Here is a 72,089-nt window from a genome sequence, read left to right as displayed (position 1 = left end):
GCAAGGGCAAAAATGAACTATTGGGACCTCATCAATATAAAAAGCTTTTGCACAGCAAAAGAAACAGTCCACAAAACCAAAAGACAACCGACAGAATGGGGGAAGATATTTGCAAATGACATATCCGATAAAGGGCTAGTATCCAAAATCTATAAAGAACTTCTTAAACTCAACACCCAAAGAACAAATGATCCAATCAGGAAATGAGAAGAAGACATGAACAGACATTTTTCCAAAGAAGACATCCAAATGGCCAACAGACACATGAAAAAGAACTCAACATCGCTCAGCATCAGGGAAATCCAAATCAAAACCTCAATGAGATACCACCTCACACCAGTCAGAATGGCTAAAATTAACAAGTCAGGAAACGACAGATGTTGGTGGGGATGAAGAGAAAACAGTATGGAGGTTCTTCAAGAAGTTGAAAATAGGCTACCATACGATCCAGCAATTTCTCTACTGGGTATTTACCTCAAAGATACAAATGTAGGGATCCAAAGGGGTACATGCACCCCGATGTTTATAGCAGCAATGTCCACAATAGCCAAACTGTGGAAAGAGCCAAGATGTCTATCGACAGATGAATGGATAAAGAAGATGTGCTATGTATATATATATATATATATATATATATATATATATATATATATATACATACAAAGGAATATTATGCAGCCATCAAAAAGAATGAAATCTTGCCATTTGCAATGATGTGGATAGAACTGGAGAGTGTTATGCTGAGTGAAATAAGTCAATCAGAGAAATACATGTATCATATGACCTCACTAATATGAGGAATTCTTAATCTCAGGAAACAAACTGAGGATTGCTGGAGTGGTGGGGGTGGGAGGGATGGGGTGGCTGGGTGATAGACACTGGGGAGGGTATGTGCTATGGTGAGCGCTGTGAAGTGTGCAAGACTGATGAATCACAGATCTGTACCTCTGAAACAAATAATACATTATATGTTAAAAAAAGAAGAAGACAGCAGGAGGGGAAGAATAAAGAGGGGGAAATCGGAGGGGGAGACGAACCATGAGAGACGATGGACTCTGAAAAACAAACTGAGGGTTCTAGAGGGGAGGGGGGTGGGGGGATGGGTTAGCCTGGTGATGGGTATTGGGGAGGGCACGTTCTGCATGGAGCACTGGGTGTTATAAGTAAATAATGAATCATGGAACACTATATCAAAAACTAATGATGTAATGTATGGTGATTAACATAATATAATAAAAAAAAGCAATGGAAAAAATTTCAACTTACAAACTCATAGAACTATTAAGAGAAACAGACAAATCCACACTTTTACTGTGATATTTTAATATAACCACTCAGTAATTGATAGAGAAAAACAATTCTTCAAAATATACACGATTTAAACATCATGATTAATGTTTTTGACCTAATAAACCCATATTGAGTATTGTATATAATAAGCACATTCAAAACATTTATAAGAACTGACTAAATAATTTTAAACCAAGCCTAAATGAATGTCATAAGATTGAAATAATACGTATATTTTTCCTAACATAATACAATGAGTTAGAAACTAACCACAATTCAAGAAAATCTTCATATGCTTGGAAATTAAATAGATATCTAAGTAAGTCATGGATCAAAGAAGATATAGTTGGATTAAAAAAATATTTCGTGGGTGCTTGGGTGGCTCAGTCGGTTAGGCATCCAGCTCTCGATTCCGGCTCAGGTCATGATCTCAGGGTCATGGGATCTAGCCCATATCAGGCTCTGTGCCGAGCGTGGAGTCTGCTTGAGATTATTTCTCTCCTTATGCCTCTGCTCCTCCCTCTGCTCACACACACACTCTCTTTCTCTCTCTCAAAATAAATAAAAATAAAAAATCTTTAAAAAAATAGTTTGAACTGAGCAATAATTAAAATAGTACATATAAAAACTTATGAGATTCAGCAGAGGAATACTTAAAGGAAAATTATGGTGTAAGATATTCATATTAGAAAAAGTCTAAAAATTAATAAACTAAGATATAATTTAAGAAATTAAAAAAAGAACAAAATAAACCCAAAGAAAGTAGAAGAAAGGAAATGTTAAAAATAAGAGGTCAATTAAATAGAAAACCAACAGAATCAATAAAACCAAAGACTGATTTTTTCAAAAAACCTAATAAATTAGCATCTGATGAGATCAATACAAAAAGGAGAGTGACAGCACAAATAACCAATATCAGAAAAAAAGGACATTTCCATAAAAGCTAGAAATATTAAATACAGAATAAAAAGTCATTATGAACAATTTTATGCCACTGAATTTGAAAATGTAGATTAAAGGAACAAATTTTATCAAAGTGCAATTTACACAAACTGTCTCAAGAAGAAATAGAAAAACTGAATGGTGTTAAAACCTAAATGATCTTTCAGTGAAGGTGAAGAAACTGAATCAAGGAAAATTTGGGGCCCTAGATGGCTTCACATTAAATTGCCACGGTGAAGGAATAAATAATTCTGAACTATTCTGATATTATAGACAAACTCTTTCAGAGACTAGAAAAAGAGAGAACACTACTTATCTCACTTCATGAGGCTGGCATAAACTTGACAACAAGAAAGAAAAATTACAGTCCAATTTCACTTGTGAACATAGAACAAAAATTGTAGCAAAAGTATGGGCAAATTAATCCAGCAACCTCCAAGATGGTCCCCAGTGATCCCCACCTCTGGGTAGTTCATTCCCAACGTTGGATTAAGGTTGGTGTAAGTGACCAATAGAATACAGCAGACATGATCACTTCTGAGATGTGGTTATCAAAGATGCAGAGTCTCTGCCATAAGGAACAGTACAACAAACAGCTATACTAAGATACAGCATAGAAACAAAAGTTTGAAAAACATCTGGAGTATACAGGAAGATCTCTTTACTAATCTCAGAGCATGTGCTGGAGGGGTAGGATCTTTGGGACACTTCTCAAAGAACAAAAGAGCTGGTGGGTGCCATTTCCCTCCCCCAGCCCCCAGCCTAGATACATGGACACCTGTGGGAAACATACTGTGCAAACACTCTCCACCTAGGTTGCTAACAGCATGCTCACCCCCTGCATGCTTCTGCAGATTGGCCTCCTCCAATCTACTTGGCCTTGGCAGTAGTTCTCCCCTCTTAAACCCTGGCAGCTGTGACTGCACCTCCCCACATCCAGTGGCCTGTGTGGTCCTTCCTGGCACAGCATGCCATACTCCCAAATTCTCCTGTGGACCTGCCCCCTCAATTGGATGGCCAGAGCCCATCCAAAGTGGTCCCATAAGCCTGGCAGTATGCAAGCAAACTCTTGCCTGGGAACAAAAGGAAGATAACCACATACACCAGTCTGACTGTGGCCCCCACAGTTGGATGGAAACAGACATCATGTCTGACTGCAGGGTCCACCCATCAATAAAATCTCAGGGATAACAGAGGGAAAGCACCCTGCAGTTTGAAGCTACTGCATCTCTGGCAAATGCCTTGTCTGACTCAACTTAAGTCCAAGTCAGCCCCCAAGACTGGCCCACTAACAACCTAGGGACCCAACCTTGTTCACAACAGGCAAAGAGAATCATTGCAGACAACTGGACTGAAGGCAAATGCAGCTCAGCCACAACAGTAGGGCATATGTGACACATATAGGAGACACCCCTGAAGTGCCATGTTCTGGTGAACAGGGGACATTGCACTGTAGGGCACTGCAGGACCTTTTCTTCATAAGGCCACCACTTTCAAGAGCAGGAGACTTGGCTGACTTTCCTAACACCTAGAAACAGACACAGAGAGTTAGACAAAATGAGGAGACAGAGGAATATGTCCCAAATGAAAGAAGAGGACAAAGTCACAGCAAGAGAGGTACACAAAACAGAGATAAGTAATATGCCTGATAGAGAATTTACAGTAATGGTCATAAAGATATTCACTGGATTTGAGAAAAGTGTGGAGGACTTCAGTGAGACCCTCAACAAAGAGATAGAAAATATTAAAAAAGAACCAATCAGAGATGAAGAACTCAACTGAAATTAAAAATACACTCGATAGAGGGGTTCCTGGGTGACTCAGTTGGTTGGGGATCCAACTCCTGATTTCAGTTCAGGTCATGATCTCAGGGTCATGGGATCGAGCCCTGTGTCGTCGGGCTTCCCACTCAGCAGGAGTTTGCTTGAGATTCTCTCTCTCTTCTGCCTCTACCCATCCCCCCATTCATGCTCACACACATTCTCTCTCTTTCTAAAATAAATTAATAAATCTTAAAAAAAATACACTAGATGGAATAAATAGTAGACTAGAGGAAACAGAAGAACAGATCAGTGACCCCGAGGACAGAGGAATGGAAAGTAATCAAGGTGAACAAGAGAGAGAAAAAAAGATAATAACAAATGAAAACAGCCTCAGGGAACTTAGTGACACCATCAAGTAAAATAACATTCACATTACAGGGATTTGAAGAGAAGAGAGAGAAAAGGGGGCAGAAATTTATTTGAAGAAATAATAGCTGAAAACTTCCCAAATCTGGAGAAGGAAACAGAAATCCAGATCCAGGGGGCACAGAGAGCCCCCCAACAAAATTAACCCAAGAAGGTCCACACCAGGACACATAGTGACTAAAGTGGCAAAAAGTAGTGATAAAAAGAAAAAATTTTAAAGCAGCAAGAGAAAAGAAAACAGCTACATACAAGGAAACCCTATAAGGCTATAAGCTGAGTTTTCAGCAGAAACTTTAGAGGCCAGGGGCACCTGGGTGGCTCAGTCAGTTAAACATCTGTCTTTGGTCCAGGCCATGATCTCAGGGTCCTGGGATCAAGCCCTGAGCCAGGATCCTTGCTCAGCAGGGAGTCTGCATCTCCCTCTGCCCCTCCCCCTGCTCGTGCAAATTCTCTCTCTCCCTCAAGTAAATAAAATCTTAAAAAAAAAAGAAACTTTAGAGGCCAGAAGGGAGTGGCATGATATATTCAAAGTGCTGAAAGTAAACAACTTGCAGCCCAGAATACTCTATTCAGCAAGGCTATCATTCAGAATACAAGGAGAGATAAAGAGTTTCCCAGACAAACAAAAATTAAAGGAGTTCATCACCACTAAACCAGTCTTTTTTTTTTTTAAAGATTTTATTTATTTATTTGACAGAGAGAGACAAAGCGAGAGAGAGAACACAAGCTGGGGGGCGGTGGGAGAGGGAGAAGCAGGCTTCCTGCAGAGCAGGGAGCCCGATGCGGGGCTCGATCCCAGGACCCTGGGATCATGACCTGAGCCGAGGGCAGATGCTTAACGACTGAGCCACCCAGGCACCCCACCACAAAACCAGTCTTACAAGAAATGTTAAAGGGGAGTCTTCAAGTGGAAAGACCATAAGTAAGAGTAAGAGAAGTAGGAAGCACAAAAGCAGTAAAATTAAGTGTATGTATAGATATCAGTCAAGGAATTCACAGAGTAAAAGGATGTAAAGTATCACACCATATACCTAAAACATAGTGGGGGGGGAGGAGTGAAGAATGGGTTCAAACTTAAGTGACCATGAACTTAATATAGACTACCATATGCATAAGATGTTATATATAAACCTAATAGTAACCACAAATCAAAAATTGGTAAGAGATATGCAAAAATTAAAGAGAAAAGAATCCAAGTATATCACTAAAGAAAGTTAGCAAGCTATGAGAAAAGAGAACAAGGGAATAAAGAGAGAAGAATTACAAAACCCCCCATAAAACAATTAACAAAATGGCAATAAATATATACCTATCAATAATTACTTTGAATGTAAATGAACTAAATGCTCCAAACAAAAGACATAGGGTGATGGGATGGATGAAAAAGCAATACCCGTCTACATGCTGCCCATAAGACACTCATTTTTGACCTAAAAACACATGTAGATTGAAAGTAGGGGAAAGAAAAGCATTTATCATGCAAATGGAAGTGAAAAGAAAGCCAGGGTAGCAATGCATATATTGGACAAAATGGACTTTAAAAACAAAGACAATAAAAAGGGACAAAGGAGGACACTATATAATCATAAAGGGAACAATCCAACAAGAAGATAGGACAATTTTAAGTATTTGTTCACCCAACAAGGGAACACCCAAATACATAAAGCAGCTAGTAAAAAATGTAAAAGGGAGCAATTGGTAGTAATACAATAATAGTAGGGGATTTTAACAGCCCACTTAACATCAATGGATAGATCATCCAAACAAAATAAAAAAGAAGACAGTAGTTTGGAATAACACACTGGGCCAGATGGACTTAATAGATATATTCAGAACATTCCATCCTAAAACAGCAGAAGACACATTCTTTTCAAGTGCACAAGGAACATTCCCCAGAATATATCACATATTAGACCACAAAATAAGTCCCAACAAGTAAAAAAGATTGAAGTCATATCATGCATCTTTTCTGACCACAATACTATGAAACTAGAAATTGACCACAAGAAAAAGTCTGGAAAGAACACAATACATGGAGGTTAAATAACATGCTACTAAACAATGAAAAGTCAACCAAGAAATCAAAGAGGAAATCAGAAAAAAACATGGAGACAAATGAAAGTGAAAACACAGTGGCCCCAAATCTTTGGGATGCAGCAAAAGCTGTTCTAAGGGGAAAGTTTATAGCAATATAAATCTACCTCAAGAAGCAAGAAAAATCTCAAATAAACCACCTAAACTTACAGCTAAAGGAATTAGAAAAAGAAGAACAAAGTCCCAAACCAGTAGAAAGAAGGAAATAATAAAGATTAGAGCAGAAATAAATGATATAGAAACTTAAAAAAAAATCAATGGAAGGGGTGCCTGGGTGGCTCAGTTGTTAAGCGTCTGCCTTCAGCTCAGGTCATGATCCCAGGCTCTGGGGATCGAGCCCCGCATCGGGCTCCCTGCTCTGCAGGAAGCCTGCTTCTCTCCCTCTCCCACTCCCCCTGCTTATGTTCCCTCTCTTGCTGTGTCTCTCTCTGTCAAATAAATAAATAAAATCTTTAAAAAAAAATCAATGGAAGATCAAAAAAAGATCAATGAAACCAGGAGCTGGTTCTTTGAAAAGATCAACCAAATTGCTAAAACTTTAGCCAGACCCATAAAAAGAGAGAGTGAGAGAGAGGCTTCAAATGAACAAAATCAGTAATGAAAGATGAGAAATAACCAACACCAGAGAAATACAAAGGATTGTAAGAGAATATAATGAAAAATTATATGCCAACAACAATGTGGGGCTTGATCCCAGGACCCTGGGATCATGACCGGGGCTGAAGGCAGATGCTTAACTGACTGAGCCACCCAGGCGCTCCTAGATCAAATAATCTTAAAATTATGTGGAAACACAAAAGATCCTGAATAGCCAAAGCAATCTTGAAAAAAGAAGAACAAAACTGGAGATATTATAATCCCAGATACCAAAATATACTACAAAATATACTATAGTAATCAAAACACTATGACAGTGGCGCAAAAATAGACACATAGATCAATGGAACAGAACAGAATCCAGAAATAAACCCACAATTATATGGTCAATTAATCTTCAACAAGGGAGGCAAGAATGTCAGTCTTGCCTGGGAAAAAGACAGTCTCTTCCACAAATGGTGCTGGAAAAACTGGACAGTTACATGTCAAAGAATGGACTACTTTCTTAAACCGTACACAAAAATAAACTCAAATGGGTTAAAGACCTAAATGTGAAACCTGAAACCATTAAAATCCTGGAAGAGAGCATAGGCAGTAATTTCTCTGACATGAGCTGTGCAACATTTTTCTAGATATATCTCCTGAGGCAAGGGAAATAAAAGCAAAAATAAACTATTGGGATTGTATCAAAATAAAAAGCTTCTGCACAGGAAGAAAGGAATTGACAAAACTAAAGACAACTTACTGAATGCGAGAAGATACTTGCAAATGACATATCCAATAAAGGGTTAATATCCAAAGTCTATAAAGAACTGCTATAACTCAACACCAAAAAACCCCACAAATAATTCAAATAAAAAGTGGGCAGAAGACAAGAACAGACATTTTTTCCAAAGAAGACATACAGATGGCCAACAGACACATGAAAAGATGCTTACCATCACTCATCATTAGGAAAATTCAAATCAAAACCACAATGAGATATTACCTCATACCTGTCAGAATGGCTAGAATAAAAAAAAAAAAAAAACACAAGAAACAATAAGTGTTGGCAAGGATGTGGAGAAAAAGGCACCCTTGTACACTGTTGGTGGGAATGCAAACTGGTGCAGCCACTGTGGAAAACAGTATAAAGATTCCTCAAAAAGTTAAAAATAGAATTACCATATGATCCAGTAATTCCACTACTGGGTATTTACCCAAAGAATACAAAAACACTAATTCAAAAAGATATATGCACCCCTATGTTTATTGTAGCATTATTTACAATAGCCAAATTATGGAAGCAGCCCAAGCCTCCTTCAATAGGTGGATGGATAAAGAAGATGGGTGTAGATATATACAATGGAATTATTACTCAGTCACAAACAAGAATGAAATCTTGCCATTTGCAACACCATGGATGGATCTAGAGGGTTTAATGGTAAGTGAAATAACTCAGTGAGAGAAAGACAAATACCACATGATTTCACTCATATGTGGAATTTAAGAACAAAGCAAACAAATAAAAAAAGAGGCAAACCAAAAAAACAGACTCTTAACCATAGAGAACAATCAGATGGTCACCAGAGGGGAGACGGGTGAAATAGGTGAAGCCGATTAAGAGCACACTTATGATTAAATTAAATTTAAAATTAAATTTAAATTTCATTTAATTAAAAATTAAAACTTCTATATAGCAAACAGTTCCATGTTTTAAAAAAGAGTGAAAAAACAAGCCACAGAAATATTCCAAACTCAATGTCAGCATCTGCTTCTGGAGAGCCCAACCTGTGACAAACTATTTATTATATTTCAAAGTAAACAAAACAATACATGATATTATCTGTAGTAAATATTTATAGAATAAAATTCAGAATGGTAGTGGTGTGGGGCGTGGAAATAGACTTCAGAAGAAGTAGTCTTTGAACTTCAAAAGTATCTGTAATACTTTATTTCTTAAGCCAGTGGTGGGTGGGCTTCAGTATATATATATTATATGGTGGTACTTACTATACTTATCATTTTTTGTACCCGTGGTATTTAAAAAATAAATAAAAGATTATGAGAAATTAAACTGTCAGATTTATGACCTCTTAGAAATCAAAGAAAAATGAAAGTCATCATTTTGTATTTCAACACACAAGTATTAGATTTATAAATAAAACATCAATATCTGTAAGTTGAATTTGCAGGCTTGAATAAACTGAATATGAATTAAATCATAGTAATTGTGAATATGTCATTCTGGCCCGCAGCCTCTTTTACACATTAAAAACTCACTGAAAAGGATTTCTCCTATTTACAAATGAAATATACCTCTATTTTCTCTAAAGCATGAGACCCACCAGTCCACTTATTGCAAAGCCATTAAGATGAACTGAGTTAATTAATTTCCAAAACTGAAAGATTCATATTTTATATATTAATCCAGCTTTTAAAGTTAGACTTACATAAACACTTTATCACTCCACAAATATTAAATGCTTTTTTATGCCAGGAACTATTTTCAGATGATATGGATAAGCCATGAACAAGAAACACAAAGTGCTCTTAAATCATTAGCATGGTTTGTTTTTAAAGTATCTTCTTACATTACCAAAGTATCTAACTGCTAATGTCTGACTCAGGCAAAATATTTCTATTTAAGTAGTCAAGCTATTAGAAATTAAATAGTACACTGGGGGTCGATGGGGGGGGGAATTCCCTCAAAGACTGCACAGAAAATTAAGGAGTTAATTCTGTTTCTGTTCAATGTGGTAATGGAATTTTTCTTCCAGACTATTTGCACATGTCTATTTCACATAAAGCACCAAAGATTGTAAATTTGGAATCAAAGTTTTCTGGCCATAAAAGTTAACTACCCAAATCTTTAAACACATTTAACCTGCATGAGGTCCAGGCAAGGAAAAATTCACAAACAGCAATATTTATTGAAGTAGTAACATAAATTATGAGCAATCACCTAGACACCTTAAAATAGAGCACAGTACTCCTAGTTGTCTGAAATTGTTGCTGTTCTTCTTACTATACGTACCATCAGTAACTTTCCATTTTACGGTTTTTGTACTATTTTCTTTACTTTTTTTAAAGATTTTATTTATTTATTTGACACGGAGAGACACACAGAGAGAGGGAACACAAGCAGGGGGAGTGGGAGAGGGAGAAGCAGGCTTCCCGCCGAGCAGGGAGCCCGATACGGGGCTCGATCCCAGGACCCTGGGACCATGGCCTGAGCCAAAGGCAGACACTTAAAGACTGAGCCACCCAGCACCCCTGTAGTATTTTCTTAATTTTTAAAAAAGCTGGAGAACTCAAAGCCAAAATTGAAAATCACTTTAATTTTTCAAAAGCACGAGTGAATAAATTTTTTAATTTTGGAAGGTAGAAAGGATGTCATAGGAATTTAAGGTTGACATGCATATTTTGGTTACTTAATATTGATGAATGGCATGAAAAACTAAACATTTTAGTAAAACAACGCTTTGAGTAATTTAATATCTCCCAATAAACAATAAAAACCTAAGCTGAGTTTTGTTATTTTTTCTTTTAATTGTTAAAACAGACTCATGGAATAATAATAATTTTCCATCTACACATTTCAATCCATATGCTAAATGTACTTATGTTTATTTTTTGGCTATTTTCATAGTTATTCATACAACATATACTTATTGGGTGCCAATTATGTGCCGGGTACTTTTCTAGGCCCAGAAGTGATTCTTGTCTTCATTTCACTTCTAGTCAAGTAGGGAAGAGAGACATTAATTAAATGATCACCAAGCCAATAAAGTAGTAGGACCATCACAAGAGCTAAGAAAGTTAGTTACATATTGCTAGCCATAGTCCTTAGACAGGTGTTTGAGCTGGTCAGGGAAGGGGATCAGGGCAGGCTTCTTAGAGGAAGTGACCCTTGAGCTGAGACCTGAAAGGCACTCGGAGTTAATCAGGTAAAGAGGGGAGGGGAGAGGACAGAGGGTCCTAAATGCGTGTGTAGGGTTCTGCGGCTGGAGCCCCGTAGGAGGTTCTCAAAGACACAGGATCAGCAGTAGCCTGTGCCAGATGAGACCCCAGGAGGAAGGTAAGGACAAGATCATACGGGCCTTGCTGGCCATATGAAGAGGTGGCCTTCCTCCTCACACGTGCGCATCCACGAACACTCCTTCTGTCGGCCACGTGGAGAACAGAGGAGAGAGGGAGCAGAGTGAAGAGAGCAGGAGACCAATTAGGAGCCTAAGCCGACAGTATGAGTGAGCAATGGGGGTGGTGGTGGTGGTGGAAATAAATACTTCGGAGGTGGAGTTGGCAGGACTTTGGGATGACGAGAAGATGATAAGAAATCTGAAATGGATTTGTGGTCAGGAGTGCTAATAATGAAATATAATTAACTATACCATTAGAGCCAACAATGAAATCATATTAAGTCTAATTAGTACACATAAATCTTAGGATTAAAAGGCTCAATACTATCCGAGATGGCATTATTTCTGTAAAAATGACTTTGGCCACATAGCATCATTTGAGTTGGAAAGCTTTTATTAAAGTAAATTTATCTTTACCACATTGACAAGTTTGTGTCCCTCTTCTCTAAATGTTTCATTTAAAACTAAAATCAGGGGCGCCTGGGTGGCTCAGTTGGTGAAGCTTCCGACTCTTGGTTTTTGGCTCAGGGCGTGATCTCAGGGTTGTGGAATCGAGCCCTGCGTTGGGCTGTGTGCTCAGCTCCAAGTCTGCTTAGGACTCCCTCTCCCACTCCCTCCACTCTTCCCCACCTCTCTCTCAAATAAATAAATAAATAAATAAAATCTTTAAGGCTAAAATCAGTATCATTACATTTTTTTTTTGTCAGTGATAGATTTTGAAAACATCGGGAACTTTAGGATTATATTTTTACTATTTGGCTTTGTGTGAAATTCCCCCTTTTTAAACATAAACTCCTGATTTTATAAACTACTATAATTGAAATGTCACTAAATTAAACACAAATCCCATCAAACGAAGGCAAATGTATTCAATTCTCCTTATTCACCAATATACACAAAACTATAGAAACTTTACAACTGGGCTTGTCTTTTAAACCCAGAAATTTTTCAATGCATTTGCAATAGCTCCTGTGTCATTCAGGACTATAAGCTTTAACATAATGTAATCTATTCTTCCTTTCCTGTTTGGGACTGAGTCAACTTGAATGGAAATTACTTGTATACTAGGGAGAGCAAGCAAATGTAATGTGAAAGCCAGCAACAGCAAGGCCAGGGCTTAACAGATTCCAGTCTCCATTGTCATTAAGACACTGTGGCAGGTAGGCTTTTCTTCTCCCATCAACCCCCTTTTTACTCCCCATCTTCCATCGTGGGAGGGGTCTTTAAAGTGGAGAAAAGAGGGGCGCCTGGGTGGTTCAGTCGTTAAGCATCTGCCTTCGGCTCACGTCATGATCCCTGAATCCTGGGATCGAGTCCCACATCGGGCTCTTTGCTCAGCAGGGATCTGCTTCTCCCTCTCCCTCCGCCGCTCCCCCTGCTCGTGCTTTCTCTCTGAAATAAAATAAATAAAGTCTTAAAAAAAAAAAAGCTTTTTTTTTTTTTTTTTTAAAGAAGCAGAATATAACAGCCCTCTGCATTGACGTTATAAAGGTGATCAGTATCAACCAGGGAAGAGAAAAAAATCGGTCTGGTGGATGTTTTCCCTTCTCGGAGGGGCCTGCAATCCTCTTCCAAAGCACAGATGCTGCCCTGTCAGCCTTACTGAGGAGAACACCAAAGCGATCAACTGGGATAGGGTGAGAGCCTGGACAAGGGGGCAAGTACACAGACAGAGAGAACAGACAGAAGGAACAGATTACCCAACGTTTCCCTGATGACCTTTCAGTGTGCGTGTTTATGTATTTATATTGGATTGCATAATAATAAGACCTTTTTCTTTCCCATAAAGTATAGTATCTTCATACCCTTCCAGATGTTATAGGCTTAAGCAATGGTTTACACCTACTATTAACGCTGTAAATTACCTTGACTTTTTCCAAAACCCTAGATTTAGAATCTGACACTCCATTTTACAGTACCTAGGTTGATCTTTCTATCTTGATATCTTGTTTTATAATGCCTTGTATTATTATTATCTTTACTATCAGAGTCACCCTAAAGATCCAGTACCCTAGAAAAAGTACAACACATGGTTTATTCTTTAATCAAACATGATGTTTGTTCTGTTCTACACTTAGTAACTCAAAGCTTAGCATCCTAGGTAGTTCCTGGTATAAAAATACGAAATAATACCAATCATTGGATGAAAGCAAGCTATAGAAGTGAACTAGACAGACCATGAAACTCTAGGTAACTGACACGTACAGACTTCCTGGGACAAAGCAACCCTAACTGCTGCTGATGCATAGGTTGTCAAGCTTCATGCCATTTGATCGTGTTGCCTCGGCCACAATTGATTAGACCCTTGAAATCCACAAACACAGCCAAGAAAGGCCTTTCATACTGGATTGAGACTAATCAGCTCAGTCAGTTTCTCTCTCACTGGGAACTTGTGCTCTAGATGCCTAGAGAGTTAAAGTGGAAGCAGTAGAGAGAAGCAGTAGAGAGAAGCTGTGTCAAGAGTATGGTGGGGCCTTTGAAGCCCCCCAGACTGGATCCCAGTCTTGAGAGCTATCAAACACCAGGAGTTATCCCTAGGATAGCAGGGTCCTTCATGTTTTCCCCCGCACTCTGACCACAGCTTTACAGAGATAGAACACTGTGTAAGTTTAAGGTGTACAACATAATGATTTCATATGTATATATATGGCAAAAGGATTACCATAATCAGGTTAGTTAGCACATCCTTCACCTCTCGTAATTACCATTTTTTATTGTTGTTGTTATGGTGAGAACATTTAAGACCTACTCTCTTAGCAACTTTGAAGTATACAATACAGTTTTGTTAACTACAGTCACCATGCTATATATTAGGTCCACAGAACTGTTCCTCATCACTGGAAGTTTGTACTCTTGGACCAACATCTTCCCATTTATCCTAAACCCACAGCCCCTGGCAACCATCCTACTCTCCATTTCTATGACTTCAGCATTTTTAGATTCCATACATGAGATCATACAGTATTTGTGTTTCTCTGTTTGTTTTATTTCACTTAGCATAATGCCCTCAAGCTTCATCTATGTTTTCATAAATGGCAGGATTTCCCTTCCTTTTTTATGGGTGAATAATATTCATGTGTTTGTATCTCACACATTTTCTTTACCCATTCATCCACTGATGAACTGATATAGTGATTTCATTTCTTTTGGATAAATATCCAGAAATGGGACTGCTGGATCATATAGTTGTTATATTTTAATTTTTTGAGGTACCGCCATACTGTTATTCATAGTGGCTTTAACACTTTACATTCCCACCAACCAGTGCACAAGTGTCCCCTTTCTCTTTGAAGAACTCGTCATGAAGATTTCATGTACAAAGCTACAGTAATCAAAACAGTATGGTACTGGCATTAAAAAACAGGCACATGGATCAATGGAATAGAATTGAGAGCCTAGAAATAAACCCGTGCATATAAAGTCTACCCAGAAACAGCATCAGATTCCATAGGTTTAAGATTTAGTCCCACAAAGCTGCTCCCCACTTCAAATGCCAATCACAAGTCCGGGTTGTCAGGTGTGCTTCTGACCTACTGGCTACACATCAGAAGTTCCCATGACCCCCTCCTTGGGTTCAATCAATTTCCTATAGTGGCTCACAGAACTCAGGAAATCAGTTCACTCATTTGACTATCAATTTATTATTTAAAGGATACAATCAATAGCCAGACGAAGAGGTGCATAGGGTAAGGCCCCAAACAAAGGAACTTCTCTGTCCCTGTGGAGTTTGGGGGCTGGCATGATGACATGAGTCAGTGCTCTGGTTCACTAACTTAGAAGCTCTCAAACCCTCTCCTTTTGGGTTTTTTATGGAGGCTTCATTACATAGGCATGATTGATTAAATCACTGACCACTGGTGATTGATTCAACCTCTAGTCCTTCTCCCCTCCTGGGAAATCAGGGGGTGGGACTGAAAATTCCAACCTTCTATTCATGGTTAGTTCCCCTGGCAACCAGCCCTCGTCTGTAGGTGCTTTCCAAAAGTCACCTCATTCACATAAACTCAAGTGGGGTTGAAAGAGGTTTGCTATGAATAGTAAGACACATTTATTGCTCTTTCACTTAGGAAATTCTATAGGTTTTCAGAACTCTGTGCCAGAAATGGGATGGAGACCAAATCACAATATCACAAGAACCTATACAAGATGAATTTTTACCGTTGTTTCCTGGAAGCAGTTATTTTAAAGACTGGGAACAAATCTCATTTGTAAAAGCTAATTTGCAAAATAAGCTTTTTGCTTTTAACTTCAAAAATTAAAATTTAGCACTCATTTAGGTTTTTCAGAAATATAATAATATCTCAGAATAAATCACAGTGTTAAGAAAAGCAAAGCATACAATTCTAAAGTATTATAAACCTCATTGTGAAAGTGATAAAATTGTGTACCATGTTACTTTAATAGCAAAGCATGTGAAATTTATGCAGAGTCCATACAAAATAGTTATAGTAACATAGTAAATGATCTAATTTAATCACATATCCATGTCATGTCCACAGATATTTATTTTGTTATCTGGAAGTGTGTTCTCTTAAGAAATATTTGATCTTAAAAACTATTAACTCATGCACATTAACCCCTTTCTGATCATGGCTGATTATAATGTTTGTGCCTAGAGGGTTTCACTATTACATCCTGTAAGAAACTATCTGATTGGGACACCTGGGTGGCTCAGTTGGTTAAGTGTCTGCCTTCGGCTCAGGTCATGATCCCAAGCTCTTGGGATCTAGTCCCACATTGGACTCCTTGCTCAGCAGGGAGCCTGCTTCTCCCGCTACCTGCCGCTCCCCCTGCTTGTGCTCATGCTCTCTCTCTGACAAATAAATAAATAAAATCTTAAAAAAAAGAAAGAAAGAAACCATCGGATTATAACATGGAGACCTGAAGTTATTCTTCTACTCATACCTCTGTTCAGAGGACTCAAGAATGGGAGTCCTTTGAAAGCGGGGACTCTGCCTCATTCGTCTGTCCCCAGCATTTAGGTTATCAGTAATAGATGCATATTTGGGAGCTCACAGGGGGAAATGGCAGGGCCCAAAGCAAGGAGAGGATTGGCATATATGGTTAGGATATAATTCTGCAGGCAAATCATGGGAAAAAATATTGCAAAGCTTAGTGTATGAAATACTAAAATACCAGTTTTTTTTGTTTTGTTTTTGTTTTAAGCAGGCTCCACTGCCAGCATGGAGCCCAACATGGGGTTTGAACTCATGACCCTGAGCTCAAGACCTGAACTGAAATCAAGAGTCGGCCGCTTAACTGACTGAGCCACCCAGGCACCCCAAAAATATGAGTTATGTTTTAAAGTGAGTCATAGATAACAATTGAAATTAATGAGCCATTGTTGATCATAGAACAGTATATCTTGAGGGTGGTACTCAGTATTTTTAAATGACTCGAATGACAGAATATTAGATAAAACAAAATAATCTGAATGGCCTCTTGGAATCATGCCAGAAGGTCAACTTAGGTGGTCTGTGAGTACTTGCTTTTGGGTATGAGATGTGGGGTTTCTTTTTTTTTTATTTTAATTTAACTTTATTATGTTATGTTAGTCACCATACAATACATCATTAGTTTTTGATGTAGTGTTCCATGATTCATTGTTTTCGTATAACGCCCAGTCCTCCATGCAATACATGCCCTCTTTAATACCCATCATCAGGCTAAGCCATCCCTCTACCCCCCTTCCCTCTAAAACCCTCAGTTTGTTTCTCGGAGTCCAGAGTCTTTCATGGTTCATCTCCCCCTCTGATTTCCCCCCCTTCATTTTTCCCTTCCTTCTCCTAAGTCCTCTATGCTATTGCTTATGTTCCACAAATAAGTGAAACCATATGATAATTGACTTTCTCTGCTTGACTTATTTCACTTAGCATAATCTCCTCCAGTCCCATCCATGTTGATGTAAAAGTTGGGTATTCACCCTCTCTGATGGCTAATATTCCATTGTATATATGGACCACATCTTCTTTATCCATTCATCTGTTGAAGGGCATCTCAGCTCTTTCCACAGTTTGGCTATTGTGGACATCGCTGCTATGAACATTGGGGTTCATATGGCCCTTCTTTTCACTACATCTGTGTCTTTGGGGTAAATACCCAGGAGTGCAATTGCTGGGTCATAGGGTAGCTCTATTTTTAATTTTCTGAGGCACCTCCACACTGTTTTCCAAAGTGGCTGAACCAACTTGCATTCCCACCAACAGTGTAAGAGGGTTCCCCTTTCTCCACAACCTCTCCAACATTTGTTGTTTCTTACCTTGTCAATTTTTGCCATTCTAACTGGTGTGAGGTGGTATCTCAATGTAGTTTTGATTGAAATTCCCTGAAGCCTAATGATGATGAACATTTTTTCATGTGTCTGTTAGCCATTTTATTTATTTATTTATTTATTTTGTTTTTTAAAAATTTTATTATGTTATGTTAGTCACCATACAATACATCATTATTTTTTGATGTGGTGATCCACGATCCATTGTTTTTGTATAACACCCTGTGCTCCATGCAGCACGTGCCCTCCTTAACACCCATCACCGGGCTAACCCATCCCCCCTCCCCCCTCCCCTCTAGAACCCTGTTTGTTTCTCAGAGTCCATAGTCTCTCATGGTTCGTCTCTCCCTCTGATTCCCCCCTTCATTTTTCCCTTCCTTCTCCTAATGTCCTCCCCGCTATTCCTTATGTTCCACAAATAAGTGAAACCACATGATAATTGACTTTCTCTGCTTATTTCACTTAGCATAATCCCCTCCAGTTCTGTCCATGTCGATGCAAATAGTGGGTATTCATCCTTTTGATGGCTGAGTAATATTCCATTGTACATATGGACCACATCTTCTTTATCCATTCGTCTGTTGAAGGGCATCTCGGCCCTTCTCACAGTTTGGCTATTGTGGACATTGCTGCTATGAACATTGGGATGCCTATAGACCTTCTTTTCACTACATCTGTGTCTTTGGGGTAAATACCCACTAGTGCAATTGCTGGGTCATAGGGTAGCTCTATTTTTAAATTTTTGAGGCACCTCCACACTGTTTTCCAAAGTGGCTGAACCAACTTGCATTCCCACCAACAGTGTAAGAGGGTTCCCCTTTCTCCACAACCTCTCCAACATTTGTTGTTTCTTTTCCTGTCCATTTTTGCCTTTCTGACTGGTGTAAGGTAATATCTCAATGTGGTTTTGATTTGAATTTCCCTGATGGCTAATGATGATGAACATTTTTTCATGTGTCTGTTAGCCATTTGTATGTCTTCTTCAGAGAAGTGTCTTTTCATATTTTCTGCCCACTTCATCACTTGATTATTTGTTTTTTGGGTGTTGAGTTTGAGAAGTTCTTTATAGATCTTGGATACCAGCCCTTTATCTGTAGTGTCATTTGCAAATATCTTTTCCCATTCTGTGTGTTGCCTCTTTATTTTGTTGACTGTTTCCTTTGCTGTGCAGAAGCTTTTCAACTTGATGGAGTCCCAAAAGTTCATTTTTGCTTTTGTTTCACTAGCTTTTGGAGATGTGTCTTGAAAGAAGTTGCTGTGGGCGATGTCAAAGAGGTGACTGCCTATGTTCTCCTCTAGGACTTTGATGGATTCCTGTCTCACATTGAGGTCTTTCATCCACTTTGAGTTTATCTTTGTGATGGTGTTAGAGAATGGTCGAGTTTCATTCTTCTGCATGTGGCTGTCCAATTTTCCCAGCACCATTTATTGAAGAGACTGTCTTTTTTCCATTGCATGTTTTTTCCTGCTTTGTCAAAGATTAGTTGACCATAGAGTTGAGGGTCCATATCTGGGTTCTCTCTTCTGTTCCATTGGTCTATATATCTGTTTTTGTGCCAGTACCATGCTGTCTTGGTGATCACAGCTTTGTAATATAGCTTGAAATCGGGCAACGTGATGCCCCCAGCTTTGTTTTTCTTTTTCAACATTTCCTTGGCGATTCGGGATCTTTTCTGATTGCATACAAATTTTAGGATTGTTTGTTCCAGAACTTTGAAAAATGTCATTGGAATTTTGATAGGGATGTCATTGAAGGTGTATATTGTTCTGGGTAGCATAGACATTTTAACAATGTTTATTCTTCCGATCCATGAGTATGGAATGTTTGTCTGTCTTTTTGTGTCTTCTTCAATTTCTTTCATGAGTGTTCTGTAGTTCCTAGAGTATAGATCCTTCCCCTCTTTGGTTAGGTTTATTCTGAGGTATCTTATGGTTTTTGGTGCTATTGTAAATGGAGTTGTTTCTCTAATTTCTCTTTCTACAGTTGCACTGTTAGTGTATAAGAAAGCAACTGATTTCTGTGCATTGATTTTGTATCCTGCCACATTACTGAATTGCTCTATGAGTTCTAGTAATTTGGGGGTGGAGTCTTTTGGGTTTTCCACATAAAGTATTATGTCGTCTGCGAAAAGAGAGAGTTTGACTTCTTCTTTGCCAATTTGAATACCTCTTATTTCTTTTTGTTGTCTGATTGCTGTTGCTAGGACTTCTAGTACTATGTTGAACAATAGTGGCGAAAGTGGGCATCCTTGACGTGTTCCTGATCTTAAGGGAAAGGCTCTTAGCTTTTCCCCATTGAGGATGATATTTGCTCTGGGTTTTTCATAGATGGATTTTATGAACTTGAGGAATGTTCCCTCTATCCCTATACCCTGAAGAGTTTTAATCAGGAAAGGATGTTGTATTTTGTCAAATGCTTTTTCTGCATCAATTGAGAGGACCATATGGTTCTTCTCCCTCCTCTTATTAATGTGTTCTATCACATTGATTGATTTGCAAATGTTGAACCACCCTTGCATCCCGGGGATAAATCCCACTTAGTCGTGGTGGATGATCCTTTTAATGTATTGTTGGATCCTATTAGCTAGGATTTTTTGAGGATTTTGGAATCCATATTCATCAGGGATATTGGTCTGAAATTCTCCTTTTTGATGGGTCTTTGCCTGGTTTGGGAATTAAGGTAATGCTGGCCTCATATAATGAGTTTGGAAGTTTTCCTTCTGTTTCTATTTTTTGAAACAGCTTCAGTAGAATAGGTATTATTTCTTCTTTGAATGTTTGGTAGAATTCCCCAGGAAATCCATCAGGCCCTGGATTCTTGTTTTTTTGGGAGGTTTTTGATCACTGCTTCAATCTCGTTACTGGTTATTGGCCTATTCAGTTTGTCAATTTCTTCCTGTTTCAGTCTTGGCAGCTTATAGGTTTCCAGGAAGGCCTCCATTTAATCCAGATTGCTCAGTTTATTGGCATATAGTTGTTGATAATAATTTCTAATAATTGTTTCTATTTCCTTGGTGTTAGTCGTGATCTCTCCCCTTTCATTCATAATTTTATTAATTTGGGTCCTTTCTCTTTTCTTTTGGATAAGTCTTGGCAATGGTTTATCGATCTTATTAATTCTTTCAAAGAACCAACTTCTAGTTTCGTTGATCTGATCTACTGTGTTTCTGGTTTCTAATTCATTATTTCTGCTCTAATTTTAATTATTTCTCTTTTAATGTGTGGCTTAGGCATCATTTGTTGATTTTTCTCTAGTTCTTTAAGGTGTAGAGTTAGTTGGTGAATTCGGGATTTTTCTATTTTTTTGAGTGAGGCTTGGATGGCTATGTATTTCCCCCTTAGGACTGCCTTTGCAGTATCCCATAGGTTTTGGACTGATGTGTTTTCGTTCTCATTGATTTCCATGAATTGTTTAAGTTCTTCTTTGATTTCCTGGTTGATCCAAACATTCTTTTTTTTTTTTTAAAGATTTTATTTTATTTATTTGACAGAGAGAGACAGCGAGAGAGGGAACACAAGCAGGGGGAGTGGAAGAGGGAGAAGCAGGCTTCCCGCTGAGCAGGGAGCCCAACGCGGGGCTCGATCCCAGGACCCTGGGATTATGACCTGAGCTGAAGGCAGACACTTAACGACCGAGCCACCCAGGCGCCCCAACCCAAACATTCTTGAGCAGACTGGTCTTTAGCTTCCAGTTTGAATTTCTGCCAAATTTTTTTCTTGTGATTGAGTTCCAGTTTTAAAGCATTGTGGTCTGAGAATATGCAAGGAATAATCTCAGTCTTTTGGTATCAGTTGAGACCTGATTTGTGACCCAGTATGTGGTCTATTCTGGAGAAAGTTCCATGTGCGCTCGAGAAGAATGAGTATTCTGTTGTTTTAGGGTGGAATGTTCTGTAAATATCTATGAGGTCCATCTGGTCCAGTGTATCATTCAAAGCTCTTGTTTCCTTGTTGATTTTCTGCTTAGATGATCTGTCCATTGCTGAGAGTGGAGTATTGAGGTCTCCTACAATTAACGTATTGTTATCAATATGACTCTTTATTTTGGTTAACAGTTGGCTTATGTAGATGGCTGCTCCCATGTTGGGGGCATAGATATTTACAATTATTAGATCTTCTTGTTGGATAGACCTTTTAAGAATGATAGAGTGTCCTTCTGTGTCTCTAATTACAGACTTTAGTTTAAAATCTAATTTGTGTGATATAAGAATTGCTACCCGAGCTTTCTTTTGAGGTCTGCTGGCATGGAAGATGGATCTCCATCCCTTCACTTTCAGTCTGGATGTATCTTTGGGTTCAAAATGAGTCTCTTGTAGGCAGCATATGGATGGGTCCTGTCTTTTTATCCAATCTGCAACCCTGTGCCGTTTTATGGGAGCATTAAGGCTTTCACGTTGAGAGTGATTATTGAAAGATATGAATTAATTGTCATCATGTTGCCTATGAAGACGTTGTTGTTATAGATTGTCCCTGTAAATTTCTGTTGTATATCACTCTTGGGGTCTTTCTCCTTTTATAGAGCCCCCCTTAATATTTCTTGCAGGGCCGGCTTAGTGGTCACATATTCTTTCAGTTTCTGCCAGTCGTGGAAGCTCTGCATTTCTCCATCCATTCTAAATGACAGCCTTGCTGGATAAAGTATTCTTGGCTGCATGTTCTTCTCATTTAATACCCTGAATATGTCTTGCCAGGCCTTTCTGGCTTGCCAAGTCTCTGTGGATAGGTCTGATGTTATTCTGATATTCCTCCCTCTGTACATAAGGAATCTCTTCCCCCTAACTGCCCTTAAGATGGTTTCCTTGGTTCTAAGATTTGCAAGTTTTACTATTACATGCCAGGGTGTTGACCTGTTTTCCTTGATCTTGGGAGGGGTCCTTGATCTTGGGAGGGGTCCTCTCTGCCTCTAGGACATGAATGTTTGTTTCATTCCCCAGATTAGGGAAGTTCTCAGCTACGATTTGCTCAAATACATCTTCTAGTCCTCTCTCTCTCTCCACTCCCTCCAAGATTCCAATTATTCTGACATTGGAACGCTTCATGGTGTCACTTATTTCTCTGATTCTATTTTCATGGATTCAGAGTTGATTTTCCCTGGCCTCCTCTTTTCCCTTTTTATCTATTATATTGTCTTCCAGGTTGCTAATTCATTCTTCTGCCTCACTTACCCTAGCTGTTAGATTGTCTAGATTGGATTGGATCTCATTGATAGCATTTTTAAGTTCTGCCAATTCAGCTTTCATTTCTGCCCTTAGAGACTCTATGTTGCCATTAATTGATTTCTCCATTCTAGCCATTGTCTTCACAATTGCTAGCCTGAATTCCATCTCCGGCATCTTGGTTATATCTGCATCCATTTGTAAATCTGCAGCATAAGTCATAATCTCTGAGTCTTTTCTACTTTGGGGGTTCCTCCTCCTAGTCATTCTGTTGATGGGTGTTTGAGGGAATGTATAGAGTCCAAATTATTGACCAGAATCTAAGCAAGATGCACCTGTTTTCTTGGGACCTTACGGTTGCTGGCCTCTTGTTTTCCCAGCCTGTCTTCTGCAGGAGGGGCCTGCCCCGCTGTTACGCAGGCAACCCTGTTTGGGCGGAGTTGCCCTGCCCCCTGTGGCAGGGGATGGGCTCAGTGGGAATCGGTTTGGGGGGCTTTTGTTCTCTGGCAGCTTTCCCTGGTGGCTTTCCATGTGTCTTCTGAGAGTCAGAGCAGAAGAGACCGTTTCCAACCCTCTGCCTCAGAGCAGACAGATCACAGTCTGTTCTTCACTGAGCTCTCCAGGCCCCACTGTCTCCATTTCTGTCCGCGCTGCTATAAACGGCAGTGGCCTGGGTTGTGCGCCCCTCTGCAGCGCTCCCAGTCCTGCCTCCAGGTCGGGGCACGTCTCTGCCCTTTGTGCTTCTGCCAGCCACCCCTAGTTCGCACGTGCCACCCCGCTGCTCCGGGTTTCCGCCTCGGGGGCTGCCCTACAGTCCTTTCCCCACCGCTACCGGTCTGCGAGTCCATGCCCCGTCCCCAGCGCATGAGGCTGTCACTCAGCAGTTGTGTAGGATCCCCACGGCCAGGCTCCCTCCCGCTGCCATTTATCCTCCAATATCTGCCCGCGGAATCACGGCTCCCCGCTTCGTACCTCAAAACCAACCGACTGTGATAATCTGTTTGTAGAGATCCAGATCTTCTTACATCTCAGGCTGGTTTTGTGGGTGCTCAGAGTGGTCTGGTAGATTCCAGCTCAATTCCGGGGACCAGTTGAAATAGGGTCCCCTACTCCTCCACCATCTTTCCTTCTCACCTTGTTAGCCATTTTATGTCTTCTTTTGAGAAGTGTCTGTTTATGTCTTCTGCCCATTTTTTGACTTGATTACTTGTTCTTTGGGTGTTGAGTTTGAGAAATTCTTTATAGATCTTGGAAATCTGCACTTTGTCTGTGGTGTCATTTGCAAATATCTTCTCCCATTCTGTGGGTTGCCTCTTTGTTTTGTTGACTGTTTCCTTTGCTGTGTAGAAGCTTTTTATCTTGATGAAGCCCCCAAAATTCATTTTTGCTTTTGCTTCACTAGCCTTTGGGGATGTATCTTGAAAGAAGTTGCTGTGGCCGATGTCGAAGAGGTGACTGCCTATGTTCTCCTCTAGGATTTTGATGGATTCCTGTCTCACACTGGGGTCTTTCATCCACTTTCAGTTTATCTTTGTGATGGTGTTAGAGAATGGTCGAGTTTCATTCTTCTGCATGTGGCTGTCCAATTTTCCCAGCACCATTTATTGAAGAGACTCTTTTTTCCATTGTATATTTTTTCTGCTTTATCAAACATTATTTCTCCATAGAGTTGAGGGTCCATATCTGGGCTCTCTATTCTGTTCCATTGGTCTATATATCTGTTTTTGTGCCAGTACCATGCTGTCTTGGTGATCACTTCTTTGTAATATAGCTTGAAATTAGGCAACATGATGCCCCCAGCTTTGTTTTTCTTTTGCAACATTTCCTTGGCGATTCGTGGTCTTTTCTGACCAAGTGGGATTTATCCCCGGTATGCAAAGGTGGTTCAGTATTCTCAAATCAATCAGTGTGATAAAACACATTAATAAGAGGGGAGAGAAGAATCATATGGTCCTCTCAATTGATGCAGAAAAAGCATTTGACAAAATACAGCATCCTTTCCTGATTAAAACTCTTCAGAGTACAGAGGTAGAGGGAACATTCTTCAAGTTCATAAAATCCATCTATGAAAAACCCACAGCAAATATCATCTTCATTGGGGAAAAGCTGAGAGCCTTTCCCTTAAGATCAGGAACATGTCAAGGATGCCCACTCTCGCCACTATTGTTCAACATAGTACTAGAAGTCCTGGCAACAGCAATCAGACAACAAAAAGAAGTAAAACGTATTCAAATTGGCAAAGAAGAAATCAAACTTTCTCTCTTCACAGACGACATGATACCTTATGTGGAAAATCCAAAAGACTCCACCCCCAAATTACTAGAACTCATAGAGCAATTCAGTAATGTGGCAGGATACAAAATCAATGCACAGAAATCAGTTGCTTTCTTATACACTAACAGTGCAACTGTAGAAAGAGAAATTAGAGAAACAACTCCATTTACAATAGCACCAAAAACCATAAGATACCTCAGAATAAACCTAACCAAAGAGGGGAAGGATCTATACTCTAGGAACTACAGAACACTCATGAAAGAAATTGAAGAAGACACAAAAAGACAGACAAACATTCCACGCTCATGGATCAGAAGAATAAACATTGTTAAAATGTCTATGCTACCCAGAGCAATCTATACCTTCAACGCCATCCTGATCAAAATTCCAATGACATTTTTCAAATCCTGGAACAATCCTAAAATTTGTATGAAATCAGAGATGTGGGATTTCTTAAGCATACAATTTAATAGATATGAATGAAGAAACCAAAGTACTGCAAAGTCAGAAGATAATTCTCTGAGCATTGTTCAGCCTTCTTAGTACACTGCTGGGTGGAGGAACAGGACCAGGGCTCCACCTCTGCTCTTTGTGTTAATGGAGGCAATCCATTGTTGTTCTCCTCTCCGAAGCTTCTCTTGATTTGTGCCTTTTAGCTTTCTCCTTGGTGCCCCTATTACCCCTTATAGAATTCTATCATCATACTTGCAATTCTTTTTTCGAAGTGAAAATAGAATATCAATATCTTCTTGTATTTTACAAAGTCCTCATTTAAAAAAAATTTTTAAGATTTTATTTATTTATTTGAGAGAGAGAATGAGAGATAGAGAGAGAGCATGGCGGGGGGAGGGTCAGAAGGAGAAGCAGACTCCCTGCTGAGCAGGGAGCCTGATGCGGGACTCGATCCCGGGACTCCAGGATCATGACCTGAGCCGAAGGCAGTCGCTTAACCAACTGAGCCACTCAGGCGCCCAAAAGTTCTCATTTTAAATATGCACACAATCCACAAATAGCATTAAGAAGAGATCACAAATCCCCTGACATCCACTGGTAGTCATTATTAACTAGACCTCTCTCCCACAACAGATAGGAGTTTTTTGAAAGCAGTGAGCATTTGTCCTTAAATTTGTATCCAAGGCACTTCTAACATTATAGTTGCCCAATTAGTGTTTAGTGATGGAACGAATGAGTGAATGATCAAGTTTGTTAAACTCCGGATATGCAGAGAATAATTAGATCCATTGATTGCCCTCGAGGAACTTGTAGTCAGTGGGAGAAAAAACAATGAAATAAGTAAAATTCTGGGAAATAGGACCAGATGCTATGGGGTCAGCTCAGACACAGTGATCATTTCTGCCTGGCAGGGCAAAACAGACAGCACATTAAAGCTGGTTCTCTCTGATGAACTGTGTTTTGCCAAATTAAAAACAAAGAAAATATCTGAGATGATGTTTAAGAGTGCATATGAAAACAGACAGAGAACTGTTATGAGCACAGCATGCTTCAGTCTGGTGTGTAGAGAATGTAGGGCTCCAGGGAAGGGGAATTGAAAAGTAAGGCAATTAGCATTTGTGAAACACTTATGTGCCTGGTCCTAGGTACTTTGTTTCATTAACTCTCCTGCAAGAATGTTGTGAGGTAGCAATGCAGCACTTGGAAGACAGTTACCAGGTATAGATGAGGAGGTGCTAGAGGGGGTAAGCCCATTTTGAAGAGGGCCTCGAAGGTTATTCAGTCGGGTTAAATAAGATTTCATGTGGAGAAATTATATTATCAGTATCATTTTTTAGTTTATAACCACCTTAACAAGACATACTGTTTTTTCATCACCATTAGTGATCCAAGTTCACAATTTCCCTCCCACAAATTGAGTTCCCAGTACCTCATATCTAGAAACAGAGCTTAATGTTATTTCATTTATTATTTTTTTACAGATCGGAGATATCTTTGACAACACCGTGCCTATTTGCCTGGGTTCCAGACCTGTTTATAGGACACCCGATAAATACTTATTTTAACATTTCACTTTTTAAGCATCTTCTCACTTTTAAGCTCTTCTTTTATGAGCTCCCCTCATTTTATCTGGGACCCGTTACTTGTGTTTCAAACTGAACGAGTCCAAATGCTATTTCTTTTCGATTATATTCATTCATCATCACAGGAATCTTACTCAAAGCCTTCATATTCCATAATTCTCTTTACAGTGCAGCTTTGATTCTACTTTTCTGTTGTTCTTTTGTCTCTGCATCCAAACACCACCCTGTGTCATCTATTAGAGATTATTATGGTTTACCATCATCGAATTAAATTACCATTTAATTCTAACTGCGTCTGTGAACTCATGGACCCTTATCCTTCATAATAAGAAATTTCTCTGCCTTACTGTTTGCTTTGCTTTCTTTCTTTTCTATGTTGTTGCTCCAAGCTGAAGATCTGCTTATCTTTACAAGGCATCTGTCTTTATTGCTCATGTCTTCTGTTTACTTACTCATTTACTATCTAACTCTCAGGAACAAACTGATTCTAATGGACTCACACTGCTCTTCTCTTCCTTGTAGGTGGCCACGAAGAGAATGTGAGATCAAATTTTTTCATGCAATTATCAAATGAATAGACAAAAGGATATAAAACATCTGGACTTTGGCGTAAGCATTTGGTAGCATACACATTAGAGAAATGGAAATGAATTCCTTTAGTTATTGATACCATGAAATGGATCTCAGATAGGACTGTAAACAATGGAGAGCTTAAAATCAAGCAGCATGTGGTTGAAAGATTGTGGTTTAGATTAGCAGACCTGGTAGAGTTTAAGGTCAAACCCAGCTTTGTTTAACATGTCCGTAAATAATCTAGAAGACTTCGATTTTAAAAACCCTTTAATTAGGTGTTTAGGTGAATTCAAGCTGGGAGGTGTTACACATGATATAAGAAAAAGAACTAGAAGAGATAGAATGATAAATGCTCCTTCCGCCATTCATCAGGAAAAGAATAAAATGAGAACTTAGTGTGAGAACAGTTTGAAGTTATTAAAAGGAAAAAAAAAAACACGAAGCCACAGAAAGCAATCTGTAAAATGGCATAGAAGCAACAATGGTCATTATTACATAGACTTCTCTTTAAAATAACTCTGATTTCTATCAATGGTACATATAATTTGCTGACCTGATGTTACAGAATCATGCATTTTTATATTCAATTTCATATTTATATATATTTATTATAAATATATTTATTTTATTTTAAAAATGTTTGCATTTCATATTTAATTTTTTGATTTTATTTTAAAAATTAACATATAGAAAAATTGATTTTGAGGGGAGTGAACAGTGTGGTGTGGGTTTTAACACACGTATAGATTCATGTAACCACCACCACACTCGGGATAGAAGAGCTCCATCATCCCTGAATACTTCCTTTTGCAACTCTCTTCCCACTCCAAACCTCCAGCAACTACTTAATGTCTCTGTTACTATACTTTTGCACCTTTTTGAAGGTGTCATATAAATGGAATTATATATAACTTTGTTGTTGTTCTTTGAGGCAGATATTTTTTATTGTGGTCAAAAACACATCCATAAAATTTACCATCTTAACCATTTTAAAGTGTAGACTAAGTGGTATTAATTATGTGCACATTGTTGCAAAATGTATCTCTAGAACTTTTTCATCTTGCAAAACCAGAACTCTATACCCACTGAACAATTCTCTTTTTCCCCCTCCCCAACGGCCCTGGAAATTATCATTCTACTTTCTGTTTCTAAGAGTTTAACAATTTTAGATTCCTCATATAAGTGGCATCATGTAGTGTTTGTCCTTCTGTGACTGGCTCATTTCACTTACTGTAATGTCCTCAAGGTTCAACCATGTTGTAGCATTTGACAGGATTTCCTTCCTTTTTCAAGGCTGAATAATAAATATTCCATTGTATGTCTATACTACATTTTCTTTATCTATCTTTTGATAGACAGATTGCTTCCACTTCTTGGGTATTGTGAATAATGTTGTAATTAACATGGGCGTGCAAATATTTCTTAAAGATCCTGTTTCAATTCTTTTGTGTATATATCCAGAAGTGAGATTGCTATATTATATGGTAATTCTATTTCTAACTTTTTTTGATAAACCTCTATACTGTTTTCCATAATGGCTGCACCACTTTATATCCTCATGAACAGTGCACAAGGGTTCCAATTTCTCCTCATTCTCACCAACAATTGCTATTTGCTGTTTTGGTTTTTATATAATGGTCATCCTAATGAGCATACTGTGATCTCTCATTGTGGTTTTAATTTACATTTCCCTAATATTAGTAATGTTGAACATCTTTTCATATGCTTTTAGTCATTTGTAGATCTTCTTTGAGAAATGTTTATTCAAGACCTTTGTCCATTTTTAAATTAGGTTATTTGATTTTTTGTTGTTCAGTTGTAAGAGTTGTTTATATACTCTGGATATTAACCCTTTATCAGAAATACGGTTTGCAAATATTTTCTCCCATTCCATAGGTTGTCTTTTCATGCTGCTGATTGTTTCCTTTGCCGTGCACAAGGTTTTAGCTTTGAGGTTTTTTTTTTCTTTTGTTGCCATGTATGCTTTTGGTGTCATAACCAAGAAATCATTGCCAAATCCAATGTTATGAACTTTCCCCCCTATATTTTCTCCCAGCAGTTTTATGGTTTCAGGTCTTACATCTAGGTCTTTAATCCATTTTGAATTAATTTTGTATATGGTGTAAGGTAAGAATCCAACTTTTTTTTTTGCATGTAGCTATCCAGTTTTCCCAACACCATTTGTTGAAAACACTGTCTTTTTCCTATTGTATAGCTTGGCACCTTTGTATATGGTCAACAGTGTTGTTCAAGTCCTCTGTTTCTTTACCAATTTTCTGTCCGGTGACTTATCCCTAACTGAAAGTAGGTATTGAGATTTCCTACTATTGTTTTTGTTTTCACCCTTCAATTCTGTCAATGTTTGTTTCATATATTTGGCTACTCTGCTGTTAACTGCATAAATATTTATAGTTGTTATATCTCCCTGGTGAATTGAGTCTTTAACATGTTGTTCGAATATATACTATATAATGTCCTTCTTTGTTTCTTGTGACAATTTTTGACTTGAGGTCTATTATGTCTGATATAAGTCAGATATGGCAACCTCTTCTACCTTTTGGTTACAATTTGCATAGAATATCTTTTTCCATCCCTTGACTTTCAGCCTGTATCTGTCCTCATATCTAAAGTGTCTCTTGTAGGGGTCCTGGGTGGCTCCGTTGGTTAAGCATCTGCCTTTGGCTCAGGTCATGATCCCGGGGTCCTGGGATCAAACCCCACACTGGGCTCCTTGCTCAGCAGGGAGTCTGCTTCTCCCTCTGCCCCTCACCCTGCTCGTGCTCTCTTTCTCACACTCTCTCTCAAATAAATAAACAAAATCTTTTAAAAAAATAAAGTGTCTCTTGTAGACAGCATGTAATTGGATTTTATTTTTTTATACACTCAGCTACTCTATGTCTTTTGATTGGGGAGTTTACTCCATTTACATTTAGAGTATTGGTAAAGAAGCATTTAATATTACCATTTTGTTTATTGTTTTTTAAATGCCTTGCAGTTATTTTTCCCATTTCCTCTCTTCCTGCCTTCCTTTGTGTTTTGTTGATTTGTTCCTTTTTGGTGACATGTTTTGATTCTTTTCTCATTTTATTTTGTGCATCTTCTTTAGGTATCTTCTTTGTGGTTACCATGAGATTACACAGAATATCTTATAACAAGCTATTTCAAATTGATAACAGCTTCAATCACATATAAAAACTACTCCTTTATATCCACCCCTGGCCACTTTCTGTTATTGATGTCACAAATGACATCTTTTTATATTTGTGTCCAGTAACAAGTTTTTAGTTATACTTATTTTTATGCTTTCCCCTTCTAATTTCTATACCTGGCTTGAAAATGATTTACACACATTCATAACAGTAATATAGAATTCCGTATTTGTCTATATATTTACTGTTACCAGAGAGTTTATATTTTCATATGCTTTCATGTTGCTGTCTAGCATCCTTTAGTTTCAGCTTGAAAAAGTCCCTTTAGCAATTCTTGTAAGGCAGGTCTAGTGGTGATGAACTCCCTCAGGTGTTTTTTTTTTTTTTTTAAGATTGATTGATTGATTGATTTTGGAGGGGGAAGGCAGAGGGAAAAGGAGAGGGGAAGCAGACTCCTGCTCAATCCCAAAATCCTGAGATCATGACCTTGAGCTTAAACCAAGAGTCAGACACCCAGCCGACTGAGCAACCCAGGCGCCCCAGCTATTGTTTCTTTTTTTTTTTTTAACTCAAGCTTAGCTGACTACAAAGCTACTTCTTTTTTAAAAAATTTTTTATTGTTATGTTAATCACCATACATTACATCACTAGTTTTTGACGTAGTGTTCCATGATTCATTGTGCATAACACCCAGTGCTCCATGAAGAACGTGCCCTCTTTAATACCCATAACCAGGCTGACCCATCCTCCCGCCCCCCTCCCCTCTAGAACCCTCAGCTTGTTTCTCAGAGTCCACTGTCTCTCATGGTACATGTCCCCCTCAGATTTCCCCCCTTCATTCTTTCCCTCCTCCTACCTTCTTTTTTTTCTTAACATATGTTGCATTATTTGTTTCAGAGGTACAGGTCTGTGATTCAACAGTCTTGCACACTTCACAGCACTCACCATAGCACATACCCTTCCCAATGTCTATCACCCAGCCACCCCATCCCTCCCACCCCCCACCACTCCAGCAACCCTCAGTTTGTTTCCTGAGATTAAGAATTCCTCATATCAGTGAGGTCAAATGATACATGTCTTTCTCTGATTGACTTATTTCGCTGTGCATAACACCCTCCAGTTCCAACCACATCGTTGCAAATGGCAAGATCTCATTCCTTCTGATGGCTGCATAATATTCCAGTGTGTGTGTGTGTGTGTGTGTGTGTGTGTGTGTGTGTGTGTGTGTGTGTGTGTATACACCACATCTTCTTTATCCATTCATCTATCGATGGACATCTTGGCTCTTTCCACAGTTTGGCTATTGTGGACATTGCTGCTATAAACATCGGGGTGCATGCACCCCTTCGGATCCCTACATTTGTATCTTTGGGGTAAATACCCAGTAGTGCAATTGCTGGATCGTATGGGAGCTCTATTTTCAACTGTTTGAGGAACTTCCATACTGTTTTCCAGAGTGGTTGCACCAGCTTGCATTCCCACCAACAGTGTAGGAGGGTTCCCCTTTCTCCGCATCTCCGCCAACATCTGTCATTTCCTGACTTGTTCATTTTAGCCATTCTGACTGGTGTGAGGTGGTATCTCACTGAGGTTTTGATTTGGATTTCCCTGATGCCGAGCGATGTTGAGCACTTTTTCATGTGTCTGTTGGCCATTTGGATGTCTTCTTTGGAAAAACGTCTGTTCATGTCTTCTGCTCATTTCTTGATTGGATTATTTGTTCTTTGGGTGTCGAGTTTGATAAGTGCGTTATAGATTTTGGATACTAGCCCTTTATCAGATATGTCATTTGCAAATATTTTCTCCCATTCTGTCGGTTGTCTTTTGGTTTTGTGGACTGTTTCTTTTGCTGTGCAAAAGCTTTTATCTTGATAAAGTCCCAATAGTTCATTTTTGCCCTGGCTTCCCTTGCCATTGGCGATGTTTCTAGGAAGAAGTTCCTGTGGCTGAGGTGGAAGAGGTTGCTGCCTGTGTTCTCCTTTAGGATTTTGATGGACTCCTGTCTCACATTTAGGTCATTCAACCATTTTGAGTCTATTTTTGTGTGTGGTGTAAGGAAATGGTCGAGTTTCCTTCTTGTGCATGTGGCTGTCCAATTTTCCAACACCATTTGTTGAAGACACTGTCTTTTTTCCACTGGAAATTCTTTCCTGCTTTGTCAAAGATGAGTTGACCATAGAGTTGAGGGTCCATTTCTGGGCTCTCTATTCTGTTCCATTGATCTATGTGTCTGTTTTTGTGCCAGTACCATACTGTCTTGATGATGACACCTTTGTAATAGAGCTTGAAGTCTGGAATTATGATGCCACCAGCTTTGCTCTTCTTTTTCAACATTCCTCTGGCTATTCAGGGTCTTTTCTGGTTCCATACAAATTTTAGGATTATTTGTTCCATTTCTTTGGAAAAAGTGGATGGTATTTTGATGGGGATGGCATTGAATGTGTAGATTGCTCTAGGTAGCATTGACATCTTCACAATATTTATTCTTCCAATCCATGATCATGAAGCGTTTTTCCATTTCTTTGTTTCTACCTCAATTTATTTCATGAGTATTTTATAGTTTTCTGAATACAGATCCTTTGCCTCTTTGGTTAAATTTATTCCTAGGTATCTTATGGTTTTGGGTGCAATTGTAAATGGGATTGACTCCTTACTTTCTCTTTCTTCTGTCTTGTTGTTGCTGTATAGGAATGCCACTGATTTCTGTGAATTGATTTTATAGCCTGCCACTTTACTGAATTCCTGTATGAGTTCTAGCAGTTTTGGGGTGGAGTCTTTTGGATTTTCCACGTAAAGTATCAAATCATCTGCAAAGAGTGAGAGTCTGACTTCTTCTTTGCCGATTTGGATGCCTTTTATTTCTTTTTGTTGTCTGATTGCTGTGGCTAGGACTTCTAATACTATGTTGAATAGCAGTGGTGAGAGTGGACATCCCTGCCGCGTTCCTGACCTTAGGGGGAGAGCTCTCAGTTTTTCCCCATTGAGAATGATATTCACTGTAGGTTTTTCATAGATGGCTTTTATGATATTGAGGTATGGACCCTCTATCCCTATACTCTGAAGAGTTTTGATCATATCTTTGGCGTTGGTTGTGATCTCTCCTCTTTCATTTATGATTTTGTTGATTTGGGACATTGCTCTTTTCTTTTTGGTAAGTCTGTCCAGGGGTTTATCAATCTTGTTAATTCTTTCAAAGAACCCGCTCCTAGTTTCGTTGATCTGTTCTACTGTTCTTTTGGTTTCTATTTCATTGATTTCTGCTCTGATCTTTATGATTTCTCTTCTCCTGCTGGGTTTAGGCTTTATTTGCTGTTTTTTCTCTAGCTCCTTTAGGTGTAGGGTTAGGTTGTGTATTTGAGACCTTTCTTGTTTCTTGAGAAAGGCTTGTATTGCTATATACTTTCCTCTCAGGACTGCCTTTGCTGCATCCCAAAGATTTGGAACAGTTGTGTTTTCATCTTCATTGGTTTCCATGAATTTTTTTAATTCTTCTTTAATTCCCTGGTTGACCCATTCATTCTTTAGTAGGATGCTCTTTAGCCTCCATGTATTTGAGTTCCTTCCAACGTTCCTCTTGTGATTGAGTTCTAGTTTCAAAGGACTGTGGTCTGAAAATATGCAGGGAATGATCCCAGTCTTTTGGTACTGGTTGAGACCTGATTTGTGACTTAGGATGTGATCTATTCTGGAGAATGTTCCATGGGCACTAGAGAAGAATGTGTATTCCGTTGCTTTGGGATGGAATGTTCTGAATATGTCTGCGAAATCCATTTGGTCCAGGGTTTCATTTAAGGTCTTTATTTCCTTGTTGATCTTTTGCTTAGATGATCTGTCCATTTCAGTCAGGGGGGTGTTAAAGTCCCCCACTATTATTGTATTGTTGTCCATGTGTTTCTTTGCTTTTGTTATTAATTGCCTTATATAATTGGCTGCTCCCACGTTAGGGGTATAGATATTTACAATTGTTAGATCTTCTTGTTGGATAATCCCTTTAAGTAGGATACAGTGTCCTTCCTCATCTTTTATTACAGTCTTTGGTTTAAAATCTAATTTGTCTGATAGAAGGATTGCCACCCCAGCTTTCTTTTAGCTATCTATTAGCATGGTAGATGGTTTTCCAGCCCCTCACCTTCAATCTGGGGGTGTCTTTGGGTCTAAAATGAGTCTCTTGCAGACAGCATATTGATGGGTCTTGTTTTTTAATCCCATCTGATAGCCTGTGTCTTTTGCTGGGGGCACTTAGCCTATTTACATTCAAGATAACTATTGAAAGATATGAATTTAATGTCATTGTATTTCCTGTAAGGTGACTGTCAACTGTATTTTGTCTGTGTTCCTTTCTGGTCTTTGTGCTTTTAGGCTCTCTCTTTGCTTAGAGGACCCCTTTCAATATTTCTTGTAGGGCTGGTTTCATGTTTGTAAATTCCTTTAGTTTTTTTTTTTTGCCCCGGAAGCTTTTTATTTCTCCTTCTATTTTCAATGATAGCCTAGCTGGATATAGTATTCTTGGCTGCATATTTTTGTCATTTATTGCTCTGAATATATGCCAGTCCTTTCTGGCCTGCCAGGTCTCTGTGGATGGGTCTGTTGCCAATCTAATGTTTCTACCATTGTAGGTTACATATCTTTTGGCTGGAGCTGCTTTCAGGATTTTCTCTTTGTCTCTGAGACTCATAAGTTTTACTATTAGATGTTGGGGTGTTGACCTATTTTTATTGATTTTGAGAGGGGTTCTCTGTGCCTCCTGGATTTGGATGCCTGTTTCCTTCCCCAAATTAGGGAAGTTCTCTGCTATAATTTGCTCCAATATACCTTCTGCCCCTCTCTCTCTTTCTTCTTCTTCTGGGATCCCAATTATTCTAACGTTGTTTCGTCTTATGTTATCCCTTATCTCTCGAATTCTGCCCTCATGATCCAGTAGTTGTTTTTCTCTCTTTTTCTCAACTTCTTTATCTTCCATCATTTGGTCTTCTATATCGCTGATTCTCTCTTCTGCCTCATTTATCCTAGCAGTTAGTGCCCCCATTTTTGATTGCACCTCATTAATAGCCTTTTTGATTTTGACTTGGTTAGATTTTAGTTCTTTTATTTCTCCAGAAAGGGTTTCTCTAATAACTTCCATGCTTTTTCCAAGCCCAGCTAGTATCTTTAAAATCATGATTCTGAACTCTATGTCCGACATCATACTAATGTCCATATTTAGTAGGTCCCTGGCAGACAGTACTACCTCTTGTTCTTTTTGTTGAGCTGATATTTTCTGTCTTGTCATTTTGTCCAGAGGAGAATAGATGAATGAGAGAACAAAATGCTAACAGGGTAACAACATCCCCAGAAAATATACTCTAGACAAATCAGAAAAGACCTGAAAGCAGGGGAAAAGAAAGGGAAAGAAAGAAAAAAAAAATAAAAAAAAGAGAAAAAGAGGAAAACAAAAACAGAACAAAACAAAACAAAACAGAATATGATCAAATATGATCAGGCTGGTGCGTAGATCAGTGCCACACACTAGATTTTGGGTGTATTTTGGTCTGTTAGAAGAAAGTGACTCCAAAATTTTAAAGAAAGAAAAACTTATGTATGTACAAAAATAAAGGTTGATATGATGAAGGGATGGAATATGACTGTAAAGATGAAAATTATAAAAAATTTTATAAAAGGAATTGATAAGAAGTTGTTTGAAAAAAGAAAGAAGAGGATTAAAAAAAAGAAAAAAAAGGGAGAGAATGTGATCAGGCAGGATAGTAAAACAAAGCCATACACTAGAGATTTAGGGTATATTTTGATCTTTTAGAAGAAACTGTATCTCAAAATTTTAAAGAGAGTACAACTTATATATGTATGCCAAAAATAAGGGTAACTACCATGAAGGGATAGTATATGACTCTAAAAATGAAAAATAAAAATGTTTTTTAAAAAAGAGATTGATAAGATGTTGGTTGAAAAAGGGAAAAAGAAAAATTCAAAAAAAAAAAGACAGTTAAAAAAATTAACTTTGAAAGACTAAAGAATCATGGTAAAGAAGCCATGAATTCTATGTGCAGTATTCCCCTAGTGCTGGAGTTCTCCCGTTCTCATTGATGGGTAAACTTGGTGTTGGCTTGCTGGCTGTTCGTGCTGACCTTCTGGGGGAGGGGCCTGTTGCCGTGGTTCCCAAATGTCTTTGCCGGAGGCGGAATTGCCCCGCCCTTGTCGGTCCAGGCTAAGCAATCTACTCAGGTTTGCTCTCAGGAGCTTTTGTTCCCTGCAAGCTCTCAGTACAGCTTTGGAGGACCAGAGTGAAAAATGGTGGCCTCCCAATCTCTGACCCGGAGGAGCTGAGAACTCGGGGCCCCGCTCCTCAGTGCGCCCCCAGAGAAAAGCAGTCACTCCTGTCTCCCCGGTCTCCAGCCGCACTCCGTGCTCACCCGGCCTGTGACCGAGCGTTTCTATCTCTGGCACCCGACCCCGTGTGGAGTCTCCAAACCCAGCAGATCCCTGCGGTGCGTTCCCGCGCCGCTCCTCCCGGGGGAGGCAGGGGAGTCTCCCCGGATCTGCCGCTTGTTGGGTCCCTGCTGGAGGAGCAGTGGCCTGACTGTCACCGATCACAGTTTATGGCAACCCCGAGCTGAGAGCCCGCGCCTCGGCTCCGTCTCTGCAGCCGGCTTCCCCGCTCCAATACCTGGGAGCTCTGCTGCACTCAGGCACCGCCGGTCTTTCTGTGACCCCGAGGGTCCTGAGACCACACTGTCCCGGGAGGCTTCCACCCCCCGCTTAGCCACTGGAGCGACGTCCCTCAGCGGAGCCGACTTCTAAAAGGTCCGATTTTGTGCTCCGCGGCTCTAGCCCTTGCCAGAAGCGGCCGACGGAGGCCCCCTCCCCTGCCATCTATCCTCCCGAATATCGCCTCGGGTTCACTTCTCCGCACATCCTACCTTCCAGAAAGTGGTCGCTTTTCTGTTCAGAGAGTTGTTGCTATTCTTCTCTTCAATCTCCTGTTGAGTTCGTAGGTGTTCAGAATGGTTTGATCCCTATCCAGCTGAATTCCTGAGACCAGACGAAATCGAGGTCTCCTACTCCTCCGCCATCTTGCTCCACCCCCCGCTATTGTTTCTTTTAAAAAGACTTTTTTTTAAGAGCAGTTTAAGGTTAACAACAAAGTTGAGAGGATGATACAGAGATTTTCCACATAGCCACTTCCACACCCTACATGCATAGCCTCCCCCATTATCAGCATCACTCACTAGAATGATGTATTTGTTACCAAGAATGAACCTACAGCAACACATCATAATCATGCAAAGTCTATAGTTTACCTTAGGGTTCACACTTGGTGCTGTACGTTATATGGGTTTGGACAAATGCATAATGACATATATTCATAATTAAAATATCATACAGAGTATTTTCACTGCCCTAAAAAATCTCTCTGCTCTGTTCATCCTCCCACTCTGGCAACCACTGATAGTTTCATTGTCTTTATAGTTTTGCTTTTTCCAGAATATCATATAGTTGAAATCATACAATATGTGTCAGATTGGCTTCTTTCACTTAAGAATATACATTTAAGAGTTTTCCATGTCTTTTCATGGCCCAATAGCTCATTTGTTTTTAGCACTAAATACTATTTCATTTACTGAGTGTACTAGAGTCTATTTATTCATTCACCTACTAAAGGACATTTTGGTTGCTTCCAAGTTATAGCAAGTATAAATAAAGCTGTTATAAACATCTATGTGCAGGGATTTTTGTGGGCATGTTTGTGACCTCTTTGGTACATCCCAAGGAACATATCGTAAGACTATGTTTAGTTTTGTAAGAAACTGCCAAACTCCCTTCCAAAGTAGCTATACCATTTTGTATTCCCACCAGTAATGCATGAGATTTCCTGTGGCTCCACATTCCTTGACAGCATTTGGTGTTGTCAATGTTCTGGATTTGGGTCATTCTAATAGGTGTAGTGTTATCTCATTGTCGTTTAAATTTGCATTTCCCAGGGCTCCTGGGCAGCTCAGTCAGTTAAGCGTCCTGTTTGACTCTTGATTTTGGCTCAGGTCATGATCTCAGGGTTGTGACATTGAGCCCTAGGGTGGCTCTGTGCTGGACATGGAACCTGCTCAGATTCTCTCTCTCTCTCTCTCCCTCTCCCCAATACCCCACTCTCACAGAGTGCTGCACACTCTCTCAAAAAGAAATTAAATTTTCCTGATAACATAGGATGTGGAGAATCTTTCATACGCTTATTTGCCACCTGCATATCTTCTTTGGTGAGGTGTCTATTTAGGTCTTTGGCCCATTTTTAAATTGGGTTGTATGTTTTCTTAATGTTAAGAGTTCTTTGGGCGCCTGGGTGGCTCAGTCCCTAAGTGTCTGCCTTTGGCTCAGGTCATGATCCCAGCGTCCTGGGATCAAGGCCCACATTGGGCTCCCTGCTCAGCGGGAAGCCTGCTTTTCCCTCTCCCACTCCCCCTGTTTGTGTTCCTTCTCTCGCTGTGTCTCTCTCTCTCTCTGACAAATAAATGAATAAAATATTTTTTTTAAAAATAGTTCTTTGTATGCTTTATCAGATAGTATTGTTTGCAAATATCTTCTCTCAGTCTGTGGCTTATCTTCTCGTTCTCCTGACATTGTCTTTTGCTGAACAAAAGTTTTTGATTTTAATGAAGTACAGCTTATCAATTGTTTCTTACATGTAAATGTCTTTGCTGTATCTAAAAAGAGATCATCATACCCAAGGTTATCTAGGTTTTCTCCCTATATTATTTTCTAGAAGTTGTACACTTTTGCATTTTAAATTTAGGTTTAGGAGCCATTTTCAGTTAATTTTCTATGAAAAGTGTAGGTTCTGTGTCTAGATTCATATTTTTTCCATATGGATGTCCAGTTGTTCCAGCCTCATTTGTTGAAGGAACTATCTTTGCTCCATTGAATTGCCTTGTTCCTTTACCAAACGTCACTTGACTATATTTATGTGAGTTTACTTCTGAGCTCTATTTTCTGTTCCATTGACCTATTTGTCTATGCTTTCACCCAATACCACACTATCTATACCACTGTATCTTTATAGTAGGTCTTGAAGTCAAATGTCAGTCCTCCAACTTTATTTTTCTCCTTCAATATGGTGTTGGCTATTCTGGGTCCTTTGCCTCTCCATATGTACTTAAAAATTAGTTTATTGATATCTATAAAATAACTTGCTGGGATTTTAATTGCATTGAATCTACAGGTCAAGTTGGGAAACACTCACACCTTGATAATATGTGTCTTCCTATCCATCAACATGGAATATCTCTCCATTTATTTAGTTCTTCTTTGATTTCAGCCATTAGAGTTTTAGAATTTACCTCATAGAGATCTTGTGTATGTTTTATTAAATTTATGTCTAAGTATTTCATTAATTTTGGAAGCTAATATAAATTGTGTGGTTTTTTTAGCTTAAATTTTAGTTAAAACAGTGCAATATTGATTTCTGGAGTAGAATTCAGTGATTCATCACTTACATACAACACCCAGTGCTCATCACAACATGTGCCCTCTTTAATACCCATCCCCCATCTAGCCCATCCCCCACCCACCTCCCTCTATCACCCCTCAGTTTGTTCCCTATCATTAGGAGTCTCTTATGGTTTGTTTCCTGCTCCTTTTTTTCTTTTCCTCCTTCCCATATGCTCATCTGTTTTCTTTCTTAAATTCCACATTTGAACGAGATAATATGGTATTTGTCTTTCTCTGACTGATTTATTTTACTTAACATAATAGCCTTTAGTTTCATCCACATTGCTGGAAATGGCAAGGTTTCATTTTTTGGATGGCTGAGTAATATTCCATTGTATATATATATATATACCACATCTTCTTTATCCATTCCTCAGTCAATGGACATTTGGGCTCTCTCCATACTTTGGCTATTGTTGCTAATGCTGCTATAAATGTACACCTGCAAATCAGCATTTGTGTATCCTTTGGGGAATTGTTGGATCATAGGGTAGTTCTATTTTTAACTTTTTGAGGAATCTCCATACTGTTCTCTAGAGTGACTGCACCAGTTTGCATTCCCCACAACAGTGTAAGAGGGTTCCCCTTTCTTCACCTCCTCGTCAACACTTGTTGTTTCTTGTGTTGTTAATTTTAGCCTTTCTGACAGGTGTGAGGTGATATCTCATTCTGGTTTCGATTTGTAGTTCCCTGATGATGAGTGATGTTGAGCATCTTTTTATTTGTCTGTAAGCGATCTGAATGTCTTCTTTGGAGAAATGTCTATTCATGTCTTCTGCCCATTTCTTAACTGCATTATTTGTTTTTTGGGGTGTTGAGTTTGGTAAGTTCTTTATAGATTTTGGATACTAACCCTTGATCAGATATGTCATTTGCAAATATCATCTCCCATTCCGTAGGCTGCCTTTTAATTTTGCTGATTGTTTCCTTCTCTGTGCATAAGTTTTTAACCTGATGAGGTCCCAATAGTTCATTTTTGCTTTTCTTTCCCTTGCTTCTGGTGGCATATCTAGTAAGAAGTTGCTGTAGCCGAAGTCAAAGAGGTTTCTACCTGTGTTCTCCTCTGGAATTTTGATGGTTTCCTGTCTCACATTTAGGTCTTTCATCCATTTTGAATCTATTTTTGTGTATGGTGTAAGAAAGTGGTCCAATTTCTTTCTTCTGCGTGTTGCTGTCCAGTTTTCATAACACCATTTGTTGAATGTAAATTGTGTTTTTAATTTCTAATTCCACGTGTTCCTTGTTATATATATATAAAAGCAACTGACTTTTTTTGTATACTAACCTTGTATCCTGCAACCTTGCTATAATTGCTTATTAGTTCCAGGTTTTTGGTTGATTTTTTTGGATTTTCTACATAGACAAGCATGTCATCTGAAAACAGTTTTAGATCTTCTTTCCCAATCTGTATACATTTTACTTCCTTTTCTTGTCTTATTTGATCAGTAAGGACTTCTAGCATGATGAAAAGCAGTGGTAAGGAGGGACATCCTTACCCTGTTCCTCATCTTAGCTGGAAAGCTTCAAGTCTCTCACCATTAAATAGGAGGTTAACTGTAGGTTTCTTGTAGATACACTTAATCAAGATGAGGAAGTTCTCCTTTATTCCTAGTTTACCAAAAGCTTTTGTCATGGATGGGTGTTGCACATTAATTTTTTTAAAGTTAAAACTTTTTAGATTGAAGTTATTTTTGCATATTAATATAAATAGCATTCATATGCAAAAAAAATCTGTAGCCTACGCTATCACTGAAATCTAAGACCTGACTGGTAAGAATGAGGCAGCTATGGTCAGTTCTCCTTATAAGAATGCAGTCTTTCCTTTAGTTGCTCATTTCCTCACAATCCCAATTCTATATTGCGAAAAGTCACAGGATGCTGAAATTTTTATCAAGAAACCTAGAATTTACCTCTAATTCTGGCTACTCCTTAAACTCATCTCCAGTCAAATAATATAACTTGATGTGGAACCAAGGAAGGAATCTTGCTCCTTTTATTCATTAGGCTTGTAGCTCAGAGTCCTAACCAGACTTTGAAATACTAGAAACATTCCAGGCAAATATTCTAGGGTGTAGACAGTTTCAACACTGTTGAAAAGACTAGCCTTTTCCCCATAAAATCACCTTTGTACCTTTGTCAAAAATCAGTTGAGTGTATTTATGTGGGTATATTTCTGCTCTATTCTGTTCCACTGACCTATGTGTTCTAGTGTGATTCTTATGACTGTATTCTTTTTTCCAAAACCATTTCAGCTATTCTAGTGTCTTTGCCTTTCCATATAAATTTTAGAATCAGTTTATGTATGTCTACAAAACACTTTGTTAGGCTCTGGTTGGAGTGGTGTTAAATAGAATTGACATTACTACTATATGGAGTCTTCCAATCCATTAATACAGTATATCTCTCCATTTATTTGGATCATCTTTGATTTCTTTGTTGTTTTGTAGTTTTCAGCATACAGATTCTGTACATGTTTTGTTAGATTTATGCCTAAGTAATTTTTTTGAGCTCTTGTAAATGGCCTGTTTTTTAAAATTGTCAAATTCCAATTATTCATTGTTAATATGAAAACACATGATTGATTTTTATCTTTTGACCTTGTGTATCCTGCAAATTTGTTAAACTCACTTATAAGTGCTAGGAGGGTTTTTTGTAAATAAATTTGGATTTTCTACTTAAATAATCATGTCATCTGTGAACAGGGACACCTGTTCTGCACCAATATCCACTCTAGGTTTCAGGCTGCCTTAAGTCTAGGCCAACAGACTCTGCCGGGAGAAAAATGGTAAACCCACTGACGATTCAGTGTTATTTTAAATTCAGGTCTTCTTCTCTAATTTACCTGCTACTATTTACTTTTCAGAGTGCCCAAATAGCAGCTCCATGCATTCTTTCCAGGTTTCATAGTTGCATTCAGTGAAAGACAGGGTGGAGTATGCTTACTACATCTTTTCTGAAGCCAGAAGCCTTATAATTTATATTCACCATTATAAATTATAGTCTTTATTAGAAAAATTTCAAATTAAAGTGCTATTATTGCTACCCTTAAGATAATTTTCATGTCTTGCTTTTCTCTTCCTTCCTGACCTACTTAACATTATTTACCTAAATCACCAACCCAAATATGTATGGCAGAGAAGGAAAACACCCAGAATCAAAGAGTGAAGGGGAAAGTTAAGGGCACCCAGAGTCTTTAAAGGGCTGGTAAAAGCAGGCAATGTAAATTGTGAAGCATATTTTTAGTTAGAACAACTCAAAGGTTTAAAAATTCTATTTTCATAGGAATGAGATTCTCATTAGAGGCTCAAAAAAAAAAAAAAAAGAGGCTCAATAACCACCTGGTATAGGTGATTGCAGGGAATGGAAGCCCTTAAATAGGAGGTTGTATTAGTTAAACTTTCAGGTCTCTCCTAGACTCTTCTAGGATAGAAACTGCTTTAATGATTTTTTAAAAGTCATAGATGAGAGTAAACAATCATATTCACCTATCAACAGAAATTTCTTAATTAGCCAGTATTTATCTAGCAATTGGTTGGGTGCTGGTCCTACACAAGTGAATATCCATTCCATTCTTCAGGGAATTATGAAAGGAGAGAGACAAATAAATAGGCAATTATGAGTCCATCTGTCAAGTACTGTAGCAAGGGTAGGTACAAGATGTTAGAGAGTCTATCAGAGGGCTTCTACACTTAGGAAGCAGGGAAATCTTCATAGAATGGGAACTTCTAAACAGAACGTCCAATGGGAACCAACCAAGCAGAAAGAGGGAGGTCAGAGGGGTTGTTCTAGGAAGTAAGAACAACCTGTGCAAAGTCCTTGAGGCCGAAGAGTGTGCTGCACCCTTGGAACCACAAGCACTATAGGCGTGTCAAGTAGTACCATCCTTTTCCAGTAGGCTGGAAGCCACCATTTCATTTTTCCCAGTTGTTTGGATGTACATTTGCATATTTGAGAACAATGGCAGATTGCTAAAACATGTGCACAGTAGCCTGAAACCTTACACATTTTAATTTTTCTTTCGACCTTTTCTTGTCATATCTATATGCAACCTGTGACTAAGTTTGTACAAATATCAACTGTAAGAGTCTTCCGATTAGGAAGTTCGAGTCACTCATATTTACTGTGATTTTTAAATTCATTTTATCTTATTTCATGCTTACTATTTATCACAGTTTATTTAAATTTCTTTTTTTCCTCACTTTACTCTTATTGAAACTAATTATGCTCCTTTTAATTTTTTTAACCTTCCTTAGAATTTAAAATACCTATATTTTTGTGCTTATGTTAGGTTTTTTTTTACTATTTTTTTTTCTTAGAGGCTTACCGACAAAGTTTTATCTCACTATTTTTAATGGTCATATTTGAAGCATTATTTCTTTATAAGTACGACAAAATCAAATACTTATTCCTTCCTCCAACTAGAAGCCGTTTTTTCCCATTTGCTTTCTGCACTGAGATAAGACTTTAGAACATTTTAATTTCCCCAGTCTCTATCTCTGGCCTAATCACCCTCATCCAACACTCTCCACCAAACAAATGAACAAGTAAAATGCCACCTTGGTTTTGCTAAGATAATTCATAACATTGGTTTCAGATCTTTATCAAATTTACCTTGATTAAAAAAAGAAGGTTGGTAGACAACCTCTTCACTTAAACACTCACTCAACAATATTTATTGAGCGCTGACTATATGTCAGACACTGTTTTAGGCTCTACAGATACAGCCATGTGTACGTATAGTGCAGCCACAGACAAGGACAGTGAGTTAGGTAAGAAAGCAAGTAACTAAAATGTGAAGAAAAACAGGCTCATAGGAAGTCTACATGATAAGAAGTGACAGAGTGAGTGGATAGGTGTGTATAGGGCAAGTTAGCTCTGAGAAGATCTCCTTGTAAAGGTTCATGTTTGGGCAGAGACCAGAATTAGAAGACGCCATAAAGAAACCTGTGGGCGGAGCACTCCTGGCAGAAGGAACTGCATAGTCAGATGGTTCAAGATTGGTCTTGGAAGTGGTTTTCAAAGGGTTTAGGGGCTCAGGTAAGGAGTTAGGACTTTTATTCCAAATGTAATAGGAACTCATTTGGAGTTTATTTTTTAAGTTTTATTGAGGAAAATTTCAAAAGGACACAAAAGTAGAGAGGATAGTGTAAAGAACCTTCATATATCCATCAACCAGCTTTAATAATTATCCCTACAAATGGCCAATCTTGTTTTATCCATACCTGCAATTACACCCCTCTGAGATACTTTGAAATGAAATCAAGATATCATTTCATTCTTAAGTATTTCAGTATGTATTCTTAAAAGGGTCAGGATTCTTTTTACTATCCCACTTCAGAAAATTAATAACATTTCCTTAATATAAACAAATATCCAGTCAGTATCCAAGATTCCCAATTGTCTCATAGTTATTTTTTAGTGTTAGTTCAAATCAGAATGCCCTGAAGATTCATATATCACAATAGCTTGATAGGTCTTTTCAGTCCCTGTAATGTTTACACATTCCTCTCTTTTTTCTCCTTGCAATCTATTTACTGAAGAAACTGGTTGTGTGGCCTATAGCACTTCCTGTAGTATAGATTTTGCTGTTTGCTTCCTCAGTAGTGGTGTTTAACATGCTTCTCCTCATTCCTCAGCATTCCCATAAATAGGTAGTTATAGATAGAGGCTTCACATTTAGGTTTGATTTTTTTTTTTTTCTGACAAGAATATTCTGTAAGGAGATACATAATGTCTGGTCTTCTGTCTTGTGATGTTATCAGCCATTGCTTAAGTGTTTAACCAAATGAGCCACTCAGGCGCCCTATATGTATATTTTTATTTTTTGTTTCCTTTCATTGTATTGTATGTTATTTTATATACATATATATTATTTTTTTTCTCCACTGTCATTGTTCTTATTGTTGTTTTTTCCCTTTCTTTCTTCCTTTCTTTTCTGGACAAAATGATGAGGTGGAGAAATTCACACCAAAAGAAAGAACAGGAGGTAATACTCACTGCCAGGGATTTAATCAACACAGATATAAGTAAGATGTCTGAACTAGAATTTAAAACAATGATTATAAAGATACTAGCTTGGCTTGAAAAAAGCATAGGAGATACTAGAGAATTGCTTACTATAGAAATAAAAGAACTAAAATCTAGCCAGGTTGAAATTAAAAATGCTATTATCGAGATGCAGTCCCAAGTGGAGGCTATAAAAATGAGAATGAATGAAATAGAAGAGTGAATCAGTGATATAGAAGATAAAATAATGGAAAATAAGGAGGCTGAAAAGAAGAGAGAAAGAGAACTATTAGATGACGAAGGGAGACTTAGATAACTCAGCAATTCCATAAAGTGAAATAATATCCATATAATAGGGGTCTCAGAAGATGAGAAGCAGGAGAAAGGGGAAAAAGGTTTATTTGAACAAATTATAGCTGAGAACTTCCTTAATCTGGGGAAGGAAACAGGCATTTAAGTTCAGGAGGCACAGAGAACTCCCTTCAAAATCAATACAAATAGGTCAACACCTTTACAAGATATAATAGTGAAGCTTGTAAATTTCAAAGATAAAGAGAAAATCCTGAAAGCAGCCTGGGACAAGAGTTCCTTAACCCACAAGGGTAGACACATAAGGCTGGCAACAGACCTATCTACAGAGACCTGGCAGGCCCAAAAGGACTGGCATGATATATTCAACATGTTAAATGGGAAAAATATGCAGCCAAGAATACTTTATCCAGCTAGGCTGTCATTCAGAATAGAAGGAGAGATAAAGAATTTCCAGGACAAACAAAAACTAAAGGAATTTGTGAACACTAAACGAGCCCTGCGAGAAATATTAAGGGGGATCCTTTGAACAGAGAGAGCCCAAAGGTTACAAAGACTAGAAAGGAACAGAGACAATCTACAGGAACAGCGACTTAATAGGTAATACAATGGCTCTAAATTCATATCTTTTAATAATTACTCTGAATGTAAATGGGCTAAATGCTCTAATTGTAAGACATGGTATCAGAATGGATAAAAAAACAAGACTCATTGATATGTTGCTTACAAGAGACTCATTTTACACCCAAAGACACCTCCAGATTGAAAGTGAGGATGTGGAGAACAATTTATCATGCTAATGGACATCAAAAGAAAGCTGGAGTAGCCATCAGACTACTAGATTATATCAGACAAACTAGATTTTAAACCAAAGACTGTAATAAGAGATGAAGAAGAACACTATGTCATAATAAGAGGGTTTATTCAACAAGAAGATCTAACAATTGTAAATATTTATTTACCAACTTGGGAGCACCCAAATATACGAACCAATTAATAACAATTTTAAAGAAACTCACTGGTAATAATGTAATAATAGGAGGGGACTTTAACACCCCACTCACAGCAATGGACAGATCATCTAAGCAGAAGATCAATAAGAAAGCAAGGGCTTTGAATGACACACTGGACTGGATGGATATATATTTGGAGCATTTCATCCTAAAGCAGAATACACATTCTTCTTGAGTACACATGGAACATTCTCCAGAATAGATCACATAATGTGTCACAAATCAGGTCTCAACTGATACAAAAAGACTGAGATCATACCATGCATATTTTCAGACCACAATGTCTTAAAACTTGAAGTCAACCACAAGAAAAAATTTGGAAGGACCACAAATACGTGGAGGTTAAAGAGCATCCTACTGAAGAATGAATAGGTCAACCAGGAAATTAAAAGAAGAGTTTTAAAAATACATGGAAGCAAATAAAAATGAAAACATGAACCTTTGGGATGCAGCAAAAGAAGTCCTAAGAGGGAAGTGTATAGCAAAACAGGCCTTCCTCAAGAAATAAGAATGTCTCAAATACACGACCTAACTTTACACCTAAAGGAGCTGGAAAAAGAACAACAAATAAAGCCTAAATCCAGCAGAAGAAGAGAAATAATAAAGATTAGAGCAGAAATCAATGAAATAGAAATTTAAAAAAATACAGTAAAACAGATCAATGAAACTAGTTGTTTCTTTGAAAGAATAAGATCGATAAATTCCTAGCCAGACTTATCAAAAATAAAAAGACAGGACCCAAATAAATAAAATCATGAATGAAAGAGGAGAGATCACAACCAACACTGGAGAAATACAAACAATTATAAGAGAACATTATGAGAGATTGTATGCCAGCAAATTAGGCAATCTGGGATTCTGGGATAAATTCCTAGAAACATATAAAGTACCAAAACTGAAACAGGAAGAAATAGAAAACCTGTGCAGACCACAAGCAGCAGAGAAATTGAAGCAGTAATAAAAAGTCTCCCAAAACACAAGAGTCCAGTGCCGATGGCTTCCCAGTGGAATGCTACCAAACATTTAAAGAAGAATTAATACCTATTCTTCTGAAACTGTTACAAAAAATTGAAATGGAAGGAAAACTTCCAAACTCATTCTATGAGGACAGCATTACCTTGATCCCCAAACCGGAGAAAGACCCCACCAAAAAGGAGAATTATAGACCAATATCCCTGGTGAACATGGATACAAATATTCTCACCAAGATACTAGCTAATAGGATCCAACAGTACATTAAAAAGATTATTCACCATGATCAAGTGGGATTAATTCCTGGGCTGTAGGGGTGGTTCAACATCTGCAAATCGATCAATGTGATACCCCACATTAATAAAAGAAAGGACAAGAACGATATGATCCTCTCAATAGATGCAGAAAAAACATTTGACAAAATACAGCATCCTTTCTTGATAAAAATTCTCCACCCTATAGGGATAGAGGGAACATACTTCAATATCATAAAAGCCATATATGAAAGACCCACAGCAAATATCATACCCAACAGGGAAAAACTGAGGGCTTTTTCCCTAAAGTCAGGAACACAACAGGGATGTCCACTCTCACCACTGTTGTTCAACATAGTACTGGAAGTCCTACTTTCAGCAATCAGATAACAAAAAGAAATAAAAGACATCCAAATCAGCAAAGAAGTCAAATTTTCATTCTTTGCAGATGACATGGTACTCTATGTAGAAAAGACAAAAGAGGGGCGCCTGGGCGGCTCAGTTTGTTAAGCACCTGTGCTCGGCTCAGGTCATGATCCCGGGATCCTGGGATTGAGCCCCGCGTCGGGCTCCCTGCTCAGCAAGCAGGCTGCTTCTCCCTCTCCCTCTGTCTGCTGCTCCCCTGCTTGTGCTCGCTCTCTCTGTCAAATAAATAAATAAAATCTTAAAAAAAAAAACCCAGAAGACTCTACAAAAAATTGCTAGAACTGATACAGGAATTCGGCAAAGTCGCAGGATATAAAATCAGTGCACAGAAGTCAGTTGCATTTCTATACACTGACAATGAAGCAGAAGAAAGAGCAATCAAGGAATCTATCCCATTTACAATTGCAACCAAAACCTAAAAGATACCTAGGAATAAACCCAACCAAAGAGGTAAAGGATGTGTACTCTGAAAACTATAGAACATGTGAGGAAAACACAAAGAAATGGAAAAATATTCCATGGTTATTGATTGGAAGAAAAATATTGTTAAAATGTCTATGCTACCCAAAGCGATCTACACATTCAAAGCAATCCCTATCAAAATGCATCAGCAGTTTTCACAGAGCTGGGACAAATAATCCTAAAATTTGTATGGAACCAAAAAAGACCCTGAAAAGCCAAAGCAAAGTTGAAAAAAAAAAAATCAGAGCTGGACGCATCACAATTCTGGACTTCAAGCTGTATTACAAAGCTGTAGTCATCAAGACAGTATGGTACTGGCACAAAAACAGACACACAGATCAATGGAACAGAATAGAGAACCCAAAAATGGACCCTCAACTCTATGGTCAACTAATCTTCAACAAAGCTGGAAAGACTATCCAATGGAAAAAAAGACAGTCTCTTTAACAAATGGTGTTGAAAAAACTGGACAGCCACATGCAGAAGAATGAAACTGGACCATTTCCTTACACCACACACAAAAATAGACTCAAAATGGATGAAAGACCTAAATGTGAGACAGGAGTCCATCAAAATCTGAGGAGAGCAGAGGCAGCGACCTCTTTGACCTTGGCTGCAGCAACTTCTTTCTAGACACATCGCCAAAGGCAAGGGAAACAAAAGCAAAAATGAACTATTGGGACTTCATCAAGATAAAAAGCTTTTGCACAGCAAAGGAAACAGTCAACAAAACTAAATGGCAACCTATGGAATGGAAGAAGATATTTGCAAATGACTTATCAGATAAGGGGCTGGTATCCAAAATCTATAAAGAACTTACCAACCTCAACCCCCAAAAAACAAAAAATCCAGTCAAGAAATGGGCAGAAGACATAAACAGACATTTCTCCAAAGAAGACATGCAAATGACTAACAGACACATGAAAACATGCTCAATATCACTCAGCATCAAGGAAATACAAATCAAAACCACAATGAGATACCACCTCACACTAGTCAGAATGGCTAAAATTAACAAGTCAGGAAACCACAGAACTACCCTATGATCTAGCAATTGCAGTACTAGGTATTTATGCAAAGGTTACAAACATAGTGATTCAAAAGGATATATGCACCCTGCTGTTTGTAGCAGCAATGTCCACAATAGCCAAAATATGGAAAGAGCCCAGATGTCCATTGACAGATGAATGAATAAAGAAGATGTGAATGAATAAAGAAGATATATATATGTATATATATATATATAATGGAATATTACTCAGCCATCAAAAACAATGAAATCTTGCCCATTGCAATGACATTGATGGAACTAGAGGCTATTATGCTAAGTGAAATAAGTCAGTCAGAGAAAGACAAATACCATATGATTTCACTCACGTGGAATTTAAAAAACAAAACAGATGAACATAGGGGAAGGGAAGGAAAAATAAAATAAGATGAAAACAGGGAGGGAGGCAAACCATAAGAGACTCTTAATTAACTCTAGGAAACAAACTGAGGGTTGCTGGAAGGGAGGCGGGTGGGGGATGGGGTAATTGGGTGATGGGCATTAAGGAGGGCACTTGAAGTAATAAGCAATGGGTGTTATACGCAGCTGATGAATCACTGACTTCTACCCCTGAAACTAATAATACAGTATATGCTACCTAAATTGAATTTAAATAAAAAATTTTTAAAAAGCAGTCAAGTTCACTTCTTTATTTTGCTTTTTGTTTTGGGGGATTGCTTGGTTTAATTTTTGTTTTAAAGTTATATATTCACATATTTACCAAGTTCAAACTACAGAACAATGTAGATCCACAGATATATTCACCACCCTCCTCCCTTTCTTCTCATAGATAATTTTAAAATTTGATTTTGCTTCCACTTGAGGTAAGTGCTGGTGAGGATGTGGAGAAATTGGAACTGTCATACATGGCTGGTGAGAATGTAAATAGTACAGCTGCTGCGGAAAACAGTCTGATGGTTCCTTAAAAAAAATTAAACATAAAATTACCATTTAATCTGGTAATTTCATTCCCAGGTATGTACCCAAAATGAAAAGCAAGTACTCAAAGAGATATTTGTGCACCAATGTTCACAGCAGAATTATTCACGATAGTCAAAGTTGGACACAAGTGTCCATCAACATGTAAATGGATACACAAAATATGGTATGTACGCATAATGAAATATCACTCAGCCACAAGAAAGAATAGAAGTCTGATACAGACCCCAACATGGATGAGCCTTGAAAACATTATACTAAGTAAAATAAGCCAGACACAGGAGAGATAGTATATGATTCTACTTATATGAAATATCTAAAACAGGCAAATTTACAGAGAAAAAAGGAAGATTAAGGATTATCAGCAGCTGTGGGGAGGGGAGAATGAGGAGTTACTGCTTGATGGGTACAGAGTTTCTTTTTTGGAGTCATGGGAAAGTTTCAGAAATAGATAGTGGTAATGATTTCATGACATTGTGAATATTAATAATGTCATGGGTTGTACAGTAAAAATGGTTAAAGTGGGAAAAATTGGTATTTAAAAAAACTATCCTCCCAGTTTTACATAAATAGTAGCATATTCTCCACACTTTCTCCATCTTGCTTTTTTTAAATTCCATCTTGCTTTTTTTCACTGAATAATCATCTATAGTAGTATATAGAGAGATTTCTCATTTCTTTTATAGCTGCAGAGTACTCTTATATAAATACATCATAGTTTATTCAAGTCTTCTAAAGATGGAAAATTGGGTTGTTCATTGGAGATTTTAAAGTAAAAAAGTGATATAATCTGGTTTACATTACAAATAGATCACTCTAGGTGCCCTGGGTGGCTCAGTTGTTAAGCGTCTGCCTTCGGCTCGGGTCGTGATCCCAGGGTCCTGGGATCGAGCCCCGCATTGGGCTCCCTGCTCCGCAGGAAGCCTGCTTCTCCCTCTCCCACTCCCCCCTGCTTGTGTTCCCTCTCTCGCTGTGTCTCTGTCAAATAAATAAATAAAATCTTAAAAAAATAGATCACTCTGGCTGATATGTGGAACATGTTTTATTGGGGGGAGGCGGGTAAAAGTGGAAGCAGAGATAAGGCCTTTATAAACATCCTGAAAAGATGATGGTTATTTGAATGAGGGTGGTAGTGTTAGACATAGAGAAAATCCGTGAATTCTGGGTGTGATTGTGGTAGAGACTACAGAATGTTTTGATGGGCTGGATGTGGGAAGTAAGGGATAAAGAAAAGCAAATGTGAATCCTAATTTGGGGGCTTCATAAGTTAGGTAGATGGTGGTGCTATGGATGGAGAAGACTAGGGTAGGGGTTAGTTGTTTTGTTTGCATATTTTTTGTTTGTTTGTTTTTGGTCTTTTGTGGGGAGACAAATCAGGAATTCTTCTTGGGATATCCAGGTAGAGTATCAAGTAAGGCATTTGGAATATGAATCTGGAGTTCAGCGGAGATGTTAGGTGTTAAACATTTTGGACGTTATTGACATGTAGGTGGATTTTAAAGCCATGGGGTTGGAAGAGCTTACATAGGAAGTAAATGTAGCTGGAACCAGGAAAGAGGTCAGTATGCTAGCTCTGGTCCACGCTAACAAAGGAGGATGAGCAAGCACAGAAACCTGAGGATCAGCCCCTGAGGTGGGAAGGGAGGAACCTGAAAAGTATGGTGTCATTAAATCCAAAAGAAGAAGGTTTTTTATGAATGAGGGAGCTGTCCACATCCATAGCCATGTTCAATGCTACAGATAGACGAAGTAAGATGGCTAAAGGAAGTAACCAGTGGTTTAGGCAATAAAGAGGCTATTGGTGATTTTCACAAGACATTTAAGCAGAGGGATGAGAGAATGGGAGGTGAGGAGTAGGAGACAGGCAGGTCAAAGAAGGGTTTTAGATGGGAGGTTCACTGGCTTGTTTGTAATGCTTTCCTTGTGAAGAAGCATGACAGAAAAAGGAGAGGGCTAATTGGGGTAGAAACACAATCACTTAATAGTCACACTACAGTAATTAGGCACATTATCATCACCTATCTAGCTTTAACTAGCAGTATCACAAGACTCCAAGGCCCCTTCTACTCCTTGTACTTTTTATTTCCTCCTATCTGGAGATATTCTTTGATTCAATTTGTTTGCCGTTCTTCCTTAGGTAATTTCCTCAGAAAGAGAACATGGTTGTATATTTTCCTGAGCTCTTTGTGGGTTGAAAATGCTTCTTCTTTTGCCATCACTTGGCTGTGTCGTGGATTCTTGGATCACCTCCTGTCCTCTAAATGTGGTTTTTCGGGCGCCTGGGTGGCTCAGTTGGTTAAGCGACTGCCTTCGGCTCAGGTCATGATCCTGGAGTCCCAGGACCGAGTCCCACATCGGGCTCCCTGCCCAGCAGGGAGTCTGCTTCTCTCTCTGACCCTCTTCCCTCTTGTGCTATCTCTCATTCTCTCTCTCTCAAATAAATAAAATCTTTGAAAAAAAATAAATGTGGTTTTTCTATTTTCTAACTTCCAATTTTGAAGATGAGAAGATTCATACTGATACTTGTTTGTTTCTCTTTCCCTTAGACAGTAACCAGTTCTCTTTGAATGAAAGCTTGCAAGACTTCTTCCTTGAGATGTAGGAATTTCACCAGGATATGGGTAACTTTTCTCATTATTTTGGTCTTTAACTTGATGATCTTGACCAAACAAAAGACCCAAGTCCTTCCTCATTTTTTTCCTTATGGGACTTCTAAAATTTGTCATTTTTTTTTCTTTGTGGCTCATGACTTTGCTCTCAGTGGTGGAATGTTCTCATTTAAGTCTACTTAAACTCTGATGGAGGGTTTAGCAGTGACCATTTTGTTTTCAATTCGTTGAATTTTTAAATTTTAAGTACACAATTGAGTTCTGCCCGTTCAGGAAACATCTATTGTGCTTTAATTACATGTCTTTCAACAACCCCTACATTATAATTAAAGTCACTTAAGTCTGCCTTCTTAGGCACTAACCACTTTGATTATTTGGTAGCATGCCTCCTTTAAGTTATAGTATCTTCCTAAATGGTTGATGGTCTTTTTGGCTGATTCATATCTTTAGATATGAAATCCCTCAGTAGGTGGAGCACTGTGTTTTACTGGCCAATGTTAGAAGAGAGGTGTCTGCTCAAGACCACTGGTGACCCTCACCTCAGTTGCGATGGGATCTATTATCTCTACTCTTGGCCGACCCTAGAAACAAGCCTTTTTCACAGCTTTTTAAGTCCTAACTTGGGATACAGTGATGTTCTAAACTTGTAATTTCTGCCCCGGAACTCAAGGCCTCAGCTGTATTTGGGTGCTCCTCCTGGCTTCAACAATAGTAGACAGTTGTTTGGGTGGCTTTGGAACCAAAAGGGAACAGAGTCAGGAGTTTGAGTTCAAAATCCCCTTTAATTTGATTTGATTTGATTTTTAAGTCTGTAACTCTTAGACCAGTGCCCCCAGAGTGCAAGAACAAAATTTTGGCACATTTAATATACATACTGTGCTGTAATATAAGGTTATATAATGTATGATTATTGGTATGGCTGTTAAGTATACATAATTAATTGAGGTGGATGATTAGTTGGAGTCATAATGAGAGTTTTGAAATAAATTGAATCCTAAATACATTTTTTTTGTTTGTTTCAAGTACCATGAAATATCACATGTATTTTAAATGTCCCATTAGAGATTAAGGAGTATGAAATATAATTCAGGCTAGAGTTTGCAGTCTAAAGTTACCACATGAGAGAACCTGTGTGCTAGTTTCTGAAGAATTTTTACTTAAATTTAGCGAACACCATCAATAAGCTAAGATGGAGGGTGGAAATTTAACAGATCAGATGGTTAGAGTCCGATAGACGTTTAGGCACACTGGAGAAGTGCAGAGATGCTGAGTTACTCATCCTGAACTCCACTAATTAAAAAAGTTTTAATCACCCTGGTTCAATTAATGTCTCTAAAGAAATTATAAGTTAACAAAATGTTTGTCAGGCCAAACTGATCCAGGCTTGCCTTGGTGTGATGCAAACGCTGGCCTGGGCCCAAGGACGCGTCCTGCTCTCATGCTGAAATACGAGCTGGGCTCCGCAAAGACCAGAGAAGCCTAAACAAACATCTGGGCCCTTCTAACTGCTTACTATTTTCAGTTTTTATAACAGTCTCCTCTGGATTTCTATATAAAAACAAAATACACTGCACGCTTTTCCTTAGCAGAGGCAAAAAAATCTTGAAATTGCGGCGCCAATTTGGTTTCAATCAGTACTGACGCTTCTCTCTTTTTAATAAATTATCTTTTGCCTCTGCAGTTTTTCCATTTTCATGATCTCTCCTCTCTTTTTATTTTTTTTCTTTCTGCACTTTGATGACTCATCAAATTACTATGAGGTATTTGATTAGGAGCAATTAATGACAAATCTATGAATAGGAAAATCCATCCCTCACAATAGCAGTTGGTGTGCTTGGATCACCAACAATTTAAGATACTGAACAGATTCCACATCTAGAACTAGAGCCTGGCCCTCTACCATTGATAGTCAGCCTGTGGCCTACGGATGTGCTTAGTGTTCTTTTAAAAAACAAAATATGAATGGGGGTGCCAGTCTGGCTCACTTGGCATAGCATGCGAGTCTTGATTTCAGGGTCATAAGTTCAAGGCCCATGTTGGGCGTAGAGCTTACTTTAAAAAAAATAAAAAATAAATAAAAGAAGTAAGTAAATAAATAAATAAATAAACCTGACTATGAATGACTTTAAATGAAATGCACTTTTTCCAGCTGACCCCAGGCCAAACAGCCTTAAGCTTCCTCTCGCTTTTACCCTACTTGAATGGCATGTGAGTCACCTAAGTTTGTACGTGGTTAGAATTTTCATGGAGAAAACCCCCAAAGCCTCGTTTCTCAAATGTTCTTCAAGGTGTTCTGAGGTGGGCCCCAGGGCTATGCCTGTTTAAGGAGCATTTTAGGTTGCCCTACCAAGGGGATCCTGGGCCCCGCTGAAGAAACATTACCTGAAAGATTTTCCAAATAGTCTTTGTGTGTGTGACAAAAAAAAAAAAAATCAAGTCAAATCAAAGTAATTTCTGCACTCAGATAGTATTACAGAAAATTGACAGAGTGGATAAATGAGAATGATGCATCTCATTAATTCATGGGTTCTCCTTTTGCCAAATTATGCTTAAGTTTTTATGAAGAAAAAAAGTGAATAATTAAAAATGCAATTTTGTATGGAAAGCAGCAATTATACATATGTATGCATAGGCAGCAGTGGTAATGCTACCAAATTTCAAAACAATTTTCTTTCCTAGCTGTCCTAAAGATAACATAATATATTTTTAGTTTAATTTTCCAAAAATTCATTTAACAGAAAAAAATTCTACTTGTGGAGATGGCTTTTTTAAAAAAGCAAAATTCTTTCAACTTTGTAATAAAGGTTGCTGAATAAAGTTAAATTGTTACTCTTAATCCAATTACCCTAAATAAAATTACTGATTTATTAGGTACTAATGAGGTGAACTAAATTACCATTAAATCTAAACTAGTCAATGTCCTTACACTATTAAAACACACAGTTTACTACTACCATTCTTCTGAAAATTCTGGATGATTTTCTTTAAAATTGGTCTAGACTCTTTTCTTTTAAACTTAGCACGGTAGGCAATCCCCTTCTTTTTTAAGAAAATTTTTTCCTCTGATTTTTAAAAGTTGTGTATAAAGTCATACAAAATAGAAAAGTAGAAAATGCAAAACATTATCCATAACTTCACCGCTTAGAGAGAACGTTTAGTAAAGTACAACATAATATGAAGGGTGATAAAATTATAATATAAATACAACATAATGTAAAATATTTATAAAATAAAAAAGGCCATTTTAAAAAATTAAAGAAATATTTGTGTACCACAAAAACTGTAAAGACTCCACCAAAAAACTATTAGAACTGATAAATGAATTCAGTAAAAGTTGTAGGATACAAAATTGATATACAGAAGTCCGTTACATTTCTATACATGAATAACAAAGTAGCGGAGAGAGAAATTTACAATTTCCCAATTTATAGTTGCAGCAAAAAAATGACACACTAGGAATAAACTTAATCAAGGAGGTGAAAGACCTGTACTCTGAAAACTATAAAAGACTGGTGAAAGAAATTGAAGGTGACACAAACAATGGAAAGATAGCCCATGCTCACAGATTGGAAGAATTCAAATAATTAAAGTGTTCATATTACCCAAAGCAATCTACACATTCAATGCAATCCCTATCAAAATACCAACAGCATTCTTCACAGAACTAAACAAATAATAATAAATTTGAATGGAACCACAAAAGATCCCAAATAGTCAAAACAATCTTGACAAAGAAGAACAAAGCTGGAGGTAATCCAATCCCAGATTACAAAATACACTACAAGGTTGTAGTAATCAAAACAATATGGTACTGGCACAAAAACAGGACATATGTCAATGTAGCAGAATAGAGAGCCCTGAAATAAACCCATGCTTAGATTGTCAATTAATCTATGACAAAGGAGGCAAGAATATACAATGGGAAAAAGACAGAGTCTCTTCAACAAATGGTGTTGGGAAAACTGGACAGCTACACGCAAAAGAATGAAACCAGGCCACTTTCTTATACTGTTCACAAAAATAAACTCAAAATAGATTAATGACCTAAATGTGAGACCTAAAATCATAAAATTCCTAGACGAAAACATGGGCAGTGGGGCGCCTGGGTGGCTCAGCTGTTAAGTGTCTGCCTTCAGCTCAGGTCATGATCCCAGGGTCCTGGGATTGAGCCCCTCATCAGGCTCCCTGCTCAGTGGGAAGCCTGCTTCTTCCTCTCACACTCCCCCTGCTTGTGTTTCCTCTCTCACTGTCTCTCTCTTTGTGTGTCAAATAAATAAATAAAATCTTAAAAAAAAAAAACATGGGCAGTAATCTCTTTGACATTGGCTGTAGTAACATTTTTCTAGGTATATTTCTTCAGGCAAGAGAAATAAAAGCAAAAATAAAAACAAACAAACAAAAAAAAGCAAAAATTTGGGCTACACCAAAGGAAAATTTGGCACAACAAAGGAAACCATCAACAAAATGAAATGGCAACATACTGAATGGGAGAAGATATTTGTAAATGATATGCCCAATTAGGGGTTAATATCCGAAATATATAAAGAACTTACACAAGTCAACATCAAAAGAACAAATGATCCAATTAAAAAATGGGCAGAGGACCTAAATAGACATTTTTCTAAAGAAGACATACAAATAGCCAACAGACATGTGAAAAGGTGCCCAACATCACTAATTATTAGGGCAATGGAAATGAAAACCACAATGAGGTATCACCTTATACCTGTCAGTTGGCTAAAATAAAAAAGACAAGAATAACAAGTGTGGGTGAGGATGTGGAGAAAAGGAACTCTTGTGCACTGCTGGTGGGAACGCAAATTGGTACAGCCCACTGTGGGAAACAGTATGGAGGTTTCTCAAAAAATTAAAAGTAGAATTACCATACAATCCAGGAATCCCACTTCTGGGTATTTACCCAAAGAATATAAAAACACTAATTCAAAGTGATATATGTACGCTTATATTTATTGCAGCATTATTTACAGTAGTCAAGATATATAAGCAACCCCAGGGTTGCTTTCTTTACACATTATTTACAATAGCCAAGATACAGAAGCAACCCAAGGACTGCCCCCCCACCACACACACTGGAATATTACTCAGCCATAAAAAAGAATGAAATCTTGCCACTTGTGACAACACTGATGGACCTGAAGAATATAATGGTAAGTGAAATAAGTTAGTCAGAGAAAGACAAATACCATATGATTTCAGTCAGACATGGAATCTAAAAAACAAATAAACCCAAAAACGGACTCTTAAATACAGAGAACAAACTGGTGGTTGTCAGAGAAAGTTGGGTGGGGAGGATGGGTGATTAGACAGAGGATAAAGAGGTACAAACTTCCAGTCAGAAAATAAGTAAGTCACAGAGATAAAAAGTACAGCCCACAGAACATAGTCATCAATAATATTGTAATAATGTTATATGGGACACTACACTTGTGGCGGGCATTGAGTATGTATAGAATTATTGAATCACTATGCTATACACTTGAAACTAACATAATATTGTATGTTAACTATACTTGAATAAAAAAAATTTTTTTTAAAGCCTCATGTCAAGAACTGAAGGGTCTGGAATTTTACTCTACTTGAAGGTAACAAAGTTAGCTTGCCGCCATTGCTTGCAATCTGACACAAGATGACTGGGTCATGATGAAAGACTTTTTCACTCATGACAAAAGCAGTATCTAGAGTATCAACATGTTTGTATCAGTACAAGCCCCAGTTTGCAGATGGGCCTAGATGAACATCTGCACCCACAGTGGGTCATGTTACAGGAGAGAAACACTGAGCTTGGGGAACTTTCTGCTTTATAGCAAACAGTAAGCAAGTCTTCTTATCCCAAAGCAGACATGATCTAATTCCTCAAGGTTTCTTACTGCAAATACAACGGTCAGGGCTTTGCATTCTTGGCACACTCAGCAAGATGTGTAAGGAACAGGAGAGCCCCATGGAAGAGCATTTCCCAACACTATCCACCCCTGACTTTTACATCATCTTGGCTTCTGGCCTGATCAGGGCCCCATGGACATGGGCAGGTTGTGTTCACTGGCAGGCTTTACTCTGGGTTTGTATGGGCACCAACAAGGAGGCAAGCTACCCTCTCTCAACCCCAGATGCCAAATTAGGATTGCTATTAATTGGCCAAAAGAGGACTCGAGTTGGATGTCTTTCTGGGGCAAAGCTGCTTTGCCCTTTTGTCCCTTCTATTATCCCTTGTGAGAGTCTGGAATTATTTCCCCATTCTAGGAGCCCCAACAGGCTAATAACTGTCTTTAGAGGGCAGTTCTAGGGCCTCTGTCCTGACAAACCAGGATGCTCTGGAAAGAGGGGAGAGCAGGGCAAGGGCAGGGATCTTACTGTCTCAGTATTCTGAATAGCCCATCGGTTAATTTATGGATTAGCGGCCAGCTCTCTCCCACTCTTCATTTGTTGGGGAGTCATGAGCTGGAGTTGTCTTGGGAAGGGTTGGTTTGCGCTAATGTTTTACTCTGCTCTGTTTTCTTCAAGCTTCCTATCCTGCTGCTTCCTCATTCAGGATTTCCTCAAACTTCCTGTTCTTGTTTTCTCGGTTATGTTTTCATTTCTTAAAAAAAATAAATTATTCCTGCTATTTCAGTGGGAACTTGGGAGACAGGAGAAGTAAACAGGAAGACTCATTTCTTTGTCTTGAACTAGAAGCCTATAATTTTTCAAAGACTCAGCATCATAGAAAGAGCATGAGATCCCTTTTACCTCCCCATCCTTTTTTTTCCTTCACTTTCCCTCTCTCCCCCTCTGTCCTTCCATACACTCAGCCCACAGGCAAACTGCAGGACAACAAAACTATTAAAATAAAAATAAAATAGAACAACGATTTTTATGATATATGTTATCTTTCACTGATTCAAAAAACATTTGCTAAGTGTCTCCTCAGGGTTTGGCATTAATGTAGGCACTAGGAACACAAAAAAACTGTAGTCCCTGACTTCCTAGGGGTCTAAAGACCAGTAAGAGAAAAGAAGGCAAACAAACAACAGCCAGTCGGGTAAGTGTTAAATTCACATTATGTACTCTCTGCAAGGGGAGACCTGGAGTCTGGAGAGCAACTCTGACCAAGGTGATGACTGGGAAGAGAATTTGCCAAGGGTGAAGGGTGGGGTGGAGGGAAGGCTTCCCCATGGAGATCATGTACCAGTCTCAAAAACTCAACAGAATTGTCCTAGACAGACAAAGGGAAGATACTTTAATATGGCATAACCCATAAAGCATATAGCATATTGGGGAAATATAGCATATTTTGAGCATATAGAGCTCAAATGTTTAAGGGGAAACCTCAGAACAGGAAGGTTTTGAAGGTCCTTGTGAGTCACACTGAAGAGTTAGAATGTGGTCAGTGTTTCCCAACGTGTGGCACAAAATTATTTTAGCTCACACATGTGCTTTTTAAGAAGTAGTTTTGAGTTAATTATGTATGTTAGAAACATAAGCCAACATATAAAATCCATGATTTTACACTTAGGGTAAGGCTAGCAGGTAATGCTGTTGGGATTCGTCTCAGGCAAGCCAATGTACAGGTAAATGCTCAGATATACTCATAAATGTTCCAAGCCTTCAGTGACCACCAAACTTAGAGAAAATAGACACCACTAATATTAAGGAGCTTAACATAAGAAAGGAGAAATAAAAGTAACAAAAAAAAAAAGTAAAAGTAGTAATCTCTCTACTCCCAAATTCATTTCCCCATTTACTATGTATTTGTTGGGCTTTGATGGATTTGGGGCTGATCAAGGAAAAAGATGACCACAAGAAGCAGTAGCACACAACTAGCTTTATTGGATAGTGCTTAGGGTTGCATGTGGGTAAGTCCCTCACTGAAGGAATCTGTCCAGAAGCTATACTGTGGGGGGCCACCACTCAGAAGGGGAGGAGGACAGAGGGACTTCTAGGGGAGAGGGAGGCCAGAAAGTGGCTTATGTGTCTAGATGATGTCACTCAGCAGCATGGCAGGGAGTCTGGGTCGGAGAGCTTGAAAGGCCAGCCATAACAGCTTGGAGGCTTATAGCCATGAGGCTCTATCTAACCAATGACAGCAGATGTGGGGTGAAGTTTTATGGAGTACGCAAAGCAGATGGGACCTAAGTGGCTTAAAATCTGCTTATTTAGGCTACTTTTTAAGTAATTAGATGTGTAAAAATTTGAATTTGGAACTGGTGGGCTTCTGAGCTAACAAGTCTCAGCCTTGAGTGAAGAAATAAACAATGGAGTCAAGACTCAGAGGCCATCTTTGGCTCATGTATACAACAGTGTTTGTCCAATGGAGCTCCTGAATCCTGTAGTTTGGGAACATGATTTATAGCAACATATTTAAGTGAGTGAAATCACATTACAACAAAACAGGGCTCCCCTTTGAAGTTGTATTTATTTTCATTTAGTATAATTCAAAATAGACCCAAACAATTTAATTTTATTTAATTTCAAAGCAATTTGCACTTAGTTTAAACTATGGAGCCCATGTGGCAGTTAAGGGTATAGATTGGAGTCAGAAAGCCCTGAATGTTATGTCTAGCTTTACCACCCAGTAACTTCTATCTGCTTCAGTGTTCCTGTATGTGAAATGAGGATCCTGGCCTCTACGTCATGATAAGTTTCGGATTAAAAAAGGTAATACAAGGAGAACAGGCTGGTAGACTCTTCTGACCTCGATGTCAACTGAGAGGACTAGACAGAGGACATCAGAGTCTCAATGTGAGTGGGGGGCAAGACACCCCCACCCCCGCCAAGGGTAGAATTTACAGTGGGGACATAGGAGTTAGTCGTCAATGACTACACTCGCTCACCCGCTTAGAGAACACAGGCTACAGTGTGAAAGAGTTTTGTGGGGAGATTGTTGAAGAATTTATTTGGAGAGGGTGGCTGTACAGCTTGGAGTTCCCACTCCATCTCTCTGCATGGAGGGGCAAAGGTGTTACTTTCCAGTGCTATGTTGAGGGGGCCAGGTTTCAGAGGAATGACGTGGAGCACACCGAGCTGTCGCCTGCATTTCCGAGACAAAGGCAATTGGGTCACACCTTTGCTTAAAGTGGACTGAGGTCTCTCTCAGCTGTGGAGCCCAGAGAGAGGCTGACTGGCCTGTCACTTTGATGGCAGAGCTAGGACAGGGTTGTTGGGTTCGGACCTGCCTCCACTCCTAGAGTTTGTTGGGGCCAGGCATGCTGTAAGATCTCTGGTGGACCAGATGGTGGGGTGCTATAGGAGAGAGCTGAGTCCTAGACAACAGGGCTTCCAGAAAAGTGAAGAGAGACCAGGTGAGGACGTTAGAGCTGTTCCAAGGGACCTACCCAAAGAGCACAGGAAAACATCACCATGAGAGAAAGTCAGTTTGGATCGTTTGCCTGGCCAAACCCCGAAGTCTCAGAGCTCAAAGCCATCCAGCCTAGTAAGGACGGTCCTTCCCTCTTTCTTCCTTCCCCCAACCATGGGTCTCCAGCAGAGTGAAGCTGCAACTATCTGTTGGAGAAGTGAAGGAGGAGTTGAGGAGGTGGATGGCAGAAGACCGTGACTTTCGTGGCTTGGAAAATTAATTCATGGAAAGTACTGTTTAAATCTGTGCTGCCCAGTATGGTAGCCACATTTCTGGCTATTGAGCATTTCGGATGTGGCTAGTCTGAATTGAGATGGAAGTGTAAACTACATGCTGAGCTTCAAAGACCTGGTAGAAGAGCATGTAAAACCGTTTCATTAATAATTATATATTGATTACATGTTGAAATTGTAATATATTAGATATATTTCACCTTTTAAAATGGGGCTCTACAAAATTTAAAATTACATGTGATTCACATTATCTTACCATGGGACTATGCCTGTGTAGCCCTTACTGAGTATTTTCCTCTTAGTTATCAAATGACTCTGAGATTTTCAAACAAGTCTCATCACAAGCTCACGTCTCCCTCAAAATATGGCATTTGTCAGCAAGACAAATTCTCTCTGCAGCACGATAAACGTGGGCTCATCAGATGACCAACAGAAAGAAAACAAGTTCCAGCAACACCTGTGTTTTCTCCAAATATCTGCCACAAAATGCTACCAAGACAAAACTACCGCACAAGGCAGGATAACATGAAATTAAAGTAGCAGGTACTAACTTGTAAATGAGAAACCAAATGAGCCTTTGATTAATATATTGTAGCAAGCTTTCAAATACTTGTGCTTGTTTGAATATCTGATTTTAAAAATTTACAAAAAGCCAATATTCCTCTATGGCTAGCAAACACTTTTATTCATCCCATATATGAAGGCTTTGAAGTTCATTGCTGACTGGGGTATTCTATAATGAAGGCAAGTCTTTGTCTCTGTGGTTCCTTCCCATTGAATGTCCATGTGTGTTGGTCACAAGGGAGGCTGCCCAGAATGTGTCCATCTCAGGATGGAACATGGATGAAAATCTCTGTCACTGTGCAGTTTTTGGAAGCCCCACCAAACAAGATGCCACAGGTGACTTCAGAGTAGCCTTGCTTCAGGGTGATGTTAATGTCTCAGAAAGTGGTGAGGATTCTGGTCCTGGCAAGGGGTAGCGGCCTGACACAGGACAACTGTGGTGGGCAAGTCCCTGTCCAGAGCTCTCCTGTGGGTGGTGAAGGCTTTTTCAGCTTATATTTATTGGACTTCTCCTTCTGCCCAATCTCTTTCGTTTCCTTCCCCTCCACAGATGTTAACCCCTAATAAATATCTTGCACGCCCAGTTCAGGCTCAGTGTCTGCTCCTGGAATAATACTCAACCTCTGACATCCCCATGCAACCTGAGATCGGGTCTTACCTCATACCCATTCCCATAGCCCATTAACCTCCCGAGCTGGTCTTAGGGGCAGAAAGGGCATAGCAACCTGGGGTGCCATGCTTGAAAGTGCCTCAGCTCCCCTCCCAACGCCCCGTGGCACATGTACAAGGAGTAGGATGAGGGGGGACACGCCTAATCTGGAAGAACTTCTTGGTACACTCTGTGATGCTGGCCATGCTATTTTTCTGACTCTACAGTTGGAACAAATGCCTGCTTCAAGTGTTCAAAATGGAGCTTTCATGATGTCAGCATTTTCTTCCCTGGCCTCTGGTCCCCTACCATGACAGGTCTCTGTGTGCCCCTGAGGGAGCAGCCAAGCCCTCAGGGGAAGTCTCTGAGCTCCATTTCCAACCCCTCTTTCCCTGCCAAACCCGTGCCAGCATCCTTGAAGATGGAGGACCTGCGTATCTCCCAATGGCCAGCTTACCAGATGAGAACATAGACCCCCCGGCACTGTGTTTGCTCTGGGTTGTCCCTCCTTCTTCCCCTGATCCCCCTGCCTGGCTTGGACTTCAACGTGTTCTCTGAAGCTCTCTCAAGACAGCAATGCCTAATGAATGCATTTGACTGAAAGCCAAGGAAATGTTTAAAGTTCTGTCTTATGATACAGCTTTGAGAGGGGTGGCAAGAGAACATCCAGACCCTGGAAAATAACCTTGCCCACTACTCTTTCCACTCTTGTTAGGGGGTGGGGGGGGTCCTTTGATTAACAGTTGCCTATTCATGAGAACACTGACAATCATAAATATTAACACAGAGCTTGGCCACAAAAGAATTGGAGAAATGGCAATATTTCCTGTCCAACCAGGTCATATGCCCATGGACATTTATTTCCTTATTGGGAAAGTGAGGGGACTCACCTTTCTTGCCAAAAGGGAGATATACTCAATTATACCCTGGGGCCTGGGGAGGGGGAGTAACAAGGCAGAGGGCAGGAGCTACAGCTAGAACCTACTAACCAGAGGTTTGCAAGGTCTGGGGACCCTTTTAGTCCCAGAAAGATGGGCTGGAGATTGAGAACACAGGCTGCTGGTAAGAGCCTCACTGCCCGTGAAATGCAAACATCATCATTGTTTTTCCACGCTGGCTAATTAAGATAATTCTGTTTGAAGTTACAGCTCCTGGCTCAATTCTAAGAGGCCCGCTCTTATTTCTTGAATCTGTGCCCATACTTTGTAGGTTTTCTGCATGACTTGCCTGGCTGGGTGACTCTGGACAATGTTTTCAGGAGCTGTCAGGTGTGTGCCGCAGTGAAAGAGGTAACTGTGTACGTGCGGAAATTTCACAACATGGCAGCATCTCATAGATCATAGATGATATGATTTTTCCAAAGACCCTAAATTTAAAGCTTACTCTGGAAAGCTCGGGAGCTGTTTGGACGTGGTTTAGGCGTCACATATGAGGGGAGCTGAGGGTTGATGAGATCATGACTTCTCTGGTTTGCAATGATTTTTTTTTTTTTTTTAAGTAGGCTCCATGCCCAGCATGGAGCCCAATACAGGGCTTGAACCCACCACCCTGAGATCAAGACCAGAACTGAGACCAAGAGTCAGACACCCAACCAACCGAGCCACCCAGGCACTCCTGGTTTGCACTGATTTCAAGGGTGGGTTTTGGAATTAAATCAGCCGCGTTGGTCAGGCCCCAGCCCTGCTAAAAGCCAAACACTGCATAGGCAATAGGAAGAGGAGCAGTTACAGTGGAAGGGGATGACTGTTACCTCTTGCCCCCAAAGTTCTTCCAGACCAAGATGATCTCTCTTGTGCTTAGGCTGCAAAATTTAGGGTTTTCAACCAATACCAATGAGCATCTGAGCAGAGGCAAAATGCTTCCCAAGCTGGGGCAGCCACTATGAAAAATAGTATGGAGGTTCCTCAAAAAATTAAAAATAGAACTATCATATGATCCAGCAGTCCCACTTGGGTATATATCCAAAGGAGATGAAATCACTATCTCAAAGAAATATCTGCATTCCCATGTTTATTGCAGCATTATTCACAATAGTCAAGATACAGAAACAACCTCAGTGTCTGGTTAACAGATGAATAAACGTTTTATACACAAACACACAATGGAATATTATCCATTATCCAGCTATGAGAAAGAAAAAAAACCTTGTCATTTGTGATAACATGGATGGATCTTGAGACCATTATGCTAAGAGAAATAAGTCAAGTAAAGACAAATACTGCATGGTATCACTTACATGTGAAATATAAAGAAAAAGGCAAATTCATAGAAACAGAAAGTAGGAAAGCAGTTGCCAGGGCCTGGGGGTGGAAGAAATAGGGAGAGGTTAAAAGTATACAAACTTTCAAAACTTTTCTTGCCCTTTATCTAGGTGGTCTCTAAATAACCCATGGCTATCCTTCCAGGGACTCCCTGCACCCAGGTTCCTCAGCTGTAACAGCCACAGTAATAATACTGACCTCCCAGGGGGGCTGCTGTGAGGAACGATGAGATGACATATGAAGACTATTTAGAATTGCATCAAGCGCAGTTGGCTATTTATAGCACTAATCATCATTGTTCAGTTATCTGGTATTTGCAAATGACACTGGTCACCAAGTGACAACTATCTAAACCTGGCCCAAAGCTTGATTATCAATATGTGAGAAGTATATGTTAACCAGTCATGCCTTGGTTCTCTAGTTCTTTCCTTTTTTTTTTTTTTTAAGATTTTGTTTATTTATTTGACAGAGAAAGACACAGCGAGAGAGGGAACGCAAGCAGGGGGAGTGGGAGAGGGAGAAGCAGGCTTCCCGCCGAGCAGGGAGCCCGATGCGGGGCTCGATCCCAGGACCCTGGGATCATGACCTGAGCCGAAGGCAGACACTTAATGACTGAGCCACTCAGGCACCCCGGTTCTCTAGTTCTAACCGTTTGTTACCAGACAACCAGAAAACCACAGACTTGGACAAGTTTTGACTGTTTATATTTAATTATTTCTATTCCATCTTATTCTACCAAGGATTTGAAACCACATATGGATAATGAAATATAAGTTCTAAAACTTCATATTCAGGCTTCTAGCTATGGATTAAATAAGTCACAAGAATGGAAGGTACAGCATAGGGAACATAGTCAGTGGTAGTGTAATAGCGTTGTGTGGTGACAGATGGTGGCTCCACTTGTGAACACAGACGTATAGACTTGTCGGATCACTATGTTGTACACCTGAAACTAATGTAACTGTTGTCAGCTATTCTTCAATTAAAAAAAAATTTGTTTTAGGGGCACCTGGGTGTCTCAGTTGGTTAAGCTTCTGCCTTCAGCTCAGGTCATGATCCTGGAGTCCCGGGATCGAGTCCCACATTGGGCTCCCTGCTCGGCAGGGAGTTGGCTTCTCCCTCTGACCCTCCCCCCCTCATGCTCTCGCTCTCTCTCTCTCTCTCATTCTCTCTCTCTCAAATAAATAAAATCTTTATAAAAAACAGATTTAAAAAAATTGTTTTGAAGAGTCAATCTTTTTTAATATTCTTGAACAATTCCCCACCTATACCTCTAATCCATCTTGAATGGTCTTCAAATGAGTATTTGGGAAACAACACAAAACAAAACATATTATATCCAGGGAAAATATAGATGGGGTGATAAATTTTATCTATATACATATTTTAATATGTTTATATAACAATATGTAATTATATATTTTGTATCTTTTATATAATATATAACTTAAATTATATAATTTACTTAAATTAAAAATAAAATTGAGTGTTAAAATAATAGTACACAGACATGATGGACATAGAAATAAGGGTGGGATGCAAATTTGCTTCTAAATTTCCTGATAACCAAAGAAAAAGGAAATATGATTGGCTATATATCTATATTGTCCAAAAGAAGAAAGTACACTATTTCCTCAGGAATACAAACAAACAAACAAGTACATAAAAAGATTTTCCTGACACTTGGGTATTAAAAAAAATGATCTGCCTGATTTTTCATATGTGAATACTGAGACTTGCCGTGGGCTCCAACGGCTAATGCCCTCATCCTATCTGGACAATAAATGTATCCACTGACTCAGTATGAGTGTATCATAATGTGCTTCACTACATTCCAAGGGAATAAAGCCAAACATGGTGAAGGCAATTGTGGAAGCTCAAGACAAGGTGTTCCAATTTGAGACCTCTCTTTTTGATCTGGCTTTATCTAAGAGAAAACACAGCCCATGAAGAGCAAGAGGGGATCTTCAGGTCCTTTAAACTCTCTTCCATTTTATATAGTTTCTCTCAACTGTTTTGGCAAAAACAAAAACAAAACCCCCCAAACCTCAAAACAAAAAAACAAACAAACAAACAAACAAAAAAACCCCAGAAGATAGCAGCAGACAATTTGAGATTATACTTTTTGGAAAGGGGCCAGACTGGATTACAGTTTAATATTTTGGATTTTGCCCTTTTCTGGGCTTTGGTATTAGATAATACAGGATAATTTTGCTGCATCTTTTAATGACCGCTTTTAAAGACATTCATAGTTTTTGATATCCTTTTATTAGATTTACTTGGTCCATTTTTTCAGGACTTTGCAAGGAAGAAGTCGATAAACTGGGATGCTTTCTGTCATCAGACAGCCAGAGTTTGATGCCAGAAACGCAGAGGTAAATTTTAAATTTAATATCAGTAGCTCTCCTTCACCTGGGTTTTCTAGAATAACTAGCTTTCTCTCACCTTACTTTGATCTTATCCTGTTACCATGGTTTGAACGGTTCTATACTATTTATGTCATTTATTATAAACTACCTCAGAATGTTTTTTGAAAGAAGATGAGGCACAAGTTTAAAATCAAGTGCACAGGGCGCCTGGGTGGCTCAGTTGGTTGGGCGGCTGCCTTCGGCTCAGGTCATGATCCTGGAGCCCCGGGATCGAGTCCCGCACTCGGGTCCCTGCTCAGTGGGGTCTGCTTCTCCCTCTGACCCTCTTCCCTCTTGTGCTCTCTATCTCTCATTCTTTCTCTCAAATAAATAAAATCTTTAAAAAAAATAAAAAACAAATAAAATCAAGCGCACAACAGCATTTTATGATGCAAAGGGGGAGCATTTAAAATGCATTCACTAAATGTATCAATCAATATTGTTTTTGTCTGAGTAACAGAATCTGATATAACTGTGGCTTACAGCCTTTACTTTATACACTAAGAAGTCTAGAGAAGTGTAGTCCAGGGCTGATATGGATGCTTAATGATATAACCAAGGACTCAGGGTCTTTCCGTCCTTCAGCTCCACCATCCTCAGGGTCCAAGGCATGAAAGCCACCCCCTGGCTTTCATCCTCAGGGTCTGAGGCAGCTGCTGCACCTGTCACCCTCCACATATCAGGTATGCATACCAGACAGGAAGAAGAGGGAAAGGACAAAGGGACAAAAGAGCATGCCTGCTGAGTCTGTTCCTTTGTAAAGCTTTCTCAGAAGCTCCACCGCCACCACCACCACCACCAGCACCACCTCTCCTTATATATCACTACCTGAAACAGAGTCACATCACCATCCCCAGCCGCAAACAGCTCCAGGAAGGTGACTATTTTAGCTGGGAACATTGCTCCTTAAGCAAACTCACAGTTCTGTTAGTAACAAAGAAGGGAAGAGTGGATATAAGGTAGGCATTTAAAAGTGTAAGCCACAACAAATGTTTGTAATATAACATTAACAGAAAAAAACAGAAAGCAAATCATCTCTTGTGTAGCACCTCAGCTTTATAAACCAAGAGACACAACATGAGAAAAATTACCAAAATGTTAAGGGTAACTGTCAATGGGTGGGGGAATTGTCAGTGATATTTATTCTCTCATAGGTAGTTTTCTGTATTTTGTTTTATTAAATTGTTTGCCAGTTTATAATGAGAATAAATTAGTATTTACAAAATAAAATGTATTTTATATTTATGTTTTTCTTATTGCTAGACTTCTCTGATTAGTCATTCACCAGCATCATCCTGAACACTACATAAGAGTATCAGGAATCGGGGTGCTGGGTGGCCCAGTCGGTTAAGTGGCAACTCTTGATTTTGACTCAGGTCATGATCTCAGGGTGGTGAGATTGAGCCCCACATCTGGCTCTGCAATCAGCGGGGTATCTGATTGAAATTCTCTCCCTCTACCCCTGCCCCTGCTTGTTTGCTCTTGCTCTCTCTCTCTCTCTAAAATAAATAAATAAATCTTAAAAAAAAAAAGAATATCATGAGCCAGTTTTCATGGACATCAATAGGTTACATAGTCTTTCTCATCTAGTTTAAAAAAAATATATGGACCCCCCCAACTTTACAAGCTTAAATATGGTGGATTATAGATAAAATTATATGACACAATCAGAAAATTGGCAGGATGGCAGGGTTTGGCTTAGCTGAAAGAACACTCAACCAGCAGGCAGAGATAAAATTCCACTGGTGCGCTGCAGGATCCGTGCTATCTTGGGTAATATAATTAACTTCTTCGAGACCCAAAGCCCTCATCTATAAAATGAGGGCTTGAACTATGTGACCTCTAATAGTCCTTTTTGACCTTGGCATTCTGCTTCTTTTAGCTACATGTCAACTCCTCTCAGAGCTCGTTTTTATGGCCTTCTGAAGCATTTGTCTTGGTTGTTTACCCTCACACTGAAACTGTCATCTCATGAGTGACGCTCCCCTTGCCTGTGTCTCCTTCTACTCTTTTTAAAATATTTCTTTCTTCTTTTGTGATTTAGTTTCCTCCTTCAGACCTGGAAATGTGAATAATGCTCAAGAATCAGCCGTGTTCTGATCAGGCTCTTCTTTGTGGCCCCCTTAGCAGTTTCATCTGCTTTGATAACTGTTGTATGGATGAGTCCCAAATCTATGCCCTTGGCTCCGACATCTCTAGGCTTCAGACTCACATTTCCACCCGCTTGAGATCCATATGTCATTCAGATAAATGTTGTCACCGACAACTCAACCTGTTTAAAACCAAGCTCATTGTTTCCCTAGTTCAACATGGTTTCCCGCCCCTTGATTTTTTGTTATTTCTCTGATTGGCACCACTCTCTTCTTAGTTTTTTAGGCCTGAAACCTTAAAGGATGTCTTTGATTCCCTCCTTCAGCTTAC

This window comes from Eumetopias jubatus, unplaced genomic scaffold (assembly GCF_037043125.1).
Source record: "Eumetopias jubatus isolate StellerSeaLion01/CBP00866 unplaced genomic scaffold, mEumJub1_p1.0 scaffold_8, whole genome shotgun sequence".
Classification (NCBI taxonomy): Eukaryota; Metazoa; Chordata; class Mammalia; order Carnivora; family Otariidae; genus Eumetopias; species Eumetopias jubatus.
This window is presented reverse-complemented; position numbering follows the sequence as displayed.